The sequence below is a fragment of the Cupressus sempervirens genome, chromosome 1, assembly GCF_028749045.1.
Source record: "Cupressus sempervirens isolate cs-2001-9-10 chromosome 1, ASM2874904v1, whole genome shotgun sequence".
Classification (NCBI taxonomy): domain Eukaryota; kingdom Viridiplantae; phylum Streptophyta; class Pinopsida; order Cupressales; family Cupressaceae; genus Cupressus; species Cupressus sempervirens.
Genome location: NC_143118.1, coordinates 450,143,935 through 450,216,023, shown reverse-complemented (window position 1 = coordinate 450,216,023; position 72,089 = coordinate 450,143,935). Strand labels below are relative to the sequence as shown.

Genomic DNA, 72,089 nt, shown 5'->3' with positions numbered 1-72,089 from the left:
GGCTTCAACTATTGTGATCATGTTGGAGAAAGGTGGGGTATTTAAGTGGCAGGGCAGAAGGAGCAAGCTGCGTGACCAGAGGCTATTGTTGTTCACTTTGTGCTTTGACCTCTTAAGGGTTTCAAGCCTAGGGTTTTATGGTCACTAAGCATGGTACCTTGGTAAATAATGGAATTGAGGTAGACAGGATGGAGCTAGGTACAAGTAACCATATGGCCTCTAGTTTGGGGAATAATGTCGTGTATTTTGCTGGGTTTGATCTAGTGAAGTAGCAGAGTGAGTGGAGCCTGTTGCCCAAGTTTGGATAGTTTTAAGGGAAAGGAAGCAAATTTATTCTATTTCTTGGGACGTTACTTGAAGATATTTTTGTTTCCCATTTTTTACTATGTTATGTACTATTTTTAGAAATTAAATTCCCTTGCCAATCCACTTGGCAATTCTTTCTTGTTTAAAAGCTATACTTGAGCTTTTCACAATATCAGAATGTATATTTCTTGAATCTTCACTGGATTTTTTCAAATTCTCTTGTTTAGATCAAATCCTTGATAAAATTTACTCATGTTGTCAGGTCTTTTCAAGTAATTCAAAGTGATTCTTCCTATTTGAGAGGATAGAAAGCTAAATTGCTAATAAGGGGAAACAAAATGTTTCAAGAATCCATAATTTTCCTTCTTTAATGGCTCCATTTTTCTTCTAGGTTATGTGCTTTTTGGATTGAATGCAATAGTTAATAACTTGTACTTGATTTATCTATAATATTTAAAGTCAATATTATATTTGGCCTTTGGATTTTCAAAGGTAGTTCCTAGCAATAACAACTTTTTCTTCCATGGCTACAAAAAGATGCTAATGCTAGATAATACTAATGGCAACCTTGACATTGGTTTATCATGTTAAGATGAGAAGACATGTTTACATCCCTTTATAGAGATTTTGTGGAATTATATTATAAAGAGTTATAACAAGAATGAAGGATTCTTGCTTTAGTGGTTAGAAGAAGATTGTTAAAATCTACTACTCCCTATGTAAAAATTCAGAAGAATGAAGAAAGAGTTGCAAAAAAATGGATGCAACTAAAACATCAATAAAACATATATTCATGATATTTTGTGTGTATTACATTAGAAACTACAAAGGGAATTTGCAAGACATTGGATGACAATACCATAAGTAGCCAAATTAAAAGAATTCAATAGGATATCTCTATATAGTAGATACATAGATCAAATAGTTGGGAACAACTACTTGTAGCCAATGGTGAAGATGAAAATTCATCCGTGTAGTTAAGGGAATCTATTGAAATAAATCTAATGTGAATCTGATGACAACGTAGAATTTAAAAATAAAACTGATTTCCTACAACCTATAATTAAAATAACTGAGCAATCATTAATACCCCATGATTGGGCTTCCTTTTCTTGTTTCTCTTATTTGATGCTAGTGCACTACCCCACCTCATAAGATAAAGACATTAACACCTTTTTCTCTTTGTACATACATTGCTTAAATCGCCAGCTTTGATCAAATTACAATACTTCATGATTCCAGTTTAATAAGGAAAAATCAATTTCCATATTCTTGGGATTCTTAATAACTAGATATGTTGGAAATAATCAAGACTAGCTAGGTTATTGAGAGAGGAGGGGTGAATCAGTAACCACAAATTTTTTGACAAAATTCAACACATAATACCATTAATTGATCTAATCTACTGCATGCATGAGAAACTAAAATCACAAAACACTTTGAACACAATATTTGGTGACCCAAAAACCTTCCAAATAGAAGGTAAAACTGAGGTGGGGATGATACCCACAAAAATTCAATACCGTAGTATAAAGTTGACCTGTTAAGGCTTATAATGATCACTTCTAATGATCTAACTTGTTAGGAGAAATTAGGACTGCTAGATCCACCTTGTTAGAGGTTTTACAAACATACAATGAAGTATTCACTTGGTAAAGAGATTTAAGAAAAGACAATTAAGTCTACCCTGTTAAAGTATTTGAAGCTGATTCACCTATTAGGATGAAATAGTATATTTGACTTACAACTATGTTTCTAATTTAGATCCTTGAAATGCTTATCATCTCTTTGTGATAGATAAAACTTGACTGCTCCCCTTATTGTACCTTTGCTCTACTACCAATTCGCATTTTCTTTCACTCTTCTCAAAACATTACCTCATCATGCTTGGGTATGATACAATACATTACATATATACCATTCTAATTCTCATATTTAAAAGGTCAGCCAAAACACAAGTTAACACCAATATTACTGAGTTATCCCAAATGTAGAAACTCAGGTTTTGAAAGTTGACTTGGTGAACTTTTGATACTTAGCATCCATTGCATTACTTGGCATTATAATGCATTCAGTAGAAGTAGAGGCTTGATCCATACTAATCACTCAATGTAGCTTCAAACTTAGTTAACATTGGAGACTCAATAGATATAGTGTCACTCGGTAGAAACTAAAATCCATGTTTACCATACTTGCACTCGATAAACACTACTCATCCCATCACTCGGTTAACACTAGTTTCACATCACAAGAACTAATAACTTGATAGATACTATGAAGCTTAGTAACCATTGACTACTTGGTAAGAATTGAACTGCTTAGTTTGAACTACTAGACTTTGCACTACTTGTATTCACTCAGTAACCACTCATTAGTAAATTTAGCCCTAAATTTTGATGAGAAAAGGTCAAAATTCTGACTAGAATTGGTTGAATAGATGACTAAACCTATCATCAATCTTTTTTAGTCAATTTTTCATCATAGTAACTATGCATTAAAATTAGTTAGAAATATGATCAGAGATCAAAGACCCAATTTTTTGTTGATCCAGGAGACCAAGATGAAAAGGGAATTGGTTAATAAGTTATCTTTTAGTAAGCTCATGCATAGTGTAGCCACTGATTCAGATGGAGCCTCTAGAGGGGTGCTGATTCTTTACAACAATAGGAAGTACCAGTTATCCACCATTTTCAATGCAAATAATGCTCTCCTATGCAAAGTCTCCCTTCACCATAGTGATGATTCTTGGTTCATCCAAAACCTATATGCACCTAACTCTAAAAGGGAAAGGAAAGACTTTTGAGATAGTTTCATTGCAGTCATCAACAACATCAACACCAAAAAAGGAATCATCATGGGGGATTTCAACTCCCCTCTCACTGATGATGAAAAATGTGGAGGGCTAGCCCCAGATTAGGAAAGTAAGCTTGACCTTACCAACTTCATCCACAATCTTGTTTTTATGGATGTGGATCTCTTGGGGGGTAGTTTTACTTGGTCTAACAAGTGAGTTGGAGGGGAATGTATCCAAGTTCATCTCAAAAGAGCCCTCATCTCTCTCGAGTGGCTTCAGACTCACTCCTACAGACTATCTCTCCTCCCTAGAGTTGGCTCAGATCACTCCCTTATTTCTCTCTCTATTAGTCCCCTTGTTGTGAAAAGGACTTTTCCTTTTCGATTCGAGAAAATGTGGATAACCCATCCGACTTTGGAACCTAAGATTTCTTCATGGTGGAACATTGAGATTGAAGGCACTACCATGTATAGGGTTGCCCAAAAATTGAAAAATGCTAAAAGAAACATTAAAATTTGGAATAAAACTAACTTCAGCCATATTTTCTAGGATAAAGATGAGAAGACTGCTGAGCTTATCAATACCTAAGAAGAAATTTAGCATATTGGTTATAATGATCAAAATAGGCTGGAAGAGAGGGCCATCCTCTTAGATCTCCATAACATCATTTCAAAGGAAGAACATTATTGGAAACAAAGATCTAGAGTTAATTGGTTAAAAGAAGGTGACCAGAACTCAAGGTTCTTTCATCTAACCACCCTAAAACATTGGGCATACAACATGATCTCTTCCATTAAGAAAGGCCAGACTCATTTAACCAAGGACAACAAGATTGCAGATGAATCTATTCAATTCTTCTCCTTCCTCCTTTCCAAGAATTCTTCTCTCTCGGATCCTAACCAAGTTAACATTTTGTGTGCTATTCCATCCTTGTTGCAAGCACACCACAATTTGATGCTAAAAGCTATCCCCTCCCTAAAGGAAATATTCCTAGCTCTCAATTCTATCCAAGAGAGAAAGCCCTAGGCCTAGATAGTTTCTTGACAGTCTTTTTCCAAGCCTTTTGGGAAGTAGTAAAAAAAGATGTTATTAAGGCAGTGCGAGAATTCTTTCGCGCCAAAAATATTTTGAAAGAACTAAATGCCACCTTCTTGGTTCTCATCCCTAAGACTCCGAGAGATAACTCGATGGATAAGTTTAGACCCATAAGCCTTTGCAACTCTTTGTACAAAATCATTTTTAAGGTTCTTACTACAAGACTCCTCAGCATCCTCCCTTTGATTATTTCCCCTCAGCAGACTAGCTTTGTTCCTGGGAGATAGATTCTTGACTCCTTTACCATGGTCCATGAGGTCATCCACTCTCTTGAGGCTGATAAGAAGGAAGGTTCCTTGCTCAAACTAGATGTCTAAAGCCTATGATAGGGTGGACTAGAATTTCCTTTTGCGGTCCTATAGGCTTTTAGTTTTGACACCCAAGTTTGCAAGCTCATCTCTCAACTTGTTACTTCTCCTTCTTTATCTATTTTGGTTATGGTTCCCATTCTCTTTTCTTCTTTCCTTCGAGAGGACTGAGATAGGGTGACCCAATTTCCCCTATTCTTTTCATCATTATGATTGAATGCTTGGGAAGACTCACCTAGAGGAAATCTTAGGATAGAAGTTTTCTTGGTCTAAATCCCTCTTTGGGTTCCTCTACCTTCACTCACTAGCAATTCATGGATGATACCACTTTGGGGGGTGAAGCCACTATCAGTGAGGCTAGAGTTTTCAAGGGCCTCCTAAACACCTACACCAGGGGCTTAGGCCAAGCGATCAATTGGGAAAAGAGCTCAGTCTTCTTCATCAACACCCCCTTGGAGAGATAGAGGAAGATTTCCCTCATCTTGGGAAGTAGTATTGCATCTCTTCATGTCAACTATCTTGGCCTGCCCTTGGGCACTAGACCCCTAGATTCTTTCTAGAATAGCATCCTAGATAGATTCAATAGGAAATTTTTAGGCTAGAAAGGTGCCACTCTAAGCCAAGATGGCAAGTGGACTTTGGTTAAATCCATCTTTCAAAACCTCCCAACTTATGCCTTAACCCTTTTTGGCATCCCAATCAAGCATGCTGATAGGATGGAGAAGATTCAAAGGGACTTTCTCTAGTTAGGGTCTAATGACCATAAGAGATACCACCTCATCACCTGGGATCTTGTTTGTCTTCCCAAATGCTATGGTGGTCTTGGCATTAGAAAAATTAGACATCTCAACAATGCTCTCCTAGCTAAGCAGATATGGCACATTTTTCAAAGTTTAGGTGTCTAGAGGGATATCTTGACTAAGAAATACCTGAGAAGGTAGTCCCTCGACTTCGTGTTTGATGGGTTTGAGATTCCTTAGGGGTCCTACATTTGGAATGGGATTTTGAAAGCAAAGCCTCTGGCTAAATCTAAGGCCAAGTGGAAAGTTGACAATGGGGATAATATCCTTTTCTAGCATGACAATTGGATGTGTCAAGGACCTCTAATCAATCACCCTTTCTTTGGTAGATGGGTTGAACAAAGCATAGAAAGATATGATCTATATGTTAGAGATTATAGATTTGGAAATGATTGGCATGACCTATCCGAGCTATCCCTGGAGCTTAACTCTCTAATGATTTATCTGAAAGCCACCTTTTTCAAAAATAGTAGGGATACCCTCATTTGAGGGGATTCTTTGAGTGGGAAATTCTCTATTGCCTCAAGATATTTCTCCATATGGGATGGGATGGAGTAGCCAAGTTGGGCTAAATCCTGGATTTCTAGTCTCACTCCTAAAATCAACATTTTCTTCTGGCTTCTCCTACAAGACAAAATCCTTAACCTAGACAATTTAGCCAAGAGAGGCCAAAATATCCCCAATAGATGCAACCTCTGCAAACATGATCTATAAATGGTTAATCATTTGTTCATTCAATGCCCTTTCTCTTCCAAGGTGTGAAACCTCCTAACTAGGGACCTTGATTTTAGTTGGTGCCCCCCGATTAGTTTCCATGACTTCTTCAGCCAATGGAGAAGCCACAACTCTAGCATGAATTCACATTTATTTAGCTTATGGATTCTCCCATAATTTTTCTAGGGAATCTGGAAAGAGTGCAACAATAGAATATTCAGAGAAAGGGAATCTCTAGAATTCATAATTGCTAACAAAATTGAAGGTCTCACCTTGGAGAACCATGCTATAACCAAGGGTGGAAACATCAAGGAAGGAGGAAACTATAAAGCTAGAAAGGAAGATAGGGACGAGAGGAGATAGGAAGCTAGAAGTTCCTTTCCCCCTGAGGACTGGCACAAAGCCAACTTTGATGGGGTAGCAAAAGGGAATCCCGGTCCTGTTGAAAGTGGAGGAATTATTAAAAATAATTCAAGTGAAGGAATTTCTACTATATCCTTCCCTCTTGGTCACCAGACTAACCACTTTGCTAAAGCCAGTGCGGCCAACCATATTGTTAAACTGGCTTTGGCTTCCAAAATTGAGCATCTTTGGCTTAAGGGTGATTCCTTAACCATCATCAACTATATCAAAGGTCTCACCACACCATCCTGGACTATTTCCAATGTCATTGAGGATATCAAATCTGATGTGGGCAAGTTCAAAAAGACTTACATTAGCCATATTTTTAGGGAGGCCAACCCAGTTGTTGACTGGCTTGCCAACGATGTAGTCACAAGAAATTTGGTGATGATGTGGAGGAATGGTGATGAATTTTTGGTTCTAGTGACTAAATTACTCCAGTTAGACTGAATCTAGGGCTCGCATATTATCCCTTTCTAATTATGATAGGATTTTATAGATCACACATTAGTAGAAGAGTAATAAGAAGTAATGTAGAGCCCTTTTCAAGATATAATTATGCATATAGAAGGCATGCTTTGAAGGTGTGCTTGAACAAGACTACTAAAAATCATAAAAATGTTTTCATTTTTTGCGTCCCAACCAATTCTATGCTTTGTAATACTGCTAGTGGTTTCAAGTTTGCTAAGACAAAGACTACCATGGTGGGTGAACGGATCAGAAAAGAGCCTTTAGGGGAGTCAGAGAGTTGGAAGGAGAAGGTTTGGTGTAAGCTTAGAAAAGGTGGAATAACTAGGTTCATGGAGAAGCTGCATGGTTTCAACATCGGGGTTATGAAGGTCATGGTAGATTCTTGGAGCAATGGGAGAGTCAAAATTGATGGTGTAACCCACCAAATCACAAAGGGCTTAATTGTAGAGGTGACAAAAATCTTGCTGGAAGGCATAAAATTTTACAAGGACAAAAAGATTTTGACCAACTTTGTAAATGATTTTGTCAAGAATGACAAGGAGAGAGACAAGCTCATCAAGATTGACACCTACTATGATATTGAATCCATCAAGAAATTATGGAGGTATGTTCTTAGAATCCTCATTGAGTACATTACTCTTGATCCCAGGTTTGATAGGATAAGAACATACCATTTTGTTTTATTGAACCACTTTAGGCGTGGTGTTAAAATTTCTTTTCCCTTCTATCTTTACACTTCCATTTCTAAGGGTATTGAGGGTTTTAAGAAAAAAATGTTACTAATCCCACCCTCCATGAAGGCCTTCTTCTCCTAGTTTATGAGTTTTCAAAAACCCAAACTAGAAGAAAATCCCTTGGTGACTCGGGTAGTGAATCAGAGGATACTGCCAGTTTGAACTCGAAAGATGTTCAAGTCATTAAAATAGAGAATGCCAAAGCCACCTCTATTGCTCACAACCCTAGTATTCCTAGTAGAAAGAGTCCTAGGAGCTGCCCCCCCTTCCCACCAAGCTTGAACCTTAGGAGGAGAAAATTGACAGTGGGGAAGAGGAGGAGACAGAAACTAATTCAAAGGAAGAGGAAAAGGAGCTAGGGAAGGACAATGTGAGTGAGGAGGAGAAGTAAAGGGATAGTGATAAGGAGGAGGCTACCCCTATTTCCCCTCTTTGTAACCTTAGGAAAAAAAAGGCCGACTAGGCCCTGATTTAGGAAGCAACCCACATTATCGAAACCTATGGCCCTGAAACATCCATATCCCCACCTGAGGAGATGAATGAAATTATGGTGGAAAGAAGTGGGGAGGTGAAAAGGAATAATAGGAGGAGGGCTTGGAGAAATTTCAACATGGACACTGCTAGGCTGGGTATTGTAAGAGAACCGATGAACATCTAGGTGTTGGAGCACCTTGATGGCAGAACCCACTATGATGAGTTAATTTGTTAGTCTAAAAATGGTTTTGACACTTGAGTGCCAACACACTTAACCACTTTTCACATTGAAGTTGAGTACATTGTGTATGCAAAGCCACAACATGTGCTGAGTCAGGAAATTCATTAGGTGCTACGTGATCTTCAGGTGCTGAGAAGTCTTCAGGTGCCGAGTGAAGATCAGGTGCCGAGTGAGTATAGGTGCCAAGTATGATCTAAGTACTAAGAATTATTCAGGTGTCAAGTCTCAAATGATACCAAGCAAGATAGGAGCATAAATAGAAGTTGAGTTATAGAAGGTGTCAAGCATCAAGAAGCAATAAGTGCCGCGTAACTCATAATCAACATATGAGTTTGAAACTTCACAAACTCAGATGTAAACTATTTTCATAGCCAACATAAGACAAATCTTGGAAGATTTAAGTGATAAGATCAAATCATTTATATTTCCTATGCAATCTACATACAACCAATAAGAAAAATGGAGAAGGCATGCAACCAATAAGAGATGTGCAAGGAATAAGCAAAAAATCAGAGATTAAATGTGGATTGAAGATCCATACCTAACCCTAATTCTTTGAGTGTCTTTATAAGGAAGATGAGATCACATTGAATAAGAGAGAGAAAAAAAAGGTGTATAAGGAAGGCCAATATCATAGAGAAGAAAATTAGATCACAGAGGATCAAGATCAGAGAGAGCAGATCAAGTGCCTATATTCAGCAATCGAAGGATTGTAAGACATCAGGTTTATAATACCTAATACTCTTTAACCATTGTATTAGAAAGGAAATCCTATGATGATAGGTTAGCTTAGCAGCTATTTTATAGATCCTTTAACTAGGTGACTAAATCCTTTGACAAGGTGACACTTCATGTAAAGTGTTTGTAAATCCTTTAACCAGGTCACTATTGAATCTTATTGTTGCAGTAATTTTTGTGGGTATCATCCCCACCCCAGTTTTACCTTCTTATTTCTAGAGGGTTTATGGGTTACCAAATCTTATGTGTTATGTGGTGATGCATATTGGTTTCTTATGGTTGCTTAATATTTATATGCATGCATGTTCATTTTGTTAGGAATAAGGTGTCTCAACCTTGTATAATTCCTATTCTTATTATTTGTTTTGTAAAATGTAATTCTTGCAAATAATGTTGATGTGTTGACATCTTGAATTGTGTGTAAGGAGATCATGGCTAAAATGGTTATGACAGATTCCTATGACACGCAAGAGCTACGTTAGGAAGAGTCAATGACAGGTGAAGACATGTGGCAACTAAGATATTGGAGTACTATACACTCTACCACAATAAATTTTTTTGGGGTTCCTATTTTCTCAGAGAATGGTAAAACCCTAATACAGTTTACCTTTGGGAGTAGCCCTAAAGTGAAGTGCATGTTATAAGCATTTTAAAGGTTGTGAAGAGAGATGATGCGAAAAAGGTGTATTTTTGGTACTGCGAGTTACTACTGGAGTCTTCTGTTGTCGATGTTGAACTTGCATTACAAGTGTATTGTAACCTTTTGTTGAAGATAATACATTGTGCAGGTTTTGGAGAGGTGGGGTTGTTTTACCAAAAGGTTTTTCCCCACTAGAAAATCTTTGTGTTATGTGTTTCTTTCTTTGTCTATTTTTTGTATGCATGGTTGGCTGCAATATTGTTGTTTACTTGATATTGAATTTATAAGTGTAGAAGATTTTAATAGGATTTTCATCATACTTTCCTTATGAGATTAGTGTAGGAAGTTGTTTCTGCACCTAAATTTCCTTACACTTTTCAAAAATATGTTATTAAGGATTTGAAATAGTAAAAAGGCTAGTACTTTTGATTCACCCCCCCCCCCCCTCTCAAAAGAATTCTTTCCAATAAGATAATCCAACATTAATTGACCCTACTATGTTGATCATCTCTGACAACACAAGGGAAACTGGCTTCAATTTCCTGAATAATGTGAAGAATTTCTTGGTAGAAAATTTTTGTTCTATCAAATGGTTGTTTCAGGAAATTGAGGCCCTTAAGAAAAAGAACAACTAGGACACTAGTTAGAATACTTGCAGGGTTTAGGAGACCATAGGAAAGAAAACTACCTAGTTTGGTAACTAGAACATCTATAGTAGCCAGAACACTAGGGATGGACAAGAGAACAAACTCTCCTTGGTTGAATAGAAAGTCCAGAAGTTTGAATCCATCCACCAAGTGTTGACTAAAGAAATTGTGGACACCCTGCACACTCTAAATGAGAATATTGTCAACTTGGGTGACCCTCTAATGAGAGTCAACTTAGGTAGGGACATTGAACAGAAGAATGCGAAGGGTTTTAGGTAGGTGGAGTTTTCTCAAACTGAAGCCAGGGACCAGGTGAACAAGGTAGACTAGGTGGAGACCCAAAACAGGAACCAGGAAGGAGCGGATAGTTAGAAGGAAAAAAAAGTTGTAGAAACTCTGTAGGAGCTAGAGAAGGACAACCAATAGTCTACTTCACTTTTGGTTTTGTTCTTTGTTTTGGTTTTTGGCCTTTGCCTCATGGCCTCACACCTTTTGTTAATTTTTGGCTTTTAGCAGCTATCCCTTGTTAGCTAGACTTTTTATTTTCCTCTCTATTATGTTGTAAACTTTTGGGTTTCAAGATCCCTTTAAAACTTGTTTTACTTAATCAAAAACTATGCGTCAAAATTTTGACTCAAAAAAGGTCAACTTATTGATGCGAGTTTCATCAATTTCCTTAATCTAGCCTAAACTGTTATTTCCCCATTTGTGTCCATCGTTGGTTGAAATTTTGACATACATCCCTTGAATTTTTTGATGGTAAAGCCAAATGTTTGATGGCAAAAAAGACCAACTGTTGTAGAAATTGTGACCAAGATCCCTTTCAACTTCGGTTGAAATTATGACCAAGATGCCTAAATTATCTACAGTGGTACCATACATGCAATGACAAAGCAAAGAAATGTTGGTCAAAATTGAGACCAACGCTTGGTAGAAATTTAGATGAGCTATGCCAATTATTGGAAAAGCTTTTCTCTCATAGGAGCCTTCTAAACTACACAAAATTGGATTCTAAAGCATAATTGCTCAATGTGAGACTCAGGGTGTCGTGCACATTTCTACCTCCACACCATTGTTTCATTCATATCACATGATTTATTTCATACAAAACAATGGGAAGGAGGAAGAAATGTGCATGATATCCTGAGTCTCCATTGAGCAATTGTGCTTTAGAATCAAATTTTGTGTAATCTAAAAGGCTCCTGTGAGAGTAAAGCCTTTGCAATAATTAGCACAACTCGTCTAAATTTTGGTTCTTGAGAAACCATTGCTTGTGAAGTTTTTAGGGAAAAATAAAATTAGGAAAGAATTCTTTATTAGGAATGAAAGCCAATAACACTAACTAATCACTATTTTTCAAACAGATAAATGTGACAAAAAAACTTACAGTCCCAATCACATCATCATAAGAGTGCATATGTAACCATATTCCCTTATTTGGCTGCTTGTTGATCAATGCCTTGGAAAGAGCATCCAAGACATAATATTAAAACATAATTAATCACTGAGCCTATTTCTAGCAATTGAGTTGTACTATAGAAACATAAATTACCTAAAAATTAACACCTCACTAGTTGTAGTTCATTTGCATCTGTAATGGCTTCACAAAAGTTGAAAGCTTACCATCTATCAAGAAAACAAAAGACACTCATAGTTCAGCTACATCAATAAAATTAAAGTTATTTGAATGTTCAAAAAATGTGAAACTTCCACTTAATATCTAGAAAAGCCATAATTCCTCAGTATACATCATCTTTGATGGAATGTTCATAAGTGAATGATTTTCTCTAAAAGCTCAAACTTATGCACAAAGAAGCACCATGCTCTTGAAGATATATATATATATATATACAGGTTACACGACTACTATATTGAAAGGAGAATGGTGAGGGCAAGAGACTATCATCAATATCAATTGTGGAGTTATAGATAGGTAAGTGATAAACATAAAAAGGTAGTACAAGGCACCATTTTCCATGTTCTAATATGATGAACTACCTTGGAGCTGGTTCTAAACCTTGATTGCTTAATGTAGGATTTGATCCAATGGTACCATTATCTAGAGGAGGTCCCACACCCCACTTTCCTAATGATTCTAAAGGCTCAATGACATAAACTCCTCTGTCAATCATTCCAAGAGTGAACTAATTTGAGTTATATGGATGTGATGCAATTACTAGAGGATAGACACTACATGAATAATCAAAGGATACATTTTGAGTTAAATCATAAAATATGAGAAGGTTGTCCCATGAATATACCACACTTGAAATGGGAGCAAATAGAGAATCATGAGGTGTCCACTATAGCACAAAAAAATGTGATATCAGTTTACATTCATATAGAGAAGGTAGCTTATATCATTATCACTTACTAAATTTGAATTTTGAATTGCTGAAAAAGACTTACATAATGCAAATGGTCAAACTTAGAAGCATCATAAATAGCAAGCTGGCTCTCATGAACAACCAACAAGTGAACTTGATCATTATGGAACTGTACTCTTGTATCCCCAATCAGTGGTGATGATCTTCCTATCTGCACTTCTAAAAATTTTAACTTTCACTTCTCCCATCTATCAATGCTCCAAAAATAGAGCTGCCAGAACATTGGCCGAACATTTAGTAATTTGAATCTATAAGCATGTTGATGTACAAAATGAGATGGCAATGGATATACAAAATGAAGACAAACCCGAGCATTGGCCCCAGAAGATACCAATACATTCAAAGTGTGTGAAAATGCCAAGCTTGTAATTTTATTTTGGTGGCCTTTAAGCTTCATTTTTACTTGGTTAGTTTAAACAAGTTTTGAAAAGACACAAGTTAGAATGTCATCATATTGAACAATGTCATCATATTGAACGACCCCAAATACTCTTCCTATAAAAAAAACACCAAAACAAAAAAAATAGAATGAGGACAGTTCACTTTGATCATGTATAACATTTTTGCATTGACTTTGCAATTCATATTTTAGAATCTATAATCTAGATAGTGAATTAGTGAAAAAGAAAACTGCTATGATGTATCATTTAGTATAGTGAGCTTGAAAAGAAACAAAAAGTCATGCTAGATCACAAATATAATTTTGGAGATACCTACAATCAAGTCTACAAGCTTTCCAATTTAAGATACAAATTAAGACTTTTTCATATGAGTGTGATTAGGTTTATAATGGATCAGACAAGATAATGAGCTAGAAAAGAGAAAAATTATGATGATAGATAAAGCTATGATTTCTAATTATGAGTTTACAAAAATACACAATCAACTCAAAAAATGAAAATTTAGAGCGAATAAAGATTCTTTTTATAAGTATTTTACTTAATGTACACTATTTTTCTTAGAATTTAATGAATTTCAAAGATTTTGATATGACTTCATAAATCTCTTTTGCATTAATATTTATGAGTTATTAAGAATACATTATGGCAATGGGACATATCCATTACCTATCATGATTAAGATAGGAAGTTAGAGAACACGAAAGTTGTGATGGTAGATCATAGGACATGATCTAAAATATTTATAGGAAAAAATGATAAAAATAACTAAATCTAAAAACAAATTAGGTAGTCTTACTTTCTTGTTCTATAATAAAGATTTTCAAAGAGTTAAAACACCCATCAATATAATGAATTAAAATAATAATAATAATCCTAATGATGGATTGTAAGAACATGGATCATACTCTATAATGCATTATTGAAACAATGATCTAGAAAAGACAAGGTGATAATGGATCATAGAAAACGTTGACATGCAAGGAAGGAGGAGTGTGATATCATGTATATCTCTTGAATAAGTGACTACAACTATCTCCCCTCATCCAAAAGTCATGCCAAATAAAATAAGCATACATATATGTACATAACCTTTTTTGTTAATCGATCTGATTGATATCTACTAGTATGACAAATAGGGCACTGTGTTGCAAATTCATGCTATTTAAGATATATACTATGATTGTTTGGACTTGCATGCATTGTTTGATACTCCATTCCAATATCTTTCATGATGGTAGATAATTCTCGATACAAGAGAGGTAGAATGTTTGATGGTGGTAACAAACTCTCACCTATCAACCTACAACCAAAAATATAATTTGTTAATTTCAAGAATATTAATTGCTACATGAACCCAATGTTAATTGTAAGGGAAGTACGAGTAAAATAATGAAAGAAGATGACATACCTTAACATATGTGTGATTTCTATGTTGGATAAAGCATTCATAACCTTCAAGTTCACCAACAACAATACAACAGCAAGAAGAGTTGTTTCAAAGCCTTCATATAAGGACTCGTGTGCCTTCTCAAGTATAGGTACATCAAGCTCTACATCAACATAATCATCATCATCATCATCATCATCTTGATCATTGTGATAATCTTGATCATCATGATCTTCATCATCATGGTCTTCTTCCATGGTATCAATGCCTTCTACCTCAATATTCACACCTCCATGTTCCCTCATTTGGAAATTGGCACTCTCTGAACTATCATGGTCCATAACATGAAACTCAGGGATGTTGACCTATATGAAAATGATGACCTTATATTAGCCATGACCATGGTGTCATCATCAAATAATGTCTTATGTAAGTTATAAATTATTAAAATACATACCAATGGACGATATTCATTTCCCCCTTCAATGTGACCATGTTGCCTATAATGTTCCTCAACTATTTTGAGTAGATATCTTCAAGTCTTTAAACCCTTCAAATTTTTGCAAGGACAATAACATTTTCCATCACATTTTATTTTTAAGTTAGACCATAGTCTAGCAATTGTCTCCCTATTTTTTGTGCATTTTTATCGTCAGACATGGTCTTTCTTGAATGGAATGACCCGTTGGTGGAAGAAGGATGATTTGTTTGCAACCTGCAAATGGAGTAGTAAGAGGAAGACACATATATAAATGAATACTAAACCAAGATAGATAGAAAGAGGTATAGATAGAGAGATAGATTGATAAAGAGATAAAGAAATATAAAAAATGAAAAGAAAAAATACTTGGTTGACCTTCCATAACTCTACCTCTACATATTGCACTTGCTACATACAAGCACTTCTTGAGAAAATGGGTAGCATTAGCCAAGAAGGGAATAGGAGAGTCCATTTGGCTCAAGAGGAGGATGCACAAAGTGACCAAGGGGCAAGAGGAAATGATGATCCAAAGAGAGGATATTCTCTAATGTTCAATAGAACCTTGCTGAAGACTGTCATAGAGCAAGAATCTCCCCAAAGAAAGACATTATTCAAAACTCTTTGCAAGTTAAGAGGTAAGATCTGCAAAGTTATTGTAGATTTTGATTCAACTAATAATATAGCCTCAGTAGAAATGGTAGAGAAGGTTGGATTGAAGAATTTTCCTCATCCTAACCCTTATAAGGTTTCATGGCTAAATAAGGAGCAGTAGGTCATAGTAAATGAACAAGTTCATGTTTAATTTCAAATAGGGGAGTAGAAAGACAAGATTGTTTGCGATGTTGCAAAAATGGATGTTTGTCACCTATTGTTAGGTAGGCCATAGCAATTTGATGTCAATTCTAAGCATGATGGAAGGAGAAATGTTTACATCATCTCCAAAAATGGGAAGGAATACACCATGAGACCACTGCCAAAAGATAGGAAGGAGATCCAACATGCATCTAGTGTGATGATGGTTGGAGAGAAGAAGTTTTTGAAGACACTCAAGGTGAAAAACACCCCTTGCTTTGCCATAGTAGTAAAGCCAAAACTTGGAGAAAAAGGAAAGGAGTTAGGACTATGAACCAAGTAGGAGTTAGGACATATTTCATTGTCTTTCCAAACTAATAAACCTCCAAGGTGAATTGGAAAGGAGTTCAAGCCCTACAATTCTATGCCCTTAGCAATCTAGATAGTTTAGCTCGGGTGTGTCCATTTCTGTATAGGCAAATGCAAAGGATGGTTCGAGAACAAAGGATGGTTTGACCGAGAAACTTGCCTACATGATAGAGTGGGGTCAGCCCAAGATATTTTGGAATCTTTAAGAACCTAGTAAAGGGTATCTAGAAAGGTGAAAATAAACAAGTATTTTTACAGCTACAAAGGAGGAATGAAGAGCATTATAAATAATGAAGAAGAAAATTAAATCCATACAACTTCACCTCTATTTACAATTTGACCTTTCTGCATGTGAAATATGATAATATACAAAATTTCTAGTCACATTTTAACTTTAAAAAGAACACCAAATATACCTTTGGTACAATATCTTCTTCAAATTCTTCACTATCAGATTCTTCAAAACTGCAAGCTCTTATGCAGAAAAAGATGAGATCTACTAAGTAATTTTTGATGGGCAATATTTAAACAAATCAACTATCAATTTTTTTTTTAATGAAATTTAGTTTCTTTATTATGTACTGAAGAATTGGCTTAACCATGGAGTACCTCATTAGAAGACTCGTCCTCACTTGATTCTTCTTTACCATTTTTTAAAGCTACAACTGACCCATTCTTCACTACAACTGAGTTATTCTTTCCCAAAGCACTTGGTTTTTTATGTGTTTCATGTAATGCACTTTGAATAATATGAAACACAAATTTCTTATCTCTCTTTCAAAAAGTGAAAAAAATATTTATAAAATGAAAAATGTCACGATAGTATAACAATATTTAAAGATAAAAAACAAATATCTATTAATGTTATGCTAGAAAAGTACAATGAATGTCTTCATCATTTAGAGAGAAACAATTTTTTTGTTTGATTTTCAATTTTAAATAAGGCATTTCAATTAACCATTTGTTCACTATTGAACATCAAAATTCCATAAGCTTGTGATTCCACTGAAACATGATTCTGTTCTATAGATAATTATCCACAACAAAATGACTAACCTCCTTAGAAGAAGAATCCTCATGCTAGAATCTTTTGCTGGTAGCTTCTTTGTGATGGCAAGATTTTTGCTTATAGGATGCTTCACCTTTATCTATAGAGCATTAACACAAAAATGAGTACCATAAAGTCAAAACATACGTTATATTATCAATATGATCCCAAAAAGCAACAAAATAACTGGCATTGTATTTTTTTCAACATAAATAGTTAGATATGTTATTGAAACCAAAATTGACCCTATAGGAGTGATCATGACTTTCCAAGTCATCAAAGGTTAATTAGTATCTACTAACCATTATGAAAAATTGAAAACTATAAACTTTCGACAACATTCCATACATTTTTTTGGCCCTAATTCATAGTTGTCAAATTATTTTTGTAAAAAGAGAAGCAGTCAGTTTGTTCAGCAAGAGAAGAGAGTTAACCGATTTACTTCATTTCTTTACATTATTTATAAAGATTCTAACTTCCAAATATATATGAGGTTGTTAATTTCTTAAGCTTTAATTTTGTTGCTTTATGTGAACTGTACTTTGCACATTCTCAAATATAATAATAAAAGTATTCAAATTCAATATGTGCTTCAATCTTTTAGTGAAGCTTTCAATATTTACTTCACAGCTATGGGAGGCTTTGGAGGTTTTTGATCTCCCATTTCTATCTTTTGCTATTTTAAACCTTACGAAGATAGTGCAAATGTATACACTTCAGCGAAGTTGATGGAGGTCATTTGAATTATCAAATTCCTATTAAATGGAGTTCAATTTATTATGATATAAGGTAGTTCATTTCATGTGAAAAATGCATCTATGATCATAATAAAATACTTAAGAAGAATTCATTACAGGCACTAATATAAGAAAGACAATAAACTTATAAAGTATAAATCTCATATCGACTACAAATTATGCTTACTAAATAGTGCAGAGACAATTCTTCTATAAATTGGGCTTTACACAGAGCAAGCTTTTGAATTAAAGAAATAACTACATGTGTAGGCTTAAGGATTGAGGTTTGTGTGAATTATTGGTGCAAGGGCACCAAGGTCATTCTATGAAGACACACAAACACACCATGAAGATCAAGGGAGTGAGTAGGACAAGGAAATATCCAAGCAATTCAAATGGACAAGAATTAAAAGTTATAATGGTTTTCATGACCAAAAAATGTAATCAAATGTTTTTATTTTGTAATGTCCTCAAAGGACTAAAAGTCATTTGTAATATCCTTAAAAGACCAAGAGTTTGTTTATGTTGGACTAATGTTGTCCAAACCTAAGTCATGTTTACAAGAAGTTTAGGTTGAGCATGGGATAGGTATAGGACCTTAAGGAACATTTAGATAAGGGTTAATTATTCAAATAAAGCCATTTTTGACATTTGAAATTCAAATATTCAAAACAAACAACTATTTAGAAATTTGGAGGGAAAGGGTAATTTACTGGTTTTTAGCTTTAACCAATCAACTCAACATCAAAAGTTGGTTGATATAGTTATAGGTAGTTCTATTTTAGCAAGAGAAATGTAATGTGCGAGCAGAGAAGCTTGGGAAATGCACAGATAGATAAAAGACAATAATAGAGCATATCTTTTTTCTGCAAAACTAGCACTAGATCTCTACAAATTAATGTGATTGTCCATTTTGGGAAAGATGAAGATGTATTAGAAGTTTATTTTCATTCTTTGCTTACCCTGAATGTATTTGATATACTTTATGCTGAGAGTTTAGATGTTTTGTATAAATCATACTCTTCATTTTTGGTGTATCTCTACAATAGTCCTAGTTTCCTTTAAGATGTGACCATCCCAAGAAATCTAAAGGGCCCTAACTTCATGGGATGTTCCAATCTAACATGTATAATAGTCTTCTAACTTTTATATGCAGACGGGAGTCTAGATGTTGATTGTTCTTCATAGAAAATTGATGAGAAACCAATGAATTGACAGGTACAGTATAACAATGAGCATTTGGCTTGAATGAGAGGGGTGTCTAAGTGTTTGGATCATCTTATGTAACTCCATTTATGGTGAATCAACAATCTTTTAGGCCAAGAAGTGTGTAGAAACAAGACATTGAAGAAACCCTAAGGAACAAGGGTTTGAAGCCTCAAATTGGAGGTTTTGGGGTTACAAAGTCTTTCAAGCTAATTTTTTGTAGAGTTATTCATTTTTTTTCATTTCATGACTCTGTTGATGATTTGGAGTGATAAGGATGCAAATAGAGTGTAGTTTCTTTGTAAACTCATGGTTTTTAAGTCATTTTGAAGGTCACTATGTTGGAATAGTCAGACCTAAACTAGAGGAATGTATGGTAGGGTTGGAATATGTTTTAGTACTTCAAAAAGGGTATCCATAAATGCTATTACCTTGTCAAGTGATATGGGAAAATGTCAAGTTATTTAGGCTTTTATGCTATTGCAGGGCTACTAGTTTTGCACCATCAATTATGTACAAATAAATATAAGCTTGAGATTTAATATAAAATATATATAAAAGCCAATATAGCTCCTATTAATTTAATAAATATACTTAACGATTAGTGATATATTCCACACTCTAGAGCATTCCATGGCAATCATACTTCATAGACAATATTAATATGGACTTCCATTTAAGCTATGTTAAATATTTGATAAACAACTTGACATAGGTAATGCCTACCCAAAAATGGAAAAAATCTAAAATTCAGTCATAGACCTACCCCTACTGGCCATATGGAGGGGAAAATGGAGGAAAGCATTAAATCACTTTAAATGAAAGAGGAAGTGGGAATTTTTTGAATTGTTTTGATAAAATTCATATATGTATTTCTTTGCTTCCCTCTTTTGGTTCTTGAGGACTAAAGCCAAAATGTGCATAGGGTTCTAAATGTAATCTATTAGTAGATATTAGAATTTAGATCTATAATATATATCCCTTATGTGAAAAGTGGTTGAAAAAATTCTTAGGCTAAGGAATTGGAAATTTTAATTTAGAATTGAAAGGAATATTCCAAGAATCCATATGAATTATGGTATGGACATACTCCTAGTGTTAAGCATTCCAATTTTTTTGGTAGAAGATGTTATATCAAGGGAGTTGAATTCACATGGAAATTTGATCCTAAGAGTGATGAAGGCATTTTCTTAGGATAATGCACTAAGAATAAGGTATAAAAATGTCTCAATAAAAGAACCAACATGATGATAGACAATGCAAGTGTGAAGATTGATGAATAACTAGAGAAATAAGATAAACTTGATGAATCTAGTAACCAAGAACTTGATTATGTTCGAGAGATAGTTTATATTCAATTGAAGATGTAGGGAACTCCTAATTTAAATGGGAAATTCCATGGTATGTGTAGCTAAATCACGTGATGAATCGGATCATTGGAGATAAAAATGCAATACAAACTAGAAGCAAAATCAAGGAGAGTACTTGTTTGATTTTTTAATTTGAGCCTAGAAAATTTTATAAAGTATCAAAGAGTGACCAATGGATTAAGGATATGGAGGAAGAACTTGACTAGACTTAGAAGCATGATACATGGACATTAGTTCCTAAACCAACAAACAAGAATGTGATTAGCACAAAGCGGGTTTCTAGGAACACATTAGAAAACATTGGTGATGCAATTAAGAACAAAGAAAGAATAGCATGCAAGGGTTATTCACAAGGTCTAGACTATTGAAAGAATTTTGCAACAATTGCAATACTTGAAGGAGTGAGAATACCAAACACTCTCATAAATAATCCTAAAGAGAACCAAAAGTTAGAAATGACTTTAGCAAGTGAGCTTTAAGTAATATATGAGATCTAAAATCACTTGTAACATCAAACAACTAATTTGATATGGCTTAGAGAACCTAAAATTCCAAACATTATAGGGAAGCATCTAGCACAAACAAAGTATTTTTCACATACTTCACATGGGTGATAATTTTACAAACTTGGAGACAAATAAAGCTCACTTAACCTTAAACAAAATTAATATTTGTTCTTCAAAAGTAATGAAGATAGTAGAATACCCAAAAAACTTAACTTAGATTTGGTTGAATTTAACAAGAACGTTCCAAAGACTGTTTATTAGAGAAATCAATTCAAAGGTGATGTCTTGTTGCATATGGTAAGAGAATTGCACTTTCAAAAAGAAATAGAAAGCTTACTAGCTCTGTGACACATTTTGATACAAATAATTATAGTGACTAGTCAAAATATCAATATGCTCAATTTGGTATTATATGTCAAATTTTATAGTGCAACTTGACTTCGAAAGGCATAGGTACTATCTTTAGTTTCTTAGCTCCTATTATTTAAGTAGACTTTGATGCAATGAAGCTTGAACTCTATTTTGAAAAGCAAAGAGTTGTTGATTATTTAACTTCCACTAGTGCCACTTATCCAATTTCTATACAAAGAATACCATCAATATTTGATAATAATTTCCACGATAAGTTGATGTAAAAAGAAGTAGAATGAAAGTATAGTAATAGTCCAGATTGAGTTGAAGACAAATTTATGGTATTCATTGATTGTGAAGGATATCAAAATCATATATTATAGTTTGAAATTTTGAAATAGAAGAAGATGTGAATTTTAATTTTAGTTCTAATCCAAGATGTAGTTCCAAATATTTTTAATGGTTATATACATACTCTTGTCAAGGAATAAGGTTATTATTTTTAAAATAAAATTTAATCTACAAAGCCACCCAAATGAAAACACACAATATTTTGGTCTTTTTGTTTCAATAATCCGCTTATCCAATGAGCAATCATATCATTAAAAGCTTCATTACAGTATTTATAAAGGTCTTAAATTTTGTCAATTATAATCTTCCATAGAAAGAAAAGAAGTTACCAATTGCCCAGCCTAGATAATTTTGTTGAAGGAGATCTATGTTTTGGAACACTTCCAAGAAATGCAAGTTACACTTCAAAACAAACAAAGAAACAGAAAGTCATATGGTACTTTCTGCTTCTATAAATTCCATTTAATCCTAATATTAACATAAAATAGAATGAGTTTAAATGACCATAAAGAAATTGGCTTTAGAAAATTTCATTAATTCTTGGAAATTTTTGAAACATTTAAATTGAAACCCAAAGTAACATTAATATTTGAACTTAGTTATCAAACCTTATTTTACTAGCTATATACTAGCACGACAAACTAAAATAGTTTGCAGAATGGGTTGTTGCATATATGCACTAGTTACAAACTATAGCAAGACAAAAAAAGAAAAATAATGGAAAGTGAACCGAAAAAATCTACAAATGGGCATAAAACCAATGGGACAAGGATCTACAACACATAGACTGGTGATAAAAGAAGCTAATTTTATAATGAAGTTCATCATAATACTGTAACTAGAAGTAGAATGTACATCCCTAGTACATCATAGGTAAAAAGTCACAAACTATAAAATGAAAGCAGAGACAAATTATTAACACCATAAAATCCCTTATGGTATCTAGAGACATTAGTGCACAAGGAAAAACATTGTGTCAGTCATTCATTTACCTAAAAGTAAAATACTGAATGTTAGCCAAGTGTATCACTACATAAAAACAAGCCCATAAGTTAATGGCTAGTCCTATGATCTTGTTACCAGACCCTCATCATTTTATGATTAGGTGTATGAGAAAAGGGCAACCAAAAATATACACTCCAAACCAATCAGATAAACACTATCAATCATGTGTACGCACTCAAATTATGATCCAAAATTGTTGATCTACAAACATTAGTGCTAATATTCTGTCCCAAAAACACCAGTTATAATTCAACTTTCACACCTTCTAAACATTATTGTAAGAATAAATGAAATCCAACATATTGTAGGTAGTTACCTCTTAACTAAAATTACTCCATCAGTGTCTACTATTTTCAACTTCACTTACAAACCCTTTTATTTATGCCCTCATAACTAGGGCTTTCTCAAACTACACCTTCCCCCAATAATCATTGTTTAAACAACAATGTATCAACTCACCTATTCGTGTATGCTTGTGTATGCTCAAATGATGGCTAACAAGTTCAGGTATGCTCGAATGATGACCAATAGTTTGAGTTTAGGGTTGTAGTAGATGCTCAGAAGGGGTCAAAATGCTCCAATTAAACACTCCAATTGATGAAGAATGCTGGAAAGCTTCAAATTCTCTATGAATGATGACTGGTATGGTGCTCAAGAAAAATGCCCTCCACTAACTTTTCGCTCAAGTGAAATGTCAACTGTTCCACGTGACTTTTTTTTTTGTCTTTATGCTGTCGTATGCATCGCAATTGAGACCAATACAAAATACAAAGAATTGGTTGCAATTGTGACCAACATGGGAATGTAGTAAAAAAAAAAAAAGTTTCCTTTATAATGATGACCAACCAAGCTATTTAAAAGAGTTGGTCAAAATTTAACATTAAATGCACTAGTGACTAGAATGCTCAGTAAACACTGGAGATTGAACAAAGAGCTTGGTAACCATACAAAATCTGAATAAGTGTTGTCACTAATAAAAAACATAAATTAATGCCAACAATCTCCTCCTTTGGAATTAGTGACAAAAAAACTTATCAACCAAAACTTATGTACAATGTCATGCTGATTTGATTTTTTATTTTTTAAAATTTGTCTTTGTAATTCTGCTATATATATATTTACACATATCTCCCCCATACAATTTTACATATCATATTAGGCATAATATCTTACTAAGTGTATATACAAATATACAAATATCTCTCCTTCTTAATCTCTCCCCCTTTTTGACAATAATGCCAAAGATTTATACAAACTACTTATATAGAGACATCAAAATGTGAGAGAAACTTAGAATGTACCTTAAGAATAAGAGCTAATGTCTTATCCTAGTTTTCTTGCAAAATTTTGTAGGTTTGAAGTGCAACTTGGACTTCTATTGAGAGTTCAATCATATGGTTTGCAATTGAAAAATTGTTGTCATGGATCAATGTTTTTGAATAGGCAATATGCTTTTGCATTGTATCCATGATAGGAAGGATCATGTTCTAGATGTCTATTAGTGTAGACTAGATCCTTGCTTACTCTCTCAAAAATTCTTCCTACAAATCTAATAGGAATTTGACCCTCATGTGATGTGCAGAGCTTGAACTAGGGTCAAGTTGCAACTTTTGAGCACTGGCCTTCAGATCCTCATCTATCTTATTTAGTTTTCCCTTTATTTATTTTGTATAATTGGTAACATCACATAGCTTAGCAAAAAGAGATGTTACATTCAAGAAAGAATTTTCAAGATTTTTCAAAATTGAGGAGAGCTCTACCTGATGGATGACAATATGTGAGCAATGTGCTCAAGCACTTTATTGTCAAAAATTTTCTTTGCTTTCTCTATCAACCTATCATAGCTAGTAGAATCTTCATTGAATTTATTTACTACTTCTTCTAATTATGAAAAAATATGTTGAGAAAAATCAACATCCACATCTATAGCCTCTGTCAAAATGTTTCTAGCACTTTCAATAATTCAGAAGTCTCTGTCTCTCTCTTCTCTAAGCTGCTTCTACTTGGCTTTCTATATAAGAAGTTGGCTAACTAATCTCATTTTCTCAATAGTAGCATTATCAAAATCCAACTTGGGTATCTCAATCTCCTTATCCAAATCAGTATCTTCATCAATTTCCTTTCCACTAATTAGAAGTTTAAGTGGTGTCTTTGGTTCAACTTCTGACATTACTGCTTTGGATTTTGAAATAGAAAGAATGGTAGAAACAATAGGGCTTGCAGTGAAAATTTGTATGGTGCCTACTAATGGAATGCTAACTAGAGCACTAAAAGAATCCAAAATTGATGTACTACCCAAAATTGAAGTATTTACAAGTGGAACACTAATAGAAGTACTTACAATAGGAGCACTTACTGGAATATGCAAAATTGAAGTAGACAAAACTGTAGATCTAGATGTTGCACTTACTATTGATGTCCTTGACTCAAGAGTTGAAGAAGAGGAGGGCTATAGCTTAGTGGATGAAGTGGTAGATACTTCCATTAGAGATACCTGGAGCTAAGATGGAGCAAAGAGTGATTGGGCAGATGATGTATCTATTGTGGTCACAATCATACTTGTTGAAGCTATCTCCTTGCTTGATGATACTATAGTTTTTGGTGGAGAATGAGGAAGGGAGGCTATGAATTTTGGAGCTATCCTAACTGGATCACTTTCTTCTTCTTCTTGCCTATCTTCCTCCTTAGCTTCATCCTCTTTCTCTTCTTCACCATCCTTCATTAACTCTTGATAATCTTCAACATCAATAGTGACACAAGGAGTATTATCTTCTTCATTATCTTCATCCTTGTCACTATCATCATCATCATTGATTTCAATAGGATCCTCACTTGGTTTGTGCAGATGGTAAACATTTTTCCACATAGATGTAGCATACTTGACTACATGCTCAATATCTTTTACCAAAATTAAACAAGTATGAAATTTGATGGTCATCTTGTCTTCATTTTTCTTCATTTATTCCTTTACCTTGACATTGGTAAGGCCTAATAAAAATTGTCTCAAATATTGTTCATATATGTCCTTGGTAGTTTACATGGCATATTCTCATCTAGGCTTTAACCTTATTAATAGCTCATTGGAAATTTGAGGGGTAGTTTGATCCGAGGAATATTTCCATTTTCCCATCTTTGTTAGCACCAACTCCTCAATTTGCATCTTCTCTCCATCAATTCTGGTTTTATATTTCAATGCTTTGAAATTTGTAATACCAACACCTTCTTCCAATTGTTTCAATCTTTCTTAGAAGATGATAGGGGGCTTACTAAATACAATTTCACTTCCTCCTTTCTTCTTGGATCTTCTTGTGAACACAGTTGTAGAGGCCTTGGGTGGCTTGGTGATAATCACCTTGCCTTTCTTTCTTATAGGCTCTTCTTCTTTTTCTAATTCCTCTTCTTCATTCTTAGATTCTCCATATTCACCTTTGCCCTTGGTAAGAATAAGAGGGGTACTTGCTATTTTTAGTTTTGAAATCATCCTCTTATCTTTATTTACTACCCATGGAAGCTTAATTTCAAGTTCTATTCTAGCTTTTGCTTCCTCATATGTTCCAAAGATAGGTACCTTCAGGTCTACATGCTCATTCACTAGGGATTCAATTATATCCTTTGTTTCATCAATATTAACCTCATAAGGAAGAGGTTTCACCCATACTATTCTAGGCCCAACTGCTTGGATGTATACTTTGTCAGAATCAACCATGAAATAGACATCATCCTTGTAGTCTTCAACCAATTTTTGGGGAATCCAAAAAAAATTATTCATCTTTTCCTTGAATGCTTCAAAATAATTGTCCATTATACTATCAAAATTATCACCCATTTCTATAGTAAACTCATTAATTTGGTACAAAACTAGAGTGTCCTTTCTCCATACCACTATTTCTTTGGGGGGGAAAAAATTTTGAACATAAAAGAACAAGAAAGTCAACAGAGAACCAAATTTGCACAGATTATTCTTCAAAGTTCTTATGCTTTCCATGTTTTTCTTCAACTATTTCAACATCAAATCTGCTAAGTCATATTCCAAATTTTTCTTAACAACTTTATATGCTAGGTCCATAGCTTCACACAATACACTATTCAGTTGACTAGAGTTGTATATCTTATGAACAATAATATGAATGCCAAACGTAAGTTCCACATTAGATACATTGCTAATTTTCAATCCTTTGCCATCCCATTTGGCTAGGTTTTTTTTTGAAGTTCATCCCAACCTAGGGTTTTCATAACTATAACCTTGTTAAGCATAGGGAGACCTATAATTCTATGAATCATCTTCTTCATAATCAAAACTAGCTACTCTAACCACAACTGACCATTATGGACTTAGCTCAAGATATATCTAATCCACTTAATCTGAAAGTTTCTTGACAAGTGTGGAATATGAGTTAAGCCTTTCTCCTCTAGATGTTTATGCTTGAGCTTAAGAGTTCCATCCACACATAGTTCACCTAAGGCACTATCCATTTCTAGGGTTTCTATTTCTTGAACAAAACATTTGAAATGAGTTCAAATATCATTGATAAGGAGTACCTTTGGTGGAATTTGTGACTAAGCTCCATTGGGGTCAAGGGATTCTACAATCACTGGTACTAGTTTAAAATTCAGAGTCTTCCATTCAATGCCTGGTACCAACATCTCTGATCCTTGTTACTACTATTGGTAGATGCCATGATTGCTCGATAAACTAATAATGTTCTTCAAAAAATTTTGCTGCAAATTATGCTCAAGATTGTTGGAATGCTCTACAAATCACTCTGCATTGGATATACTAAATTTATTGTGAAAATGAAGTCAAATTCCTACCCTTTTGATGAAAATTTTCCATTAATGCTTGGTATGATGAGAACCATTATGACATAGTGCTTGACAGGCTGTCATCCACTATCTGTATAGATTGCTTAGTAGAACCTTGTAAATCGGTGACCAAACAAAAATTTGTTACTCCTGACCTCGCTCAGTATGACCTATCCTTGCTTGGTGAATACTAATACTAAACTTTCGTGATCCCTCTATATCTGAAATATTGATTTGGATCTTTTCCTTCCTTCCATTAGAATTGTTTAAGATGTGACTTGTAAATATAGTTCCATTCCTTTCTTAAGAAATTAATTTGAAATGGTGGAGTCACCCACTTCATGAGTGACATGATTATCATCGCTTGAACTGGCTTGCTTGGTAGATTTAGCAACCCACTGCCATCTCATCTTCTTCCTGATGTTATTAGATTTTTCTTTCTTTTCATCTTCAACTCTACCTATATTCATGCAATTCCTAGCTATATGACCAAGTTTAGTACATGTGTAACATCTTATTGTAGTATCCTTTCTTCTCAAGTGATGCCTAGAACAATTTATGCCAATGTGTCCATATTCTCCACAATAATGACATCTACACCAAGTATTGTAGTCCCAACCAAATATTATTTTTACAATTTTTTTAGTTGGATTGAATGGTTTAGAACTAAGTTTAGATGCCTTGTGACCTTGTTTCTTGCATTTGTGACACTTGCCTTCAAAATTTGGTTTCTCCTTACATTCATTAGCTTTATGACTATGTTGACTACAATTGTAGCATTTTCCATTGAATTTTTCCTTTCCATTACTCCAACATTTGTTTAATGTATGACCTATCTTACTACAGTGATTGCAAGTAGGTCTTTGATTCCTTTGAGCACCTTTTTTGGAGGATTCACCTTCTTTTTTGTATCCAAGTCCTACTTTGCCCTTTTTCCTATAAAGATTCTAGATTCAATTGATCCATGTTTTCTTGGGATTTCATTATTCTTTCATTGAGTTGGTTCTCAAAATTTAGATCAACTTTAAATATTTCATTAATTTGCCTTTCAGTGCTTAAATCATTCCTTAACCTTTCATTTTTAGATCTCAGACTCATGATTTCCTCATTTGCATTGTAGAGCTGATTGATAAGACTTTCTTGCTAAATGGATTGATTTTGAGTTTCATTGTTCCTTGCCTCCAAGTCTTCATTTTCCTTATTTCTTTGTTCCAAGAATCCACACATTATTATTGTTTGAATTTCCTATTCTCTTTTCAATTTTCTTACTTCTTCTTGTAGGGAGCCATTCTTTTCTAAGATTTCTTTGATTGCATCATTTGCTTCATCTAAAATACTTGAAGGGAAAAAGTATTCAATCTTCTCTTCAACATACTGGTGGTCATTCATCTATTCTGCAAGTTCCTTCCTTCTTTTTAGGGATTGGGAAAGATGCTCTTTTCTTCCTTGAGTTGAGCTATAGCCATCTCCAGATCTAGCTTCTCATTGTCAATAGCTTTGTCAAGTTTGAATATCTTCGTTATCCTTGATCTTTGCTCAAGTTGTCAAACTATATCCTGAGAACCACAAAGCTCTAATAACAATCATTGAAAATAATCAAGACTAGCTAGGTTACTAAGAGGGGAGGGGTGAATCAGTAACCTCAAAACTTTTGACAAAATTTAGCATATAATACCATTAATTGATCTAATCTACTGCATGCATGAGAAAATAAAATCACAAAACACTTTGAACACATCATTTGGTGACCCAAAAACCTTCTAAATAAAAAGTAAAACTGGGGTGGGGATGATACACACAAAAATTCAGTAATATAGTATAAAGTTGACCTATTAAGGCTTAAAATGATCACTTCTAATGATTTTCCCTATTAGGAGCAATTAGGACTATTAGATCCACCTTGTTAGAGGTTTTACAAACATATAATGAAGTATGCAGTCAGTAAAGAGATTTAAGAAAAGACTGTTAAGTCTACCCTGTTAAAGGATTTGAAGCTAATTCACCTATTAGGATGAAATAGTAGATCTAACTTACAACTGAGTTGCTGATTTAGATCCTTGAAATGCTGATCATCTCTTTGTGATAGATAGAACTTGATTGCTCTTGATTTGACCTTGTTGTACCTTTTTTTTGCTACTGATTTGCATTCTCTTTCACTCTTCTCAAAACATTACTTCATCATATTTTGGTATGATACAATACATTACATATACCATTCCAATTCTCATATTTGCAATGTCGTCTAAAACACAAGTTCACACCAATATTACTAAGTTAGCCCAAATGTAGAAACTCGAGTTCTGTAAGCTAACTTGGTGAACTTCTGATACTTAGTGTCCACTGCATTACTCAACATCATCATGAATTTGATAAAAGTAGAGGCTCAATCCATACTAATCACTGAAGATATCTTTGAACTCGATTAACATTGGAGACTTGGTAGATATAGTGTCACTTAGTGGAAACTAAAATCCATGTTTACCATGCTTGCACTCGGTAAACACTACTCATCCCATCACTCAATTGACACTGGCTTCACATCACAAGAATTGATAACTTGGTAGATACGACGAGGCTCAGTAACCACTAACTACTCAGTAAGAATTGAACTACTTGGTTTGAACTACTAGACTTTGTACTACAGGTATTCACTCGGTAACCATTGGAATGGTCGATAAACATTGGAAACTAAATTAAGAGCTGAGTAACCATATAGAATATAAATAAGTATTGTCACTAATAAAAAACATAACTTAATGCTAATAGGATAAAAAAAAAATTCAACTAGAGTTGGGAAGTTGAAGCCGATCTCTTTCTAGACCCTTCATAAAGACATGAACAACCTTCTTCATATGTGTTGAGTTGTCATTTTACACAATGCTAAATGGCAGGGATTCTTGCAAACCCCTCTCTTGAAAGTTTGATTTTGTAAATCGACTCCAAGGTTTTAAGTGATCTTGTGACCTACTAGAACCCACCTAGTTGAAGATAAATGTGAATGTTCATGAGGAGGCCTTTGCTAGTTTGTTTTGATTTTAGATGGAATGTAGAATCTACACACCGTTTCAAAAATAACACTAAAAGAAAACTATATTTTTGTATTTTATGTTTTTTATGAATGCAATCTAACGGTGCAACTAGTATGAAATCCTTATTCTAACAAGGGGTTAGCAAAGAAAATAATGAAACTAAAATAAAATAACATGAAATTCAAAGAAAATAATGTGAAATCGAAATCCTAATAGACATAAGCTATAGAAAAAAACACATTGTGAGTTAAGCTTTCAAAGAGATCAGTAGGTATCCAATGAAAATAAGAGCAACGCTTCCTAGATTCCACTAAAGTAATCATCGATGGGAAATTTCAATAATTGAATAATGTTTCACTCTTCATCAAATTGCAAGGCCACAAAAAGTGTGCTCATGTGAGACAAAGAGTTATGCAAGCACAATTTGGTGATTTCTTCTCAAGCTCATTACATCAGTAGAATTTGTAAATCTGTAGCAAACACTAGAACTAAAAGATCAGACAACCAAAAAAAAATGCAATAAACCTTTGGCTTAATCACAATTTCATGAACAAAATTCACAAAATAATGACACATTTAGGCAAGAATCACTACACTCCAAATTTGAGCACCAAAAAAATAATTTTATTGCATAATAACAGTGACCCTTGTTACATATTACAATGGGGTATTTATAAGAAATCATCTCCTCAATTTGTGTTGAGAGTGAGAGATATTCCTCGTGCAATAAAATGCTTTTAAACAATAAAACAAACTAATTATATACAAACTAACAATTAATCTGGTACTTAATAGGAATCCATCCATATTTTATTCATTAACTAGATGCATGATCCCTTTACATGTCAAAAACAAAGAAATTATGAGAGAGAAAGCATGAGAAAGCTCCAAGTCGAAGTGGAAGTGTCTAGAAGAGCCAAAAATAGAAGTTGATCCTTCACTAGGCATGTGTCGAAGTTAAACTACCATTAGAATGAATTTTTGATGCATGGAAAGTGCTATTTTTGGAACAAGCAATTAACTATCAATGCACCTCTAAATTGTGGAGCTGCAGATCTATGTACCTACACACGTACGGAGCTATGGACCTCGACAATGTCAAAAATCTCAAAATTTTACTGAGTGTCAAAATTGAAATTTTGGCATCTGGGTTTCATTCATCTTCATCCCAAAGCTATGTTTGGATGTTTTCCCTTGAATTCCTCTATCATCTCAATAATATTAGCCATGTCCAGTAGATCTAAAGCCTCATATTTGTTTGTAATTGTCTACCTCAATTTGGGTGTCAGAAAAATCCTTGAGTTTGGTATCCAATTCTAACAATGCTTCTTTAGTCCTAAAGGCTTGTCGAATGTCCTCATCATTAGCAACCTCCACAAAAATCTTCCTAAAATTCTCCACTACTGTCTCTATAGGTAGTAGCTTTTCTCATTCCTCATCTTCAAAAATATCCAAGCATACATCGCTATAGTGTTTCTCTACTTCCAAAATTCACTCTCAAGCTTGGTCCTTCAGCCGATGAATCTCTTCATGTACTGTTCCCATTACCTTATTGCTATCCGCTATCTTTTCTATCTAGTAATCAATCATATCTAATTCTTCTCTAGTATATACATCAATCAAAACCTGATACATTTGGCCCTTTATGGCTTGTAGAGTTTGTAAATCCTTACTCTAGGCTCATACTTCATCCATAATACTGAAGTCCTACTTCAAAATTGCTACAATTTTATTCACATTATCTTGTGTACCATGCAGTAACTTCAAATTTTTTGTGATGATCAAGATACCTTTCTCCTCAAAAATTTCTTGCCACTACTGATAGGATTTCAAAAATGGATCAATGTGTGCCACTCACCGTTCTCTAAGAATAGTATTCAAAGTCTACCCAGGGTGCTCAGGATCAAGAGGACCAATTACTTTGGCTAGATATCCATTTATGATATTGACCTACCTTTGAAGTGCTTGAAGTTTGGCCTCATCCTATTCCATGTGCTTGAGGACCTCTTTGACTCCTAGGGTCATCATCAATTAGGCTAAATCCCATGTAGGCCTCCCCAACATAACATCCTTCAATTCATAATGCTCAAGACCAAGGCCTTCCACATCTATGTCTTCAAGAGGGACAACCACTTGTGGAAACAATTCTTGGTTCTATGTGCTGGTGACAAATGCCAATGGCATTGCCTCATGTGATGGAGACTTAGGTATATTCAAAATCTCTACAATGTCACAAATGTCTTCCTCTGAAGCATGGAATTGAGGCTTAGTACTCTTCATTATTTCCTTTCAGATCCACCTAGGGATGTGTCCTATTGATGACTTAGCTCTTAATGATGAAGGGGTATGTTCTACAACTTCCTTCCCTTTGTCACTGCTGCTCAGAGTTTTCCTATTGGGAGGGTTCTTCTTTTATAGTCTCAGTCTTAGTAGACCCTATAGCTTGAACCTTAGTGTCTTGGGAAGGTGGTTGAGAATATTTTACTATTTGTCCCTCCTTTGATACTTCATTAGTCATCATTTTTTATAGTCCCTCCTCCTATGATGGTTCCTTCTAAACCTATTCTTCTTCTAAACTCAAAGGTGGAGGAGTAACCTAACCCTTATCTACCATTGTAATTTTTGGTGGAGATGGAGGTGTAAGATCAAGAACCTATGTGTCTAGTGGCATTTGCATCTAGTCTTCCTATTGAGGTTCACCTGTAGAGGTGTCCTTGATCTTATCCTTGATCCATTCTATACCCATAGGCATAAAATCAAAATCCAATATTGAAAAAATTTCATTTCCCTCTTCACTCTACTCATCCACCCACTCTTGTTCTTTATCTTCCGAGGAAGAGAGTTCTAAGGGTTCTACTTGGGCAAATGGTGAGGTACCCATGGCGCTCTTTCTCCTTTGTAACTCTATAGCTCTTGCTAGCTAAGTTCTTCCTTGTAGGGGCACTTGTTCCTCTTCCTCTTTTGATTCTTCTTCTTCTTCCTCTTCATCTCCCTCTGGAATGCTTTCAAGAATAGATGGGGAAGGCACCAATCTTCTATTGATCCTGTGCCTCTTTTTCATCTGAATCCTAATTCTCTTCTTTTGTTTCTTGGAGGTCGAAAGAGAAGCTATCTCATCTTGCATAGGAGGAATGGAGACTTGCAAAATATGTCCCTCTTCTATTTGGCTAGGTAAAATGGGAGGCAATTGAGGTTCATCCTAGACTTGAGTAGCTCTAGTATCCTTGGACCCTTGTGCACTCTCTTCTTGCTGCTGGGTAGGCACCTATTCTTTAGCTTATTCTATCTGAATCCTCTAAGTGGAGGTCCTCTTCCTTTTGTTCTTTCCCCTCTTCTTTGGAGGCTGATAGTATCCAATAGGGTGATCAAGCTAGTATAATGTCTTTGGTTTGATAGGAGATTGGGCCGCAAAAGTAGTAATTGTTACTTTCTTCCCTCTACCTCTTTCTAGGTAGGCATGCGCATGAAAAATCACTGTATCAGGTATTGGATCAAGTGGAAAAAGGTTTCTTGATCCAATCCTTCATCATTCTAATAATATGCCTTGCCTAATGATTAATATCATTCCCTATCAACCTCAGCATTCATAATGGGTCTTTCACCAATTTTGTCTAAGTTGAATAGGAGGTCCAATAACTCCTTAGAATCTTGCTACCTTATCTCCTCTAGGATGTTCAACTAGAGAACTTTCTCTGCCAAATACAAAGTCATCCTACAATAATCCCTTATGTGGAGATCATAGTCATTTGTTGCATTCTTTCAATGATCTTCAATGGCATCCTCATGATGGAAGTCCTTCCCTACCAGAGTCTCCACTCTCCCAATATTGTTAAAGTATGGCCAAGGAGAGTTGTATTCTTTGAGAGGATAATTCTCCCATTCCCACTCAAAGGATGGAATATCTTATTTCCACTTCACCTGGTATGGTCCAATAACCAAGGGCCATGCCCAACAAGGTCTTCATTGTCTCTTTATCTTCTCATAGGCTGACTCAATTTGTTGGGCAATCTGTAATATCACCAATTTGTCACTTGGGTATCTTGGGAGCTTCTTAGGATTGATGGAGGCACCAACTACCCATAGATATGTGAACATTTTGAACTAGACGAAGTAGGCTCTAAGAATTGTAATCTATGCTTTGGCCTCATCAGATAACCTCTTCCCACAGTCTCCCTTAATGAATTGAATGATTGCAAAAATGAATGCATCATTCACAATTCTATATTCTTTGCTCTGTGCTGAGAGCTTCTTCTTCACCAGTTGAGGGTAGACTATGTATGGCCATGCATTAGGGTCCTGCATACTACCTCTCTTGTACAAACTAGGATAGTTTGTAAACCTTGCTACAAGTAGGTATACCATGTAAGAAGTCATGTTAAACTTCCTTTTGTCCTTCACTATCATCAACTCACACAAGTTTTCACTTAGTGTGGTGGCCCAGTCCAATGGTATCTTTGCTGCTCTGATGGTCTCAATGAAGTTGACCATGAAGGTTTTGAGGTGGCTTGTTGTAGGTAAGCCCATGACTCTACTCAAGAGAATGATATAGTATCCAATGTCTTCCTTCATGTATCCCAGAGTCATATCCACTTTTCCTATTATCCTTCCCTGAGGAGGCTTCTCAATGAGGTAAGAGGATTGAATGATGTCTATTACCTCCTACTGGTGCTCCCTATACCATCTCTCAGCTACTTCATAAGAGATTCTAATGAACTAATTTTCTCTTGGGACACGGAAGACCCTTTCAATTTTGTCGATTCATAGGTCCAATATGACTTCTCCTGTAACACTCTTGACCACCCTTTCTTTAGGAACAAAATGTTATACCAATGCCATGATTAGTTCTACTAATTGTACTGATACAAGATGCAATGGTGCATTTACCAATCGAAAATGAATCAATGAGGAGACCAGAGCTGATCTCTCGGTGGGCATGTTGGAAATTTTGAGGAATTCTCCTAGATCAGTGTGCCCTAAATTAGTATCCCTGATTTCTATGTAGTCATCATGAAATCTCAATTTAGATGGTACACCTTGAAATTTGAAAACTATGGGTTTGGGTGCCATTTTGGATATGGATGCCATTTAATCTCTTGTATATCATAAGAAAAAACATTTATTAGCTTAATGATAAAAACTAATTCCAAAAGAAAATGTTTAATTAATGTCTAGATGAGTGTTAAAAAAAAGCCCCTTTTGGTTTATTTCATTTCTATTATTTCTATTTTTTATTATTATCTTTTTATTTATTTATTTTTTAATTTTTTTCATTTTATATCATATATATATTTATTTTATTTATTTATTTTTTTGGCTTTTGGGTTTATTAAAAAGATTTTTAAAAAAAAAAAAGGTTAAGCTAGGTGCGTGGGTGCCTGAAGCGCTTCTTGTGATTAGGGTTTCAAATGAGGCTCAATTTGGTTACATAGGGTCACATAGGTAGAAAATGTGGAGGCATGTGGGCACTTGAAGCACCACGCAAGAAGTAGAGGATGTGAAGTGGCTGTGCACGGAGAATGGAATACACACCGTGTACTTGAGCATAGTGGGCATAAGGCACTGCACAAGAAGCACAATGGACATGAAGTACCGTAGGCATGAGGGTTCACAGGCTTAAGGCTATGTGCATGAAGCTCCATGCACTTGAGTGTTGCACGCATGAAGCACTGCGGGTATGAAGCGTTATGTGTATGAGCATTGTAGGCATGGGGCTTCGTGCACATGGGGTGCTACAAGTGTGAATGCACTGGGTATGAGGCTCCACATGCATGAAGTGCCATGGGCATGGAGTTCTACAAGTGTGAGTGTCACACGTGTGAAGTGTTGCAAGCATGAAGCACTACACATGTGAGCACCGTGAGAAATATTTCTCACCTTTCCAATGAAACACCAAGCTCACATACAAAATGAGTAGCATGTATAAATAAATTCAGTAGCATGTCATATATTTAAAAGAGATAACAGAAAATAGAGCTACTCCATTCATCATAAACAAGATATGATCAATATGAGTACAATGACTGATGACATGAAGAAATAGATGTCTTTTTTACCCTTTTTGTGAACATTTGTCTATAACATACTGAACTTTGTCATCCTTTAAGTATAGTATTTTGTACTTTTGATGTATAAGGTATGAACATATGGCATAAGAATGATAATCATAATTATGTCTAAAAGGGGTTCATTTTGTTGGAATCTTTCTTCATAAATGTTTGGCATGGGTAGATCTTCTTGCAACTGAAGAGATTGCAAAAACTGTTAGTTGAATATTAATGTTTTTTCTTTATAAATTAATAAATATAAATAAATATTTGTAGGAAGTCTTGTGTACATTAAATGTTGGCCACAAGTATCCAAGCCAAGCTAGAATCAATCAAAACAACTACAAAGGACTAGTGGTGTGGAATCATTGGTATTAAAGAGAAATATCATGGCACCATTGTAGTTGGAGACTTGGAAAAAAAACTAGAAGAGACTTGATTCCAACAAAAATAGTAGGACTTGATAAAGTGGCTGAGCAAGAAAGCAAGCATCCCAGTGATCAGTTGAACATGCAATAGATTGTTACAGGATACCTGGATTCCTGGAAGTTGTTTAAGTCAGATAGCAGAGAAAATCGAGCATCTTCTATGCTCTATATTTATGGGAATTTAAGGAGGTAACTAATGTTTTTATGATTGCATTCTTGCATAAATCTTGAGTTGTAATGAACTATCCTTAATGAGAAAGCCATAATTGTAGGAATCTATTATTTCCTTCCTTTTAAATAAGACCTTTTCTATATCTATGAGGTCAAGTAGCAAGTAGATTATTAGAATGATTAGACATCCTATTTTCAAAGCAAATGTAATACTACCTATTTGAATGAATACATGACTTTGCTGAGTTCTTACACTTCTATCTGAGTTAATCTTTTCTTCATTCTTTCATGGGGGCCCAGGCAAAGGTGGAGTTTACTTTAGCAATTAGGAGTTAGACTTAGTTTTCTAAGTTAAGTTTAGAACTGTTGTTCTTGCAGCCACTGGAAATAGAACTAGTCACTGTTCCTGTAACAGTAAGTGCATAGATGTAGAGTTAAGTAATTAAAATTTCCTTCCAAGTACTTGATAGTTTTTTTTCCTTTTGATAAATTAGATTTCCTTAATGGTTATTGTATTCAAGGTAGTGGTGACTTTTAGCAAAGACTAGAGCATATACTTTGTAGACACCACCTCAAGTTCATGCTCCCAGATTGATATTTAATGAAGATCAACATAGTACTTTGGTAGTAAAGGATGTCCAATCCTACAACTAAAAAGGTGTTATATTGGCTTGACAATGATAGACTTGTTATTCAAGATTGTGTTATTCCAAATTAATATGAAGCATCAAATGTCCACTAGATAGAGACTCCATTGATGATATAGCTTTATTTTGTAACCCACATGGAGCCTAGCATATTGGTGTGCAATTTAAAAATCTTGTGGCAAAAGTTGCCAAGTTTGTAAATTGAAAAGTGAATAGAGTGTTATCTTACATAATTTGCAAGGTATTGTCTAGAATTTTCATAAGTTGTTAAATTGACACATGCATACCACACCTTAGTGAGGTGTAGACTGCAAACCCAATAGGAAGATGCTTCTACTTTAGGTTCAATGGATTTTGTTTATCTATTGTAGTCAAGTATGAATAATTCCAACTCTGATGGATGTCAAGATTAAAATAGGCTCAAGTGGAATGTATATGGGTTGGGTAGCTTAACAATGAACATAGGATGGAACCCCAAGTATGAAGAAAGATCTATAGAAAATGAATCACCACTAGTATTGCATGGTGTACAAACAATTTTGTAGATGTTTGAGCTTAAAGTTAAGACTTTGGAATCACTCTTTCAGCACATCCAACCAAACTTTCAATAAAGAAGTATATAGAAAACTTGAACTTATCCCTGAAATGCACATCATCAATATCCTCTATCAATTTTGTGATAATTGGATGATAGTTTGTGCACTTTTCATTTTGTGTGAAAAGGGATAAAGATTACCCTCAATGATAGATCACTGACCTGACTGGGTCATTCTTAAAAAGACTAAGTAGGTCATAGATCAGAGTTTGGCGTTTCAATCTTTTATATTTTTATTGAAATTTGAAATAGGTAGTTCAAACCTCCACACCTTAGATATGAAAACCTTTTAGTTTCTATTGTTCATAGAGATGTGTAGCATGATCTAACATTTTGACGATGAAAAAAATTGCAAAGAGTTGAAGTACTACAACACCTCTTCATAATTCATTTTTTCAATGGTAGTTCCAATTAATGGTAGGAGAAAACTATTCAACTTACATTTTGGCATAATAATTAGCAAATCAAGTGCACCTGCACTCACAATTGGTGTCTTATTTTGAATTAGACTTGGAAATATGTCCATAGATTGTCAATTTTTATGCAAGGTTTAACCAATCCAATAACATTTCTTATATATTCAGTTGAATGAAATACTGCAAATGTCTATGTCTTGAGATTTCTCTACAATTCAAAAAGAGTAGTTACCCTTAGTCTTTTTTTTTTTAGAAATAATTTATAACAAGTTATATATGATTTGGGAGCATATAATATGTAGGCTGGAACTCTACATGTAAAACCCTAGAAAGCAGTGACGATTTCCCAATTCCTAAAGAGAAACATGTCTTTCCCTACACATTATAATGCATTTGACTTTGTGTTTATAGTTTTCCTTGATTTTATTCTATCATTGATCTCAAGACTTGATATACATGTGTCTGCACTCATCAAAATATGTGTATTGTCATGGACATGGTAATTCCTCTAATGTCCATTGGCCTAGTAGGAGCTGCCATAGGCACAATCACAATTTTAATTGTAGCAACAATTTTACTAAAATACAAGGGAAAAAATAGGACCCATCTCCTTCTAGTCCCCAAGGCTCTTCTTGTAATTAGCTACTTTCATCTTCTCCTTGATAAAACCTACCCAATGAACAAAATTCTGAGGTCATTATCTACACTATGTGGATCTATTACACATCTTAAATTTGGTAGTTGACCTATTTTAGTGATAATTTCTTCATATTTAGCCAATCTTTCCAAACACCCATTGACATTGAACTATATAGCTATACAAAATCTTCAACAGAAGCTCAATTGCATGGGATGCCCTCCAAATTTTGTTAGGGTTTGTTTCAACGGTACAACAAAATATGTCTTCAATTTGCATCTGTGCAAAGGCACCATGAGAAGAGAAGTTATTGATAAATTTATACTTTATGTTTTATTATAAAAATATTCATGTCTTGTTATCACAATGTTCTTTTTTATATTAAAATATAAAACCAAGTTCAATCTATTTTCTCCATTGACTTATGATTGAATTTTAAAGGCTACTTCTTCACTTTTTATCACTCCTGATACCAATCTGTAATATTAAATGATTTGACACTTGGTGATTATGCTTGTGAAGATCCATTTCATTGGATTGTGTATAGGGCTCACTAAAACCCATTGATACATGTGGCAATTTCTACTTTGAAAAGGAGAAGGCAAAATATATCTTAGTTTCTATGCTGAAATCTGATCGATGCCTTTTAGGAAAAGTATATGAGTCCGGATCTGAAAGTCTACCATTGGTTTTTCTTATTATTATTATTTATTATTGGAGCAAGTGTAAAAATATAGCTCACAAGAGCCATTGGAATACAAATGCTAACCAAGCATAGCTCCCACATAGCATTAATTCAAAACACTTATACAAAACTTTTGTCTACGAACTCATCAAATCAAAATTCTGAGTTGCACATCTTTAATAGATTATAATTCAACTAAAAAAATTACTTGTTAGAATTGTAGCATAAAAGAGGATAGTAAGCTAATGAAAAGAGATGCTAATATACAAGAATCATCCTATAGTATAAGCCTCACACAAAACTTCACTTCCTAAAAGCAATAGCTTTCTTGTCTAAGGTTTTAATGATTTGGACTATCTTGTGCACAATATAATGGAAGCATATATTATTTTCCTTTTGATTTACTACATTAGGCTTGCAACTCTACTTGTACATGTAATATTTATTTAGAGTAATTTTAACCTAATCAAGTGTAATTTGATGGTTTAACTTGAATCGAGTTGGAAGAATTTGTGAGAGATTAAGCTATACATGTTCTCTCTTGAACAACATGCAGTGATAATGCTTTGGGTTAAAGTTTGTTTTTTGTTGTTGCATTCAAAATATTATTTCCTAAAATTTTATCTCCTTGTGTTGGTGGCTTAGTGTTTTTTGAGGTATTGTGAACAAAATAGTTGGGAGTGTTTGGTTTTGATTGTCATTAGAACTTGGAAGGGTTACTATCATTTGGTGTTATAACTTATTGGGTATTTAAAAGTTGTGTTAGTTAACATTTTACCTTCACTCAGACTATGGATAGTATTGGAACTATGTGAAAATTGATAAGCCCATTACTTTGGAAAAGAATTGCCCAAACTAAATGCTTATATAGAATCTTTTGGAGGTCTAATTTTGTTCAAATTTTGCATCATGTGCAAGAAACAATAATAAAGTTTTAGTGTAAAGAATTTGTATGGTGTGAAGAGGACATGATGAACTAATATTTGATAGCTTTTCAATTTGAAGCTCATAAAATATCAAAGGACTATGGGAGCTTTATGTTACTATCCAAGTTAGGAAGACTTGGAAGAATATGCATCTTATCCCAATGGGTCCTTATATCAACATTGCTTTTGTGTCAGGTGTTGTGTCCACTAGTATCTAAGCTTGGTATGCCTACTTAAATCACTGATTCCAAATGTACTTGTGACGAGTTCATGTTGTTTTCCTTTATTTTTTGGCCCTTGAGTAGCAATGTTAACTTGTTGAGATTGCTTGTTTTATTCAAAATATAAGATGTACTCTTAAGCTCTGAATTGCAAATGTTGTTGCTTGTTTGAAGCTTTCTTTTTCCTATTCTTGTAAACAAGTTGGCAACTATATATATATATATATATATATATATATATATATATATATTGGAGTAGTATCTCATTTGAATGCAGTACTTATATTGTTTTTGTTATCTTCTTGTCAATGAATATAATCAGCAAGGGTAGAGACAACAATTGTCATATTTGATTGTGTAGTAAAACTTAAATGCTATATGATATGGTGGTGATTGTTTTATATGAATTTAAAAAAGAAGTTTAAATTTTTTTAAAATTGAAGACTTTTACCCTCCCTTTCATGATTGTTTATTTTGGGTGATTCTTCTATGGACTAGTGTTTGCATAATCTATTTGTGTGTGTGTGTGTGTATGTCCTATGCTATTGATAGTTGAAACACAAGGTTTATTATGACCCGAGTTTCTTAAATGTAATTTAGTTCAATTTATCTTGTGGGTTTTTTGACAGTAAATAATTACCCTTCTTGAAGTTTTATTTATTTTGCATGGGCTGAAATAATCTTTGGCAACTTAAATAAACTTAATATTTTCTTATGGGTTTTTAAAAACCAATGTTTGACCTCTTTCTTTGAAACAAACCCATTAATTTGTCCATGCTCTTACAGTGCAGTGGCTATAGATTCCTTCTAGCTTTTTCCTACCTAAAATAATCATTATGGATTCTAAATAAAATTTATTTACATCATTTTTTCTTTCCATTAAAAGGAAAGGTCATTTTATTACATTTATAGAATCAACTTATGAAATATAAGGATTTTTTCGGGTGATTGTTTCTATGTTAGAAGTGTTATTAAATTGGGTGCAAAGAAAAATGGTAATCATTCTTCGTATTACTGTGTACAACATTTATGAGCTATGCTTTTTCAACATATCCACTATCTACAAACCTTGTAATTATTGACTTCCATGAAGTGGAATCCTCTCCAAAGAATTTTGTAAACAACTCTTTGTTCACATTTCCATATGTGGGATACCTTTCTATAGGAGTGATTTCCAACTATAGTATTTCATAAAAAGTCCCTTTCATTATAATTTGATGAATGTTTATACTTTGTTACATATCCTCCTACTTGGCACTCATTGGGAGGAAAATAGAAAAGATTATACTCTATTATTGATTTGATGAATGTTTTCTCTCTTTCAGGTAGGTGAGTTTGCATGTCAGAGCATAGAGCAGTTGAGGTTCAAAAGGTAGAATTGCTCAGCATTTGAGCAAGCCTAGACTTTTGTGAATTAAGATTTTGACTTTTTGGATCAAAAAGTTGTTAAAAGGTTAGAATTTCTCAATATTTCAGCATTTTACACTTCTTTTAGGTTAGAAAGTTAACATTTTTGAGAACGGGCCATAATAGGGGATGGCAAGAGTGCCATTGAAGGCCTTTTAATCATTTCCTTCAAGAATCATATGAATTGGAAAAAATAAATTAATTTAAGAATATAAATATCATTTTCCAAAAATAAATATTTGAGTATTTATTTTTGAAAAAGAATATGAAAATACTTGAACCTTGGATGTAGCTCTGATAGAGTTAGGCCAAAGCAATTGGACATAATGGGAAATATCAAATTATTTTCTTGGTTGTGACCACCCTTTCCAACCATTCAATCAATTCAAATGGGTTGCCAAGAATTTTGGCTCTGTTACTACTATGATATCTCCAAATATGAATAGTATAAAAATAACAAATCACTCTCTAATTTAATTGTGAATGTATTCAACTTTGAGTTTCTTTGACAAACTAAGGTTTTCTGTTTATGATTGCTTCAGATTTTCTAAAAAGTAATCTATTTGTATGTTGGATAATGTTGAGCTACTTCTCACATAAAATTTATATTTCTCCCTATTTATTTCATGCTTCATTTAAATGTTGAAATCTATGAATAGGTCCTAACTTGTGTGCTCAACTCAACTAATGATTTAGGATGACTTGCAAACTAGAACTCTAGGTTTTCCATCCTTTGTTCTTTTGGTTACTCATTGTGCACTTTAAAAGTGTCTATAATCTCTAGCACATCATAACAATTGTGTCTTCTCATTATGATGTCTTTGCTATAGAACCTCTGATCTTGGTAATATTGATAAGTTCTTTTGGTTCTTATCCTTAAAAGTGATAAGATCTCTATCTTACAAGATGACATTGTCTCTTTGATCATGACAACACGTTGATCATATCTCTTTTCCTCACACCAGTGTCCACTATTTTTTTAATAGTGTTTTTTTTCTAGACATGCCCAAGATTTCTCTTTGAAGCTTCCACCTAAGAAAAATTGATAGATGAACAAGATTAATAGTATAATTTGTATGGTAATAAAATTGTACACAACAATAGTTTTCATCCAATTCATAGTATAGGGTAGCAAGTCATGAGAATAAATGTTAAGACAAAGTAGATATATTGAAGAATAGTGGGCATTAGGGATCTGATGGTAGTAGTCTTTGGTATCAATGTTTTTGATAAGATAAACAGGTTTTAAGGGATCCTGAAACCCATAAGTTTTACAAAAACAAGGTTGATAATAAGCCAAAGAAGCCCAGCCAAAACAGAGGTCTAATAGTTGATAATAAGCTCGAAGGCCTAGCCCATAACAAAGGCCCACAGAAAGGCCAGAAAACAAACAAACTAAAACAAACTACAGAAAGCCTGTCAGAAAGCCAAAAGCTAGGAAGACGAAAAGACAAAAGACAAGAAAACTAGTCTTCAGTAATTTTCTCCATATCCTGCATAGTCTGAGCTTCCTCGACTATCTTTTGCTACTCCTTTTCCATTTGATCCTAGACCTTCTCCATGCCCTGGTCCATACTGGTGAGTGTACTGATTGTGGCCTTGTCATCATCTGGCCTGGCCTTATCCCTGTTCTGTCCTCCCTCCTCCACCAGCAAGCCCCTGTCCTTAAGTTTACCAGCAAGGGATTGGATGTTGTCATTCATCGAACTCAGGAGAGAAATCATCTGACTTGCCAGGTTGTGGTTGTAGTTTTCAATATTTCTTAATCTCCTTTCATTTAAGCTTTCTCTGTTATCCTAGTCCTCTTGGCTATCATTACCTATCTTATTCTTAATACTTTCTATTTGGGATACCCTTTCTCTAACTTCCTCCAACTCATGGAAGAGCCATTTGATTGATCTAAAGTTATCAATCATACTACTGTAGGCATTATTCAGAAGGTTCATTCTAGTCTCCCTTGCGTTGTCTAAGATGGCCAGGATAGCTGGGTCTATGAGCTCATTGAGCTTAGGCTACTCCAGGTTGTCCACTAGGATCTGAGGGTTCATAGCTTCCCTAAAAATCCCCATAGTAGCAGTCCTCACATTGAAATTTTTCTAGGCTTTTATCCTATTTTTGACCTACACTTCCCCCTCGTTCTCACCAGTGGTGACATTCTCTTTTTCCTCCGAAGGAGGCTGAGACTAGATAGGGGAGAGGGGAAGAGGAATAGCATCCATCCTCTGATTTCTTATCTCCTCAACTCTCAAAACCTCCCTCTTCCATTTTTTCCCAAGTTTTTCCTCTTCCAACTCCTCCTCTGACACTTTGTCAAAAACTTTTGTATCCATTTCCTCCTCCTCCTCAGCATAACCCTCTTTTGCTTGAGCTTGGTCATGATCCCTAGGGCTTTTCCTGCTAGGACTTGTAGCAGGGGACAATTTCCTAGATTGACCTTTTTTCTTCTCTCCTGAGGAAACATTCTCCTCCTCCGAGCTAATGCTCTCAATGTCATCAGAGTCAGAGGAAAAGCTGGAGCTGCCTTCGTCAACATACTCAACTTGAGGAGGGCTCTTGCATATAGACTGAGCTTTGAAATGTTCATGGATGAGGAGCAATAATCCCTCATGCAAAGTAGGGTTAAAAGTGGCTTTCTTCTTGAAACTAGAAATTTCCTTGTTCATAGAAGTGAGAAGGTAAAAGGGAATGGAAATTCTTTTCTTATGGAAAAAATGATTTAAAATCACAAAATGGTGAGTTCTAACCCGATCAAACCTAGGGTCCAGGGTAACATAATCAATGAGGGCATATAAAACATACCTCCAAAACTTCTTTATAGTCTCCGTCACATAGAAAGACTCTTTCTTTTCCAGCTTGTTCATCTTTGCAGAATTTTTCACGAACTCCTTGACTGCATTGGACAAAAGTTTCTTGTCCTTGTAGAATTTGAAACCCTCCATAGGGATACTAGTGACCTTCACTACCACCTCCTCTATGATTTGGAAAGAAACCCCATTCACCTTGACCTTGCCATTTTTCCATGAGTTCACCATGTTGTTGGTGACCTCAGGGTCAAAACCATGGAGTTTCTTGAAAAAATTCGCAACTCCGCCCTTTTCTAGTTTTTTTGAGACTTTGCCCATATTCTTCAACTTCTCCACTTCACCCGCCGACTCCTTTCTGCTCCGTTCTCCAGTGTCTTTGGTATCAATGTTTTTGATAAGGAAAATAGGTTTTAAGGGGTCCTGAAACCCATAAGTTTAACAACAAGAAAGGCTGAAAATAAGCGAAAAAACACCCAGCCAAAACATAAGCCTTACGGCTGAAAATAAGCCCAAAGGCCCAGCCCGAAACAACTGCCCACTAAAAGGCCAGAGAACCAACCAGAAAAACAGAGACCAGACAAAAAGCCAAAGCTAGGAGAAACAAAAACCAAAGGATAGAGACCCAACCTAGCAGACTACTTCTCCATCTCGAGCATGGTCTGGGCAGCTTCGGCGCACTCTTGTTGCTCTTCTGCCTTATGATCCTGGGCGTTCGTCAAATCCTGCTCCATAGTGTTGTCCTTGGCTTTATCCACATCTAGCCTATCTTTGTCTATGTTCTATTTATCATCTTCCTCCATTTGGTCCCCCACCGGCTCCTTTCTGCTCCTCTCACCCGTCATGTTTACCTGATCAACTTCCACAATTCTCATGTACTCTGAACTGTGCAAGTTATTTGCATTCGAAAAAATGGTGATGTTTCTTTTATGATACCCGTGAATATACCCCTTTCTGAAAATAATGGTATCATCCTTTCGAACGTGTCGAAATGTATTTGGTATCAATGTTAGCTTGGATGTGGTTTGCAGATTAAATCCATACCAACAGTTAGATTAAACCCATATTGAGTTAGATTAAACCACATTTTTCCCCTAGATGTGGGTTGCAAATTGATGTTGGCTTTTTTCTTTCATTTTATCTAATGTTTATTGGCATGCATGCTTGTCTACAAAATGATGATGGAACTAAGACATAATATAGAATATGGAATCCATTTTGTTCATAGTTGGCTACTGCTATTCTTGGTAGTGTTGATAACATTTGGATTGTGAATGAAGTAATTCAATTGCGATTATTGTATTTTTTTGATTGAATGAGTAATGCTTTGAAGAAACAAAATTTAAGTAATGGATTTGAATGAGTTTGTATTATTTTCACATAGAAGTGGATGAGATTCAGTAAACATGGCAAAGAAATGAGAAAATGTGATACCTATTATTGAAGATACACAACATCCTACTTCTTATAGGATGCTTGTTGGTATGGTTGATGTTATTTTTGCTGATGTTGCCCAACCAGAATAGGTACTCACCTTTAGTTATTATTTAATGATTATATCATGGTTCTCAATAAATGACATTTGATAGGCTTACCCTTGTGAGATTATGGTTTTTCCATATGAGTTTCACATGCATGGTAACTAATTAGCTATTTATGTGTGTACATATGGTTCTACCATTTTGTGGTGAGTTTAGATGTCATAAATCTCAATTGTGTAATGTGAGATTGTCACCTGGCAATCTTACATGCTATTTTTTTATGGTAGTACTTGTGTTTTATTGTGTTTTATGTCAATTTTTTGATCTTTAAACTTTGTCCATGATTTTGGTAAGTGAAATATGATGTGCCTTGATTAGATGTGTACTTTTTGATATTTTTATGATGTAAATAGTTTGTTTTTTCAACTGCATGTTAATGACATTGTAATAAGTAAATGGCTATTCTCACTAACTGTATGAGTTTGTGTGTGTGTAGAATAATTATTTTATTTTGATATAGATGACATATATCTTATTTATATAGAAAATTTTATCTCCCAACTCCATCTCTGCTACTTTTGGCAGTGCTAGAGTTGTCTTGTGCTACTCTATGATATTGCATTTGGATGACATCAATTAAAATTTTTTGATAATTTTTTTTTTCTGTGTTCTTGATATATTGCTATTTTAAATATTTTTGTTTTTAAAATGTGTTGATCACACAGTAGTAAGTGAAGGATGATATACTTAGATTCCCCTTCAAGAAATTGTGGATGATGTCACCTGTATTTTTTGACACTTCTAGTAACATTTTATTACTAAGTATTGAGTCATTATTATTGGTGGCTTTAACCCCAAAAAATTTGGCTGCATCTACATCACTCACATAATTGATGGTGCCCCATGCATAAATGTCCATTTGTTCCATGTTATATCAAGAAATTTTTTCTTATCCAAGCCATTTAATTTACAACCTTTTAAATCTCTACAAAGATAATGTTGGAGCAGGAGAATTTTTCTTCTCAAAGGTGTCCTCTATTTTTAGAGTGTCCATTCCATTATCTATTGAACTATATATGTCTTGTTTGTTGAATAGATAATGAAATGGATGTTTTACAATCATAAGACACCTTTGAGAAGAAAATTTTTCTACTCCAACTTTATCTTTGCAAAGATTTAAAAGGTTTCAAATTAAATGTCTTGGATAAGAAACAATTGCTTGATACATCATAAAATGAAATTTTGACCAAACATTGGTAGAAATTTCGAGCAATTCTTGATAGGTTTCTACCAAGAATTGGTCAAAATTTTGACCAATTCTAAATTTTTTTGACCAAACATTGGTGAAAATTTTGACCAAGAATGACAAATCAGAGCTAGAATTTTTATTTTTTTTTGACAAATGTATTGGTTGAAAATTTGACCAACTTGCAGGTTGGTCAAATTTTGACGAGAAAAATTGCCACAAATTGCTTGGTCAAAATTTGAAAACTGAGTCCAAATTTACTAGTGTTTCATGCATCCCTTCTCCCTTTTCCTCTCAAGTAGTATTTAGGTGCATCTTGATTGTAAGGAAGCTAACCTTTTCAAAAGACTCTCATAGTTAAAGTAACATAGCTTGGAGATTATTTCTATGTTACACAAAGTTGCTTGAGGGTCATACCTCAAGCAAGGGTGCAAACTTTTGTGTCAATAGTTTTTGGCATGCTCGGTGCAATAGATTCAGATTCATAAGTTTGCTAGTTAGCTAGTTGATCTTTATTCATTGATAAATTAGGTTTTTTTCTTAGTACCATCAACCTTTGGAGGCATTTATTAAAAACTATGGGGATTCTATGCATCTACCAATTTCAAAAAACCAAGTGGTGGTATGATTTTTATTTTTTATGTTTCCTCAATATTTCTGTGAAGTTGTTTTCCTAAATGCTTTATCATGGATCCCCTTCATAGAAATACCTACTTTCCCCATATTATGAAGAGGCTATTCTTTAGCCTATCCAATCTTCCTTAGAGCCTTGTAGTGATTCTAGGTCAAAGGTAGGAGAGTTTTATGACCACATTTTTTTTTGGGCCATGGATTTTCTAACATAAACAAGATTTTTGAATTCATTCGTAATCCTTATGAGGATACATCCTATGGAGATTCTACTTATGTCATGCTCACTATGACTTCTTGGCTCAATTATTTGCATGGTGAGAGGGAGATATGGGAGAATGATCCTCATGTTTGCACCATGGTGTCTGAGGCATTTGATATTTTTAATGAGGCTTATGAGATTTTTCTCCAATTTTTGGAGAGGAAGAAACAAATAAAGAAATATGAGGAGGCAAGATACAAGCTTGCCCAAGTGTAGAGAGCTGAAGTGCAAGAGCCTCCAAGGAGGAAGTTTGCTAGCTTCAGACAAAGAAACCCTCCCCAAATTTCTATCCTAAATTGCCCTGAACCTCAACCTACAGCTCAGATACCTCTACATGTTGATGATGGTGAGTCCACAAATGACCATTGTCCCTTCTTTTTTGTTAATGAAGAAGAGAATATATCATTTCCCACATCAAAAACAACAAATGAGTAGCCAAAAAATGAAGAACATTTTCTATAGTAGGAGGTTGAAGAAGAAGAACATTAGGATGGAATCCTTGCCATTAAAGAGGAGCACATTAATGTCCATGAGGTTGCTTCCTAGCCTGTATGCAAAATCATAATAGAGAAGGAAATTTAGGAAGAATAGTTTCTCTCTTCTTCAAGCCATCATAGACACTATTGTGACATGGGGACATCATAGTGGATGGGGGAGATTGATTTCTATGAAATTGAGGCCTCTTTCTTGTCTAACAAGTAATCTTCCCCATATGAGGAACATACGTTGCAGAAGACAACCCTTCATGATATGGAGGATGAAAAAAAAGATCCCAAGGGTAGCTCTATCCTTGAGGAAGGACATGCAGACATGCATGAGGTTTCCCCTTAACCTATGCATGTTATTGCAACTATAATGGAGGAGATCGATGATGATGATGGAATTTTGGAAGAGTTTGATGCTATCTTCTCTTCCATAGATGTAAAATCATCATCTTGTATCTATGAGGAGCATGTTCTTTAGCAACAACAAGTGGAGAGCCACACCATACCAACACCTCCCAAGGAAATGGCTCATGAACACAATGAAGACAAAGTGGAGATTTTTTCTTCACAAGAAAAGGAGCTACTTCCAAATTAGTTGGATGTTGCCATTGTAGAGCACATTAACATGGTTAGGGCTGATTTCCTAGACCCAACACCATCAAGAGGATGCTCTATCAGGCATCTAGCTCTACAACAATTCAACAAGTTACCTATCATGCTTATTCATGAGCATGACGATGGAGATAACAATGAAGAGAAAGCATGTTTTTCTTAGGTTGATAATGTCCCAATGTTGAAGAGATTCATTATTTTCAGCATTGGAAAGGTGCTTTGAGTTGTAGTAGCATGCTTTTCATGCTTGCTACTATTTTCAGTTGCCCACATGCATGGAAGAAGAAATCAAATGGTGAAGAAGGGTAGCTACTTCAATAAACTAGTTAATGGGTTTGTTTAACCTTCTATCTCTATAAACTATTGTACATATTAGAGTAGGTGTTTTCCTTGTTTTCCAAGAAGTGCATGAGGATAGGATATTTCTCTATGAAATAACAGGTTTTAAAATTTTGTAGTCGTAGAGGTTACAATTTTTTTGGTTGATTGTAGAACAGGGGCACATTTTTTGTGACTCTTTAGCCCAATGGATTTCTTAAGGCTACTGGTCCATTCTTAGTAGGCAAGAATCCTCTCTAAATTGCCATAAATGTTAGCCATTTTTTCATGCCCACCCCCCACCCACCCACCATTATTCCAAATGTGCCAAACTCATGAACATCTAGGATGACTACTATGCCTATATTGATTAGTTCATTTATTTATTTCCATGTAAGATATCAAGGATACATATAACTTTGAATTTCTCTTTATATCCCTAATTCTTAACCATTTCTTCATATTCCATGGTATGGTCTTATGATATAACTAGTTGCAATCATGCAAAAAATGCATCACTCTATCACTCTAGTTTATGGATTAACCATCAAATGGGCTAGAAAGGTGCAAAATTGTCAAGATTACAATTGTGAAGTCACAGTGATTTGGGCTAAGATTCATCTTTAAGTTGTGAAGTAGTGAATGCAGTTATTTACAACATCATAGCTAGTTTTGGCTATGAAATAACTAAGGGGCCCATGATCAATGGACATTGTTAGATCTTACCTGATTGATGAATGGAATTTCCTCACATTCTAAAGTTTTATAAGGTTTAAACAAAGAGGAGATATGACCTTGTGACACCTATCCCTATAGGCCCCCCTTCTCCTTGGTTTTAAGTAGTGAAGATCATGTAGGTTCCTAATCAAAAGATGATCAATGCTTATCACATACCCACATTTTGAAAGTGTCTAAATTTTAATGAAAGTGACGAAGCAACAAGATTTTGCATGGACAAAGTAGGATTGGATTTAGTCTATGGACCGCAAAAGGGAACCATCAAAACAAGTGATAGATTGGCATGTTTTGGTTGATTGGAGGTGCTAACTATAAACAAAGGTGGATGTTGAGTTGGAGTAATGGGCCCGAAGTTTTTTGTTGAATGAAATAATAGGTAGGATTTTTCAAGATTGTTGATAAAATGAGGATCGACGATTGTTGCTTCCCCATATTCTAAAAATGAAATTTTTTTTACCAAAGTGGAGAAGCAAGGTGATGTGTGTGTCATGATGGGCTAGGTGCATTTGAGTCTCTTCATCACATTGTCACGAGGGTTAGAAGGTAGTTTAACGTTAGTCATTTTGAAGGAGTATCTTATCAAATGAGGATAGATAAATTAGATCAATGCACTCCATCAAAATGATCTTCAAATTTTTAAGTTGTGATAGTGTGAAATCTTACCATAGTAATCCATTTTAATGTTCTTGCATTATCATAGATAGTTAAGGCTTACCTAAGGTTTAGGTTACAAATTTGCAAAATGCCTTATTCACACTATTGCATTCAGTTAATGTCAACCCATGGTCAAGGCTATGAGGCTATAAACAAACAAAGAAGGGTCAATCTAGAGGGTTGTAACTAACCTAGGGTTAATGTTGCAAAACAACAATAATGAGGAAATAGTTAGGTTAGTTGATTGTCATAGCTTCACAAGGTTAAAGTATGAGTTAAGGTTTTAGGTTGTGAGGTGGAAATGACATGAAATAATTTAGTTAAGTGGAACATCACATGGATTCACCTATTGTCATCCAAGGTAGTAGTTGTAATGTCACATGGTTAAGAAAGATGTTTTTTTGGTAGTTATGATGGAGTGAACAAGGTAATAATTGATGGCTTCACATTATCGCATGGTTAAAAGGTTGTTAAGTCCAAACCACAACAATGGTGCAAAGTGGCTAGTTTTATGATGTCACAAGGTTGCAATAGTTAAGAGGCTAAAATTATTTCAAGTTGTGAAGCAACAATAATACATAATATGAGAGGTTGCAATTTTGTAGGGGCATACGGTTAATGAGGATTTTTAGTTGTGAAGTCATGAATAGATGTAGGTATAGTTCAACATAATATCTTGAAATTTGGGTGAGGTGGAGAAATTCTTTAATGATATAAGGCCAAGTGGTGAGGTTGAATATTCAAATGATGAAATGATTAACTTGGCATGGTCGCAAACACACTATTGAGTAGCTCTTTAATGTCGAACAAGCCTTTTGATTGCTTGCAACCACTTTTGGTGCTCCCCATGCCTAGTAGATGCAAAGTTTATCCTCTCACCACTTGGTTATCTATATGCTTAGCTAGAGTAGTAATGGTCATTATTTTTGTCTCTTAAGAGCTTGATTTGCACACAAAGATCAGATTTTCAGCATGGAAACATGCATCTAATTAGATTTATTTCTTATCATCAATTACTATTCTTCTACAATGTTGACTCAACTTAGTGGTTAGAGTTTGAACTCAATGTAGTATCAGAGTTATGCTTGAACTCTAGAAAAAGGTAGTTATAAATATATTTTAGGGGTTCCTCTCTATTCTGTCATGTCTACTTGTATTACCCTTATGCTTTACAACTATATTCCTTTCTTTTCATTAATGAAATAGCTCTCTTCTCTACCTTATGTTTCCATTCATTAGACATGCATGTATCTTGCCTTATTTGAATGTTTCTTTCCTAGTTTCTAAAGGTTATGTATTGTGTTCAAACTGTTGATGATTGTTGTATTGTGAAGATGTCTTCCCATTCAACACTTGATTAGTTCTAAATCTGCATGTGAATTCTTGGGGAGTAGAATAGAGTCAATACTTGTGTGTTAAAAATTTTCACTGATGTGTTGTGCTTCCTTGAGTAGAGTTGTAACCATATTAATTAGATGCATCACCCCCATTTCCCTTTCAACAATTTACTTTCATGCATCTATTATCCCTTTTCCTCTCAAGTAGTAGTTAGGTGCATCCTGATTGTAAGGAATCTGACCTTCTCCAGAGGCTTAATCTCATAGTTCAAGTATCATGTCTTGGAGATTGTTTCCATGTTACACAAAGTTGCTTGAGGGTCATACCTCAAGCAAGGGTGTAGACTTTTGTTTCAAGAGGAACACCTATGACTTGCATTGTAGGAGAGAGCCATTAGTAGATGGTATCCATCCAAAATTGCATCATACTCCTTTGGAATCTCAAGAAAGCAATAATTTAGTGCCTCTAAGGTAATCTAGTCAAGGGGCTCAAACATTTAGTAACCCTTCCACAATGATGAGGAAACAAACATGTTCTTTAGAGAAGTATGGTGCAATAGAAGAACTCAAAAGAGTAAAAGAAAAGATCTCCATGTTCAAAATGTTACAAAGTTGCCCCAACCAAATGGATAATTTTTTGAAAATAATAGATCATATGAAGCACACCACAACCCCAAGCATCCACAGGATACCCACTCCTAATGTTAATACAATTGAGGTCATTCTCACTATGCTCAAAGACAAATTGGAAGTATCCCTAGTCTTGTTAATATCAAGATTTTGGAAAAAAATTGCATAACTATTTAATAGATTTAGGCAACAACTACAATGTTATGCTACTCTCAATTTCCCAAAAACTAGGAGTGATTCTAAAACCTATAAATAGAGTGGTAATACATCTAGATAAAATAAAGGTCAAAGTGATTGGCATGCTAAAAGATGTATGCATACAACTCACAATTGACCCAAGGATTCAAGATGTGATTAACATACGTGTGGTGGGTACCCCTTGAAAGTATAAGATGTTTTGAAGCTAAGAATGGATAAAATTCTTGAGAGGATGGTTCTCTATGGTTTTACATAGTTGTGGGTTAGACACTTAAATATGATCACATAAATTTGTAATTAAATTTAGTCATAATTACAACACTATAGTTAGAACTAATACTTGACGATAAAATCATGTATGTGTAATGGTGAAAATGTTTCTTTCTTCCTTTAAAATATTTTATGGGGTAGGTTTCTGTAGCCATATGTTGTGAGAAAAGAATAATTGTGTGTACATTTAATTCTTTTCATAAGTTATTGAAATAAATATAAGTTTTGAAGTGTGGTATGTGCATTAACCTTTTATAGGAATAATTTAGCAAGAAACTAAGGAAGCACACCCAAAGGAGTTATGAAATATTCATGATGTAGTAGCCATGTCCAAATAGTTCAACTAAAGACCAAGTTAATGAAATTGTAAATTGTCCATGCACAAATTCAAAATCAAGGCATGCTATATTTGTGGAAGACTTTCTCAATCAATTTGTCTTGAATTAATATACTTCATTTAAGTCTCTTCTAAGTCCTTATTGTTGAAGGAGCTTAGATGTAGGAATTTTGTTTTCTTGTAGATGTTAGAAATAAGCTAATGGTCAAACTTTAGTAGTTAGTCATGGAGTCAATTATAATCTAGAAATAGTGATTAATATAATTTGCTGCTATAGTGGAAAGTTTGATGGTTTAGATGTCAATAAAATGACATTTTTAGTATTCAACACTTTATCTTTGTTGGATACAATTGTCTAATTGTGTGTTGTCTTTGATGTTACACAAATGTCATATCAGTTGTCAGTCAATTCTTACCGAGCTCACTTGGTTAGCAAGGCAATTTTTCCTTGTCTACCGAGTATTCCTGGAGATTACTCTGCATAGATAGTGTCTATCGAGCTCACTCAGGTGTTGAAGGAAATTATGGCAAAAAAAAGTGTTAATTGAGTTCTCATGGTTAACAGAAGAAAATTGGTTAGAGTTAGTGTTCATCGAGTTCACTTGGTTGCCAAAAGATTTTGCAAGTTCATAGTGTTAACCAAGCATCTGTTGGTTAACAAAGGAAATCATTTTAGGATCAGTGTTTACCAAATAAGGTTGGACAATGAAGGATTTTTTTGATTTGAGAAATGAAGTTTAATTATTTCAAGTATTGATTCCAGCTAACTGTGGTAATGATTATTGGTCATTGTAATTTGTAATTGAGTATAAATATAAGGTCAAGTTGAGATTCTAAGATGTATGAGCAAGTATGCAAGCGTATTGATTATTTGAGAAGGAAAGTGTTAGTGAACTTGAAGGATGGTTAGATATCCTTGAGGAGCAACAAAGTAATATTTGATCAGGAAGGATCTAGTGTGAACCAGAACAGAGATCTATAATCACCAATTCAATTGCATCTCATTCAGGTCAATTCATTGTTACTTTCTTACCATTGTAGTAGTGATTTCAAAATCTCTTAGCAAATTTGGTTTAACAACCAGTTGTAAATCCTCTAACAAGGTGACAGTTCCATTGAATTGTTCTAAAGACCTCTTGCAAAGACACTCCTTATAGGGTGATTAAATCCTCTAACAAGGTCACACCTAACAATATGTTTTTGCAACCTTTAACTAGGTTGGCTCCTAACAGGGCTCACTTTAGAAGAGTGAAAATCAATAGCTAGTTACTTGGTGGTTTTTCCCATATTGGGTTTCCACATTAAATCTTGGTGTCTCATGTGTTCATGTTATTTCTTTTATGCTTGCAAGTTAATTATTGTGAATGTTTAAGATCAATAATAAGTAAATCACACTACTTTTTCTAAGTTACAATATTTTTTGTGTGTTTACCAAATGACAATAGTAATTATTTTTATTGTTAACATCCAAGGGATCTGAAATATTTTTGTGGTAACTGATTCACTCCCCCTCTCAATTACTCCATCTATATTTTCAACAATTGGTATCAGAGCTTTTGGTGCTTGTAGGAAAGGTTTCAAGGACCTAAGCTAAAGATCAAGATGTCTTACAAGAGATAAATTCCAAGGCTTAATAGAGATAACTTTTCAGCATGACAGGGACTCATTAGACTTCATCTGGCTTCAATTGGTGATTCAAGATTGAAATACCTTGATGAATAATACACAACTCCCACTAGTACACTATCTATTGGAGAAATTGTTGAGAAAAAAACTCATAACACCATGATGATAGATATTGCATCTACTCTAAGCTATGAAGAATTTGATGATATCAAGGACTACAAAACTACCTTTGAAATGTAGAACAAGCTAAAAGACATCTATGGTGGTGATGACAATGTGAGGAGAGACAAAGTAGAAAGTCTTAGAGGAAAATTTGATAAAATGAAAATGAGAGAAGATGAAAACATTACCAAATATGTTGAAAGGATCAAAGTAAGTGTTAGTGCAATTAAAACTTCTAGAGGAGAGATCAAGGAAGAAACTATTGTAAGTAAAGTTCTTAGAACATTTCTTCCTATCTATGCAATTAGAGTATATGCTATTCAAGAAAGAAGATGTGAGACAAATCATAAGATAACTTTGGATACCTTAGTAGGAAGATCGATAGCCTTTGAGCTAGATAACTATGACAATTATGTTCCAACTTCCAAGAATATTGAATCTACATTTGAGGCAAAGATTTCACATAAGGGAAAAGAAAAGAAAATAAAGGACACTCAGTTAGAAAGTGAAGAAGAATTAGAGGAAAGTTTTGACAGTGATCTTGAATTTGTTGAAGCTCTACTTACAAGAAAATATTCCAAGGGTAGAGGATAATACAAAGGTAAAGTTCCCCTAATCTATTTTTCATGTGAAGAAATTGGTCATATTGCTACTAGGTGCCCAAACAAAGAAAGCAACGATGAAAAGAAAGGTCACAAGTTCAATGGAAAGAAAGATTTCAAATCATTCAAGCACAAAGGTAAGAAGACATGTTTTATGGCTAAAGATTGTGATAATGGTGTAGCTGAAATAGTTTACATTGCTGTGAAAGATGAATCTAATGATAATAAAGATAAGATGGCACTTATCTCTCATGTGAGAAAAAATGATACATGGATCATAGATAGTGGATGTTTACATCATATTATTGGTGACAAAAAAAAGTTTGAACACTTTGAAGACTTTGATGGTGGTAGTGTAAGGTTTGGAAACAATGAACCTTATTGCATAAAAGGGAAAGGTCAAATCTCATTAACCAAAGAACTTGTATGTGATAATGCCTATTGGGTTGAAGGACTAAAACATAATCTATTGAGTATGGTACAACTAATCACCATTGGATTCAAGGTGGAATTCATGCATGGTAAGGAAAGACTGCTGGATGACAAAGAAAAATTGATTGGATTAGGCAAACAAACAAAAGATAGCCTGTTTTATCTTGATCTTGGTGAGTGCTCATGTTTTATTACTCCAGTTGAAGAAATTTGGTTATGGCACAAAAGGTTATGTCATGTAAATTTTGATAACATGGTGAAAATAAGAAAATTCAGGAAAGTAAGAGGCGTTCCTAGTTTGAAGAAACCTTATGTTGGTCTATGCAAGAATTATCAAATTGGCAAAATGGGAAAGACTAGTTTTAAAAGAAAAAACTATTAGTCTGAAGATATCTTGGAAATTGTGCATATTGATTTGTGTGGACCAATTGGAATAGAAAGCTACAATGGAGAAAAAATATTTATTCTTTTTGTTGATGACTACTCTAGAATGATGACTATTATGTATTTAAGAGAGAAGTTAGAAGCATTTGAGGAATTCAAATGGTATTTAACAAGAGTGAAGAAAGAAATAGAGAAAAGATAGAAATGCTTAAGATCAGATAGAGGTGGTGAATTCATCTCTAGTGAATTCAATAACTTTTGCATCGAAAGAGGAATCAAAAGATAGGTATCAGCCCCTGGCACTCCCAAGCAAAATAGAATAGTTGAGAGAGAAACAAATATGTCATGGATTGTGTGAGGACTCTAATGATAAAAAAGAACATTGCTATCAATTACTAGAAGGAAGCTATCAACACTGTAGTTCATACCTTAAATTGAGAATAGTTGAAGAAGGACTCATATAAAACTCTCTATGAGTTATGGTATGACTATAGACCCAATGTAAATTACCTAAAAGTATTTGGAAGTAAATGTTATATCTTGAAAGAATCTAGAAAAGGAAAATTTGATGTGAAAGGTGATGAAGATATATTCTTAGGTTATTCTTGCAAGAGCAAGGCATATAGATGCTTGAATTTGTCTACTCATAAAATTATAGAAAGTGCACATGTGAGAATTGATGAGTTTGTAGAAAGGATTGAAGAAGAAAGAAAAAAGGAACTAGAAGATTATAGGAGATTTGTTTACATTGAACTTGATACATTGATAGACACATCAATCAATAAGGAGACTTCTACTCTCGAGTCTTCCTCAGTCACCGAGTTGCAAGAAGTTCAAACTAAGTCACAATCTAAAGCTACCAAGCAAATTCCTACCGAGTTTGAGGAAGTAGAACCTAAAGTTGAAGTTCAAGAGGATGATAATGCAATTCATTCAAAAGGAAAGGAACCTATATTAGCCAAGTATGTCAGGAGGCATCATGCATTAGATCATATTATTGGAGATAAATTAGAAGGTACTATGACAAGAAGTAAGATGAAAGGTACATGTTTACTTGCTAATTTTGAACCTATAAATGTCAAAGATGCATTGGAAAATGAAAGTTGGATTGAGGCTATGAATGAAGAGATAGAGAAAATAGAGAACAACAAAACTTGGACTCTTATACCTAGGCCTACAGAAAAAAAATGTGATTGGAACAAAATAGGTATTAAGGAATAAGTTGAATGAATATGGTAAGGTATCAAGAAACAAAGCTAGATTGGTGTGTAAAGGATATTCTCAAGAAGAAGTTATTGATTATGGTGAGACTTTTGCTCCTATTGTAAGATTGGAAGGTGTCAAAACCTTACTTGCATATGCAACACATAAAGGATTGAAGGTATATTAGATGGATGTCAAATCTACATTTCTCAATGGTATTCTTGATGAAGAAGTCTATATTGAACAACTAAAAAGTTTTGTTGATCCATACAAAAGGGACATGGTTTGCAAATTACACAAAGAATTGTAAGGTCTGAAACAAGCTCCTAGAGCATGGTATGAGAGATTGCATAACTACCTTATATAGATTGGTTTCTAGAGAATTCATGATAACAGTAGTTTGTACATCAAGGAAGGACCAGATAATAAGATTTTTTTGGCAGAAATATTTGTAAATGATACTTTATTTATAGGTAATGATGATCTATGCAAAGAATTTTTAGATAAAATGAACAAAGAGTTTGAAATGTCTATTTTTGGTGAGATTAAGTTCTTTGTTAGTCTTAAGATACAACAGAGCAAGAATGGTATCTACATCACTCAATCTAAGTAGATACTCAAGAAGTTTGCTCTAGAAGATTCAAAACTAGTTGGAACACCCATGTGTACTAGATTAAAGCTTACCAAAGATGATGGCTCAAAAAAGGTAGATCATACCTTATACAAATCAATAATTAGAAAATTATAGTATGTAGTTCATACAAGGCTTGATATTACTCTTACAATTGGTATAGTGGCAAGATTCTTGGCAAAAACTAGAGAAAATCATACGATAAAAATCAAAAGAATCTTGAGATACTTGAAAAGTACTACATATTGTGGCTTATGGTATAAACTTGGAGGAAATCTAGACTTAAAAGTGTTTACTGATGCTGATTGGGAAAGAAACATTGATGATAGAAAGAGTACAAGTGGTGAAGCATTCTTTCTTGGTAAAAGGTTGGTATCTTGGACACGTTAAAAGAAAAATTGCACATCTCGATCTATAGCAGAAGTAGAATATGTTGCAATAGCAGTAAACTGTTCTAATATTTTTTGGTTTAAATAGTTGTTGGAAGGCATGAAGGTTGAGATCAAAGAACCAGTTTTCATGTTTTGTGAGAATACAAGTGCAATTAACATATCAAAGAATCCAGTGATGCATTCCAAAACCAAGCACATTGCTATAAAATACCATTTTGTGAGAGAATTGGTGTAGGACAAAGAAATCAGATTGGAATATGTCCATACAAAAGAATAGATTGTAGACATATTTACCAAGCCATTACCTAAGCATGCATTCTTTTATCTAAGAGGTAAGTTAGGGGTCATTCTCCTATTTGAAGCTCACTAAAATAAAGTTTTAGTGATGCATCAAAAAGAACCAAGTTGAAGATCTATCAATTGATGTAGCATAGTCAAGAGAACATTGCATATGAATCAGTAATCAAGGTACATTGATACTCATTTGGTATGTTTTGTCTTTGGCATGTGTTGTCAAAGAGGGAGAGTTTACTATCATATCTTTTTGATTTTTTTTTTGAGGAAGAAGCTATGTAATTCCTTCACAAAGGGAGATTACTACATTAGAGAATTTTGTGGCATAAAATCTAAGAAGAAAAAAAATTTTCTATCAGAAAAATTCATGTTTTCAAATTTCATTGTGCTATGACATGTTGTGTTGCCATCAATGCCAAAGAGGGAGATTGTTGGATAAAACTATCTTATTGTGTGTTATCTTTGATGTTACACAAATGTCATATCAGTTGTCAGTTAGTGCTTATCGAGCTCACTTGATTAGCAAGGCAATTTTCCTTGTCTACCGAGCACTCCTATAGATTACTCTATGTAGAAAATGTCTATCGAGCTCACTCAAGCATCAAAGAAGGAAATTATGGCAAAAAGAAATGTTAATTGAGTTCTCATGGTTAACAAAGGAAAGTTGGTCAAAGTCAGTGTTCACTGAGTTCACTCAGTTGCCAAAGGATTTTTCAAGTTCACAGTGTTAACCAAGCATTGATTGGTTAACATAAGAAATCATTTTAGGATTAGTATTCACTGAGTTCACTTGGTTGCCAAAGGATTTTTCAAGTTCATAGTGTTAACCAAGCATCTGTTGGTTAACATAGGAAATCATTTCAGGATCAGTGTTTACTGAGCAGGGTCGACCAATGAAGGATTTTTTGATTTGAGAAATGAAGTTTAATTATTTCAAGTATTGATTCCAACCAACTGTGGTAATGATTATTGGTCATTGTAATTTTTAATCAAGCCAACTTGATAATTTTTATGGTATAAATATAAGGTCAAGTTGAGATTCTAAGATGTATAAGCGACTATGCAAGTGTATTGGTAGTTTGAGAAGGAAAGTGTGAGCGAACTTGAAGGATGGTTAGATATCCTTAAGGAGCAACAAAGTAATATTTGATTAGGAAGGATCTAGTGTGAAGCAGAACAAAGATCTATAATCAGCAATTTAGTTGCATCTCATTTAGGTCATTTCATTGTTATTTTCTTACCATTGTAGTAGTGATTCCAAAATCTCTTAGCAGGGTTGGTTTAACAGCCAGTTGTAAATCCTCTAACAAGGTAATAGTTCCATTGAATTTTTCTAAAGACCTCTTACAAGGACACTCCTTACAGGGTGATTAAATCCTCTAACAAGGTCACACCTAATAGTGTATTTTTGTAACCTTTAACTAGGTCAGCTCCTAATAGGGCTCACTTTAGAAAAGTGAAAATCAATAGCTAGTTACTTGGTGGTTTTTCCCATATTGGGTTTCCACATTAAATCTTGGTGTCTCATGTGTTCATTTTATTTCTTTTATGCTTGCAAGTTAGTTATTATGAATGTTTAAGACTAGTAATAAGTAAATCACACTACTTTTACTGAGTTACAACAATTTCTCTATGTTTATCGAATGACAACAACAATCAGTTTTATTGTTAAGATCCAAGGGATCTAAAATATTTTTGTGGTAAATGATTCACCCCCCCCCCCCCCCCCCCCCCCTCTCAGTTACTCCATCTATATTTCCAATAATCTCAAGCTTGTATTCATTTTCCTATCCAAGGGGCCCCACTTGGTGAGTGAATCTAAGTTAGTAGAAGTAGTTTTTCATTTCTCTTAGAATAGATAGAAATATTTTCTCCTACAACCATAAGGTAACATTATTGTTGGTTATTCTTGTAGCATAGGCAAACATAGTAGTCTTTTATTTTTATTTTAGTTCCCACACAATAGATTAGCTTTTTAATTATGTATCTAAGTTCAATATTTCTATTTCTAATAGCTCAATATCTCCATTTCCATAGATTAGTAATGATAAATAGAAAGATTTAGAGCATATAATTTACAGATACCATTTCAAGTATACATATTTTGTTGATAAATTAAATCAATTCAATACATTATTTGCTTACTACTTAAAGATTTCCAATCTATAAGCAATGAGTGTAAGCTCTAGTTTCCAACCAATTAATTGACAAAAAAATTTTGGTATCATTTCCAAGAATGGTGTCAACTTAACCTTTTTGAAGGGTCATTCTTCCAAGTTTCCATAAAATAGAATTTCTATTTTCATTAGCTTTGTATGAATAGAAGAAAAAATCATCTTGGGAAATTCCTTCCTCAGAATGACCCCTTCAAAATAGAACAAATTATATATCCTAAGTTAAAAGATCCCCAAGTTGAAAACCAAGAAGTAAACGAACCTATTGAAGAAGAACCACCATTTGAAAACCCATTTTTTGATGCCCAAGAAGAAATGCCTTCCCCACCATCTTCTAAAGGATCATTACACTTGAATAACCTTTTTTCTGAACCAAAATGTCATGACAATTGTCTAGCTCTTGTAATTTACTAACTTAGACAAGTAGTACGCCTCCACCATCAAGGATGACTCAGCTTACCTTTCCCTTTCCTATACCTAACTTGCATGATAATAATAGTTTGAAGAATAGTCCTTTTTCATTGCCAAAATTCTATGGCCTTATTACTAAAGACCCATAAACCTTCTTGTTTGAGTTTAATATCCTATGTTAGAGTTATGATTATATGACTGATGCCCATAACCTAAAGTTGTTTCAATCAACTCTTAAGGAAGTAACCCTGTGATGGTTTATAGGGTTGGGTGCCAATGTTGTAGTTGACAAGAATGAAATAAATAATTTGTTTCTTACAAACTATAAGGAGTGCTACAAAGGTTATGATATGAAAGGGAATGCCATTTTTAAAATGTCACAACAAGAGGATGGGGCATTAGAAGACTATGTCTCTAGGTTCATGTTCAATTTACAAAGGAAAACTCAATACCACTTGAATGAGGAATTTCAAAAATGCCTTTTCCTAAAAGGTGTTAATGATGAAATTATTGAAGCATTGGACCTTATGGAAAGAGTTGATATTAATTAAAGGTGTTGGAAAGATATCAAAACAATATGCTTTAATTACTCAACGGCAATTGTGAAGAAATGAAGAGGAGTTAGGACTACACCTAGTACAATCAATGACTATGGAGTATCAAGGTAGAGCTTCCTAATATACTATATAATTTTAAGTAAGAAATTATAGATAATTTTTCCACCCAAATGGACACCACACAAGCTAAAAGAAAGTATAAGGAAGCTAAAGTGATTCTTGCTAAATTTTGTCTATGCTATAGAGAAGTGAAGAGGAATTGCAAATACAAGACAATGACTAATTTGGAGGCTCATCTAATGCCTAATAAGTTAAAATCCATATATGAGAATGGGGATGTGATTTACATTTCTCAACATAGGCCTTGGGCCCAAAGACTAGGCAAAACCTTAAGACCCTTTACAAAAATTTGGTTATAATAATAGTGAATGGGAAAAGCAACACTAGAATCCTAGTCCTCAAGGTCCTAATTGGACTAATAGCTGGTCTAACCAATCCCAACCTCCATATAATAACCAATGAAAACAACCCCCATCTAATAAATGGAAGAAACTTAACCAAAATTGGAGAAATAACTAATGACAACAACCTTGACAACCTTGGTAACAATCCAATCAATGGAAACCTTCAGAAGGTAACCAGCAATAGTCACCTCAGTGGGGGACAAATCAACCTAACCTTCCAACCATAATGCCACCATCTCAATAGAAAGCTATATTATTTCCACCTCCTAGAATCAATGCAAATAAACCAAAGAAAATATAGCTTCTTTCACAACCTAATCCCAATCCTAACAATAAGAAACCTAATAAAAAAAAACTTATTCTATTACTCTTAATGACATACACTTGTGGTTAATAAATTATCTCCCTATAGCCAAGGGTCATGTCATTACATAGGTAACCATTGATGATTCTTTTGGTGAAAATGAGGATGCACCTACTCTATCATTATCTACTCATGTAGCAAGTGCTCCAACATCAACTCTTGCAAAAAACACTCCTCCTTTTCCTTAGAGGCTTGTTAATCCTTCAATCCCTATTGAAAATACAAATGTAGAAGAATTACTTAATGAGTCGAGGAAGATAAGTCTTAAAATTCCTTTGATGGATTCTATTAAAGAAGTCTAACCATATACAAAATCCATTAGAGAAGCTGGTAGGAAAATAAAGGATTGTCAAATAGTCCATGTTATAGGTCAATTATCAAACTTGATGTTGGATAGGTTGTCAATCCCCAAATACTCAAATCCTAGAATCCTCATGCTCATTTTTAAAAAAATAGGGTTTAGGTTCAAAATACTTCAGTTTATTAGAGAGCATCAATTAATGTCATGATAAGGGAGGTTCAGTCTCACCTCAATATCATTAGCCTAAGAGAAACCCCATAGCCCTTCAAATCATTGATAACTCTATTATAAAACATGATGGAATGGATGAAGATGTATGGTCACATTAGATTCTTGGGAATATCCAGTGGATTTTATCATTTTATCCCCCAAAGATACCTTGGATGGCTATCTTATCTTCTATGATGACCATGGCTAGCTAGTGTTGATGCTTTTATAGCTTGAAATTGTGGAAAAATGACATTATCTAATAGAATAAACACAAATAAATTAACTTTGTATTCTATTTCTCAACCACTCTTACAAGATGAAAAAGTTATATGGCCTAACTTAGGTGACAATGAACTAGAAATTAACTTAGTCAACAAACTTATGGTAATTGATAAGAATCTAGTTATGGTTTTAGAGGAAGATGATGATATCATTGCAACTATCTTATCCAATTATTATGGTTCCAACATTTCACTATTTCTTGACAAATATTTTTCCTTAGAAGCAATCCTTCTACCTCCAAATGCACCTCACTTCTCTAAAACATCTCAGTTTCTTCATACATTGCTACCTCATGAGATTTACTCACCTACTTTTCTAAAGTATCCATGTTAGAAAATGTGTCCAAAGTTGAAGTTAGTCTAGGGAAAGAATTAATATTTGTAAAATTATTTCTCTAGCCCACCAAAAAAGTCTTCTCAAGTTGGTATAGGAAAATCAATAAGCATTTACATGGGACAATACTAACATGAAAGACCTACCAAATCTAATGAAATGCCCTTGAAGCCATAGGTCATTGTTACACCATTTGAAAAATGGGTAATAAATTTTGTTGGACCCATAGAGCCTTCCTCAAATGGTATGTCATACATTTTAGCTTGTACAAATTATGTTACCAAATGGATAGAAGCCAAACCTATACAAAATAATAGGGATAACAAGTTGCAGATTTTTTGTATGAAGTTATATTCACTATATTTGTTGTCCCTAGGAAAATAGTAATTGACCATAGTGCATATTTTACTTCCAATCTGATAACTACCCTTATGATTGATTATACCATTAGGCATGGAAAATTGTTCCCTTATCATCCACAAGCCAATGACCAATAAAAATTCACAAATAGGGAAATTGAAGCTATTTTGACCAAAACAATAACTATCCATAAGAAGGATTGGGAATTTCATCTACTTGAAGCAATCTAGGCCTATAGGAAAACATGGAAGACAAGAACATGATTCATAACCTTTGAATTGATCTATGGTAAATCATCTATCATACCTAAATAATTCAAGCATAAAACACTTAGAACAACACTAGAACTAAATATTGATCTTATAGAGGCATAAAGAGAATGAGTCCTACAACTGAATGATGTAGATGAATACCAAGAATTTTCTCTACATAATACTTAAATCATCCAACATAAAATAAGAGATGACATAAAAAGTTTATTAAAGATAGATGATTCTCAATTGCTTATTGAGATCTATTATATGGTCATGTTTTCAACACACACTAGGAAAATGTCAACAAGATGGTTGGGACCATATGAAATTATAGCAGTGTTTAAAAATGGTTCTATACAGTTATCAAAAATTAATCATGTATACTTGAAGTTTATGGTAAATGATCATCAATTTAAACTTTATCATATTCCATAAAATAAGGAGTACCTATAGTAATTTGATTTTGAAGAAGTCCATACTCCTACAGTTGATGCATCTAGGTATTCTATCTAGACTATGTTAGAAATGTTTAGAATAACTAAGCAGGGGAGGAGGGTTGAATCAATTACTCAAGGTCCATAAGTACCATTTGAACAAACACACATTAAACATCAATTGTTCTGCTTATCCTATTGTAACTCAATCTCTATTGTATATTGATAAACAACATTGCTAGTAATCCATTTTCCTATTACAATAAACTTTTGGAATGTAAAACAAATAAACATAAAACACCCTAAAACATTCAATCATAAGTTTGACACTAGGATTTAACGTGGAAACCCAATTTGGGAAAAACCACTAGCAACATGTCACCACTTTTTTGCTCTTTTGAAGTGAGCTTGGTTAGGAGCCAACCCTATTAAAAGTTACAATACACACTATTAAATGTGACCCACTTAGAGGATTTAATCACCTTGTTAGGGGTGGACTTGTTAGAGAACTTTGATCATCCCATTTAAAATGTCACCTTGCTAAAGGATTTACATAGATTGTTAAGTCCTTCAAATGATTATTAGTTCAACCTTTGATTAAAAGGATTTCAATACAAAATTTCTACAATGATTAGAAATAAAATAGTAGGGTTTGATCTGTATGATTACAACTCACTTTATAGGTTCATATCACTATTTGGTTCATGCATTGATTACTAATAAGCCCCCCTTTGTCAATTTTGTCTCATAACTCTCTTGATAATCCTTCAAGAAGTCCTGCTTCTTCACATCAAACTTAAGCCTTCAACTCAATTCACTTATCAACTTCAACAACATATGGGCAAGCATTCCTTTCACTTTCTTCACTCTCACATTCACACACACTTCTCTTTGTCTCTAGGTCTCCTTAAATAGGTAATTTTGGCTTTTCCATTTTTTACAATCTTCACAAATCTTAGGGTTTATGATCTGATTCAATAGGTTTATTGTATGTATTCATCTTCCTCCTCTTCTAGCAACTTCTCATCTATTGAATTTGATGATAGGTGTTCTAGCTAATCCTCTCCTTGAATTAAATTATCTAACTCATCTATCTTATCTTTAACACAATTTTCATGTTCCAAGAAATTAACCAAGTTAGCTAGAAATCATTATTCACATTTAAAAATATTGTCACTCAATAATCACTAAGTTCTAGCACTTGGTCATCTTTGAATTACTCAGTCATTGTTGAACTCTTGGCTTGGTATCAACTAGCTTACTTAGTCGATATTGATGCTCAGTCAACACTAATTTTTCTTAGTTGACACTAGCATCACTCGTGATTCCTTACATTTTACTCAATCCCTTAGTCAAGACTTACATCAGTGATATATCTTGACTTCTACTATAAATTCTTAGCACCAACATTATATAAACAATCACTTTGTCTTATCATAGTCTAACTAATCAAATGTCCATTATAGCTGCCTTTTCATAACTCAACCTTTCCTCTAGGTACTTTTTTTCATGAGTAAATTCTCAAATCCTCTTCATTAATCAGAATAGATTTGACATTTAGATCAGATAGCAACATGTCTCATTAGTAGATTTGACATCAATGATAAAACAACAATTTTTCCAATTGTAGTTTCTAACAATCTCCCTCTTTGACATTGATGAAAATGCATCAATACATCACCTTAATACAAGAATAAAATCTCCATCTTTGTTACCATGAAATCCAAAAAAAATTCACCATGACCAAACAATATCCTTAGTTTCATTCTAATTCTCATCTATGCAATTTCAGAGAACTCCCTCTATAGTAAATGATTCTCCCTCTGATCTGTATCTCTTCCCCTTTGGTTCTTCTCCTTTGGTTTGGTAATTATCCATCTTTGGTGATACTAGTTCTCCCTCTTTGATAATAATACTAAAGGAACTAGTTCTTCTTGGCATTATATACTTCATATATCTTGATCATATAGATATTTGCATGTTTGGCTGATTTTTATCATCTTTCTATGACTATTCTATATATGCTAGTATTTTTAATCTTCAGTACCTTGGGAATCTCCTAAAGTAAAATTGTTTGCATCAATACATAATATTCTAAGTAGCACATTTGATGCAATGCACCATTTATCCTTAAGTTTCTTTGTGTAGGGGAATCACCCCTAATTTACCTCTAAGATATTCATGATCATCTTTAGGTAAGGCTTTAGTGAATATGTTTACAATTTGTTCTTTGGTGTGCACATATTTTAACTTCACTTCTTTGTCTTGAACTAGTTCCCTCAAGTAGTGATACTTGATAGCAATGTGCTTGGTCTTAATGTGCTTCACTAGATTCTTTGATATATTTATAATACCTGTGTTATCACAATAGATAACCATGGGATCTATAATTTCTTCTTTCATTCCTTTCAACAATTGTTTTATCCACAAAATGTTTCAGCAATTCACTACAACAACCACATATTCAACTTTAGCTATTGATTTAGAAATATAGTTTTGTTTCTTTCTTATCCATGAAACCGATATCTTCCCTAGAAATAATGTATCTCCACTAGTTCTTTTTCTATCATCAATATTTCTTGGCAAATTAGAGTTTATAAATAGCTTTAGTTCAAATCTATCACTTCTCTTGTAATACAATCAATAGGCTTCTGTACCTTTCAAGTATCTCAATATCCTTTTCATTGCCATCATATGATTCTTTTAAGGACTTTCTAAAAAGATAGCAACTATCCCAAAAAATAATGCAATATTAGGTCTACTATGAACACCATATTACAATTTTCTAATCATTTATTTGTATAGCATTTGGTTCACATCAGAATATTCATCATTTTTAGATAACTTATGTCCTATAGACATAGGTGTAATTACTAGTATTATCTCTTCCATCCTAATGGTCTTTAGTATCTCCTTGATTTATTCAGACTGAGTAATAAAAATACCAAAATTCATTTGACATACTTGTAATCCAACAAAGAAATTGATTTCGCCAAACATAGACATTTCAAATTTCTTCTTCATTTCATCAGCAAATGATTTGCATAATGCTTCTTTTCCTCCAAATATAATGTCATCAAGATTTCCTAGGCCTATATACTACCCCACAATGGAGAGAGATGTTTTTTCCTAGGGAATTGGAACTATTACAATTCTCATCAACAAAAAATGTATAGAAATATCTATCAATTTCATGAAATTTCTCCAAACTAGTCCTAATAGGGTTACATGGTATTAGGCCTCCAAAATCACCTTTTGGCACATAACTTAGAAACTAACTTAATAAGGTGGCAAAAAAATTCATTTCCTGATACCCTTTTTAGAAGTCTTTTTGTTTGACTTGGTCTCACTTCCCCAAGATGTCAATATAGTGGTTTTCTATATTTAAGCATTAAATTAAGGGTTTCACCAATGTGTTGACAATTTTCATAAGGGTTTGATTAAATCCCTAATAAAAACATGTCACCAGAACTTCCTAGTGGGTATACAGATTCTCCAACTTTATATCCTTCCCTCCATCAACGTGGATTGAAGTAACTAATGCACTCAATCCCATTAAGTGTTGTTTCAACCAATGTGATCCCTAACCATGTTCATTTGGCTTGCTTAGGGCATCAATATAGAAATGCCAAACATGATTTCCTAGGCCTATATACTTGCAGCTACTAGCTGGTTCATACCGGTGATAGTAAGGAAACAAAAGATTTTCTAAAATGCAAAGAAATGAAACCAAAAGACCTATCTAATCACATATATAATCTACTATTTATATCTACTAAATTATTTACAGGTCAAAGTATAGGATTCAATCCGTTCAATGGCTTAATGAACCAAAAATGCTTTGATTGTGGTAAAAATGCTCAACAAAATTATTTTTCATTAATCAACTTTCATTCAAATTCCATCAAACCCTTGTCATATGTTGAGGGTGGCCTTATATAGGTCCAACATCCATGTTCCAACTTCCTTGAGGTGGTTTTTTCACCTACTACTCAAAAATACACTTTTGTAATAAAAGTTGTCATGACAAGCTTTGCAATTTAGCAAAGTTGTCATGCAAGTTGACAACATTTTGCATATCTAGACCAAATTTAGTCAAAGCCTCATGAAACTCTATCAAATGCTTAATGTTGAGCTTGAAAAAGAAATACCCAATTTAGATAAAGAAGAAAATATGCTAGAGAAAATGTTGATATTGTTCACATTGAATTAGATACTACTAAGGGATGTGATAATTCCATCCACATTGAAGATGAAAATAGTGATGAGGGTTTGGTGTCACATAAATTTGTGTTTTTTAGAAGAGGAAAAACTCCATATGTTTCTTCAAATGATGAAGAAGGGGTTGTGAATGAAGAAAATATTATTGTTTCTAGAAATATTCCATAGGAATCCCCTACAATTACAAAGGAAAATCCTAAAGATCTAGATGAACATCATCCAAAAAAATTGTGAGTGAAGGTATGGAACCTTATTACAAGAAGCTAAAAAATTCTAAGTGGAGTAACCACTAGAACTATTAGTTAAAAATATAGATAGAGCACTAGTTCTTTAGGATAGACATCTAGCTAAAAAGACCAAAAATAATGAACCAATAGAGAATGCAGGAATTGCATGTATAGATGTGAACCACTAGGGTGCAATGCCCCCACCAGATCTTTTTACACCCTTAGTAGCTAGGTAAGTTTATACCAACACATTTTGATGGAGAAAGAAAAGTGGATGGAAGAGAAGAGAAGATTGTAATAAATCATTAACAATCAACAATGAGAGTTATTGGATAAAGAAGATGAGATCACCATACTATAGGATAAAGTGAATCAAATTAACAATTTGATACCCAAGATACTTCACTATATGCTCCTACACATGTATATACTATATTTCTTAAATAGAAGATGTTAAATTTTAAAATGACAAGAATTTTTCAAGGTCTCAATCCATCATTAGCATACCTCATTAATTCTATCATGCATTTCAACATTCTCTTGCAATAGTTCAAAATATTTTGAGTCAATTGTATTTACATAATCTAGTTATTCCTAATGATGGGGAATGGAATCCCCTAATGATTGTGAGTGACATTGAGTTGAGAGCCTTTATGTATTGGATTTATAATGAAATTAGTAGAGAGAATTAGACATCACCTTTCATAGAAGAAGAGATGAATGCTCCATTTTTTTAAAGATATGAATCTAAGGGTCCCTAGACATTATATTGATTGGTTGAAAGAAGCAATATAACAAGGAAAGAGAACAAAAAATTAAGCCACTTAGAGAAGTTGTGTATTTAGAGTATGAAAAATTGAGGGATAAAGAATTAAACAAAGTAGAAAGGGGAACCATGCAAAAATGTATTAGGATACCTCAGGACTTATAGATATGAAAGCCACATTCACCCCAAATGATTTATCATGGAAAGTAGGTGTGATTCTTAGTATGTAATATTGGATAGAG

General features: G+C 34.0%; 1 non-coding gene across 1 annotated transcript; it reads left to right on the top strand.

Annotated features, from left to right (window-relative positions):
- Positions 1–47,775: 47,775 nt before the first annotated feature.
- On the top strand, positions 47,776–47,846 carry LOC149578244 (small nucleolar RNA snoR60). Its single transcript, XR_016358061.1, has one exon. It is a non-coding gene; the product is annotated as a small nucleolar RNA snoR60 (small nucleolar RNA).
- Positions 47,847–72,089: the final 24,243 nt, after the last annotated feature.